The 72,089-nt window shown below is 38.4% G+C and overlaps 2 protein-coding genes and 2 long non-coding RNA genes across 4 annotated transcripts in view; 2 read left to right on the forward strand and 2 right to left on the reverse strand.

Moving 5' to 3' along the window:
- The window catches only part of LOC135152203 (uncharacterized), a 4,499-nt gene extending 11 nt beyond the window's left edge, over nt 1-4,488 (reverse strand). The window contains exons 1-6 of the mRNA XM_064092040.1: nt 4,217-4,488; nt 3,552-4,093; nt 2,569-3,419; nt 2,082-2,454; nt 422-1,973; nt 1-338 (exon numbers count right to left, since the gene is read on the reverse strand). The exon at nt 1-338 is cut by the window's left edge and continues 11 nt beyond it. Coding sequence (XP_063948110.1) covers nt 1-338; nt 422-1,973; nt 2,082-2,454; nt 2,569-3,419; nt 3,552-4,093; nt 4,217-4,488 — 3,928 coding nt within the window. The remainder of the gene's footprint in view (nt 339-421; nt 1,974-2,081; nt 2,455-2,568; nt 3,420-3,551; nt 4,094-4,216) is intronic.
- An 18,782-nt stretch (nt 4,489-23,270) lies between these two features.
- LOC108203334 (uncharacterized) lies at nt 23,271-26,869 on the reverse strand. The gene is made up of 2 exons (XM_017372168.1): nt 25,021-26,869; nt 23,271-24,964 (listed from the first exon to the last, which is right to left on the reverse strand). Exons 1-2 carry the CDS (start codon nt 26,867-26,869, stop codon nt 23,271-23,273), a joined length of 3,543 nt encoding a protein of 1,180 aa, XP_017227657.1.
- Nucleotides 26,870-31,457: 4,588 nt separating this feature from the next.
- LOC135152349 (uncharacterized) lies at nt 31,458-33,549 on the forward strand. Its single transcript, XR_010291413.1, has 3 exons — nt 31,458-31,901; nt 32,026-32,219; nt 33,203-33,549. It is a non-coding gene; the product is annotated as an uncharacterized LOC135152349 (long non-coding RNA).
- Nucleotides 33,550-46,803: 13,254 nt separating this feature from the next.
- On the forward strand, nt 46,804-49,382 carry LOC135151996 (uncharacterized). Its single transcript, XR_010291049.1, has 3 exons — nt 46,804-47,111; nt 48,209-48,276; nt 49,127-49,382. It is a non-coding gene; the product is annotated as an uncharacterized LOC135151996 (long non-coding RNA).
- The last annotated feature ends 22,707 nt before the right edge of the window (nt 49,383-72,089 follow it).

Below are 72,089 nucleotides of genomic sequence, written 5' to 3' on the forward strand. Positions count from 1 at the left end.
AAATCTTCAAGTTGGTGGCATGCCAACTCCTTGGAAACTCAACTCCATCCAGGGTCTGAAGCTTGTACGAGCCGCGACCAATAACATCCTTCACCTGATACGGACCTTCCCAGTTTGGGGCCATCTTTCCCTTGGGACCAACTCCTGAGGCCTCAGCTTTCCTTAGGACTAAATCCCCTTTTCTGAAGAATCGTTCCTTGACTCGGAGATTATAGTAATAGGAAGCTCGTTTTTGGCTCTCAACGATCCTGGCGTTAGCCTCATCACGGACCTCATCGATCATGTCGAGTGCGAGTCTCATTCCTTCCTCATTGGCTTCGGGCTCATACTGCTGGACCCTGGGGGAGGTATGAGTTATCTCAAGTGGCACTACGGCTTCAGCCCCGTAAGCTAACTGGAACGGGGTTGCTCCCGTGGAGACCTTGCAGGTTGTTCGATATGCCCATATATAGGGAGAATCTCTTCAGCCCAAGACCCATGCGCTTTCTCGACTCTTTTCTTTAGCCCATCAAGGATTATCCTGTTGGCTACTTCAGCTTGCCCATTGGCTTGAGGATGGGCAACCGAAGTGAATCGTAGCTCAATGCTATAGTCGTTACAGTATCCCACAAACTCTGGATTGTTGAACTGAGCTCCATTGTCAGTAACCAAGACTCGGGGTATGCCATACCTGCATATGACGTTTTCCCAAAAGAACTGAGCAACTTGCTTGGTGGTTATCTTGGCCAGGGGTTTGGCCTCAATCCACTTGGTAAAGTAGTCAATAGCCACTATCAAAAACTTCCTTTGAGCACTGGCGAGTGGAAACGGCCCTAGGATGTCCATCCCCCACATAGCAAAGGGAATCGGGGAGTTAATGGATGTCAGCATCTCTGGGGGCTGGCGCACAACAGGTGCAAATCTCTGACAACGATCGCATCTCTTAACATAATCCTTCGCATCCTTCAGCATATTTGGCCAAAAGAACCCAAGGCGAGTAATTTTGTGAGCCAAGGCTCTCCCGCCTAGGTGCTGGCCACAGATTCCTTCATGGACCTCTTTCAAGGCTTCCCGGGCCTCATCCGGCCTTAAACACTTCAAATAAGGTATAACAAAAGATTTCTTATAGAGAATCCCTTCAATGAGTGCATACTTTAAAGCTCTTACTTGTAGTTTTCGTGCTTCCCCAGCATCAGGTGGTAGATGTCCAGTTTCGAGATACGTTTTGACCTCATCGATCCAAGTGGCCCCCGTGTCGATTGGGGCTACCAGCTTGGCATTGATACTTGGGGTTTTCAAAACCTGATAGTAAACACTTCCCGAGCACACCTCATTCTCTGAGGATGCAAACTGGGATAAGGCATCAGCCTTTGTATTCTCTTCCCTAGGTATATGTTCTACCAAACATTCTTTAAATTGCGTCATCTGGGCTTTCACAATCCTTAAGTATTTCAGCATTGTTTCTTCTCGTGCCTCAAATTCTCCATTAACCTGTGACACCACAAGTCTTGAGTCCCCACATACTTTCAGGTTTTTAACCCTCAGGGTTCTCGCCAATCCCAATCCAGCTATAAGGGCCTCATACTCAGCTTCATTGTTGGTAGTTGGAAAGTCTAAATTGATCGCGTACTCGACCGTGAAGCCATCCGGGCTTCGGAGCACCAGCCCTGCCCCACTATTTTTTGTTTTTGAAGCTCCGTCAAAAAATAGTAACCAATACTCTTTAGGTTTCTCCTCTTCTTTGGGTTCCTCTACCATACTCTCCTGCCCCCCGACTTCCTTGTTGTCGATGGTGCATTCAACGAGGAAGTCAGCTAGAGCTTGAGCCTTGATTGCCACCCGTGGTTTGTATCGAATTTCAAATTCCCCAAGCTCTACTGCCCATTTGATTAATCTCCCACTAGCCTTCGGGCTATGCATTATGTTCCTAAGGGGCTGGTCTGTCAAGACTTCAATTTTGTGAGCCTGGAAGTAAGGCCTCAGCTTTCTTGAAGCTGTAATCATGGCTAAGGCAAACTTCTCAATCACAGAATAGTTGAGCTCCGCTCCATGCAAAATTTTACTAACATAGTAGACGGGTTTCTGGATTTTTCGATCCTCACGAACCAAGACCGCACTCAGTGCTTTCTCAGAGACAGCCAAGTAGACATATAATGTTTCTCCATCCACGGGCTTTGATAAGAGTGGTGGCTCTGCCATATACTTCTTCAACTGCTCAAAGGCCTCTTGGCTCTCACTTGTCCATTCAAAATCTTTAACTTTCTTCAAAGCCTTAAAGAAGGGCAAGCACTTATCCCCGGACTTCGAGATGAAACGTCCTAGTGCCGCGATTCTTCCTGTTAGCTTTTGAACATCTTTTATAGACTTAGGCGGCTCCATATCAAGGATGGCCTTTATCTTGTCGGGGTTGGCCTCAATTCCACGTTTTGAGACCATCAGACCCAAAAATTTTCCAGACCCAACTCCAAAGGCACACTTGGTTGGATTCAACATCATCTTATGTGTCCTCAGGACTTCAAAAGCCTCTCTCAGGTGTTCAAGGTGATCAGCTTTGTTCAAGCTCTTCACTAGCATATCATCAACATAGACCTCCATGGTTTTTCCAATCAGATGTTTGAACATCTTATTTGCCAGGCGTTGATATGTGGCTCCTGCATTCTTTAAACCAAACGCCATAACCAAATAACAAAAGATACCAAAATCAGTGATGAATGATACCTTAGGAATGTCGTCCTTATTCATTCGGATCTGGTTGTATCCACTAAAGCCATCCATAAAGCTCAACATCTCGTGCCCAGCTGTAGCATCGATCAGAGTATCTATTCTTGGGAGAGGAAAACAGTCCTTAGGACAAGCATCATTCAAATCTGTGAAGTCTACACACATCCTCCACTTTCCATTAGCTTTCTTGACCATGACTGGGTTAGCTAGCCATTCTGGGAATTGGATTTCCTCTATAAAACCTGCTTCCAAAAGCTTATCGACCTCCTGTTTTATGGCTTCCTGCCTCTCAGGGGCAAAACTTCTCTTCTTTTGTTTCACGGGTTTTCTATCTGGGCTTACGTTAAGCGTGTGTGTCATAAAGAGGGGATCAATCCCTGGCATATCGGCTGCGGTCCAAGCAAACACATCCCGGTTGTTCCTCAAGAATTTCACAAATTCGGATTTCATATCCTCGGGGAGCGACGCCCCTACATAGGTCACCTTCTCGGGCTCATCTGGATATAGGGAGAAGGGAACCAAGTCCTCAGCTGGCTTTCCTCTCCTTTCCTCTTCCTCTCGGACATCCAAGTCCTCAATTGGGAGAACTTGCCCCCCGGTCCCTCCAGATTTCAGAGCCCCCACATAACAACTTCTAGCCATTTTTTGATCTCCTATCTCTTCTCCCACCCCATTCTTGGTAGGGAATTTGATCTTCAAGTGGTAGGTGGATGGGATTGCTTTAAAAGCATGTATCCCAGTCCTCCCAAGGATAGCATTGTAGGTTGATGAAGCCTTAACGACCAAAAAATTCAGCATACATGTGGCCTGTCTAGGCTCGGTGCCCATTGTCACGGGTAGTTGGATCATACCTTCAATCTTTGTCTCCACGTTATTAAAGCCGTATATAGGCATATCTGAAGGTGTCAATTGCGAATCTGAATATCCCATCTTCTCATATGCATCATGAAATAAGATATCTACTGAGGCTCCACCGTCAACGAGTACCCTTTTTACAGAAGAGTTTCCAATCACCGGGGTGATTACCAAAGGATCATCATGGGGAAATTTAACTCTGTCAAGATCTAAATTGTCGAATGCTAAAGCAAACTCAATTTTTGCCCTCTTCGGGGGCTCTCCAACAATGTACATCACTTCACGAGCATAAGCTTTTCGTGAGTTACTAGATAGGCCTGCTGCGGTCGGTCCTCCAGAGATTACATTGATCACAGGCCCTCTAGGCTGGTTTCTCTTATTCCTATCATCGTTGTCTCTTCCACGGTTGTCATTGTCACGGGGATTCTTGTCCGTATCCCTAGTATACTTGGACAGCTTGCCTTTTCGGATCAAAAACTCGATCTCATCCTTCAACTGCCGGCAATCATCGGTCTTATGTCCTGTATCCTTATGAAACCTGCAGTACAAGTCCTTGTTTCTCTTTTCGGGGTCAGTCCTGATAGGCTTCGGCCATCGAACACTTTCATCTTTCTCAATTTCCATCAGGATCTGACTCCTAGGGGCATTCAGCCTTGCATACTCAGTGAACCTCGGTCCTGCTTTCTTTTTGGTGGGGGACTTATCACCATCCCCTGTCTTTGAATACTTACTATCCGCGTTGTACTCGGTGTCGTTTCCACGTTTGTTTGGGTTCGGGGTCGGTCCCTGGTTATTCTGAGATTTCTTCAGGCTTTCCTCAGCCTTGATATACTTCCTGGCCCTCTCCTGGAGCTCATTCATATTTTCAGGGGCCCTCTTGGCTAGTGATCGGCGGAAATTATCATCCGTGGTTCCTTGCTGTAGGGCAATCATGGCTACTTTCTGGTCTAAATCCGGGACCTTGAGCGCCTCCTTAGTGAACCTATTCATATAGTCTCTGAGGGATTCGTTCCTGCCTTGATGAAGGTTCATCAACGAGGCTGAACTCTTAGCGTGGGTCTTGCTTCCAATAAACTGGCCTATGAAAGCTCGGCTCAAATCTCCAAACGAGGATATAGGGTTAGGGGGTAGTTGACTATACCAGTGTTGTGCCATCCCACTCAAAGTTTGGGGGAAGGCTCGACACTTAATGGCCTCCGTGACTGGTTGCAACAGCAATGCATTCATGAAAGTTCGTACATGATTCGCGGGGTCACCCGTTCCATCATACGCCTTAATTGTGGGCAACTTGAACTTTCGAGAAATCCTTGCTGCCATGATCTCCTCGGTGAATGGGGGGATCGGGTTATCTGGATCACCTGCAGCCAACAAGTGAATTCTATTCATACCTGCGTTCTGAGGGTTTTCAGTCCGTTGCCGAGGTTCGGGTGGTGGCTGCCTGGTCTGGCGTGCCGCCCTGTCTCTTCTCAACTGAGCTATCTCCTGTTCATAAGCTCGAATCCTGGCTTCGTACTCCTGGTCCGTGGGTCGACGGGACTCGGGGTTATTCGGCCCGGTGTTGTGCTGGGAGCCTCGGCTCTGGTTTCCGTCTCTCCTCCTTCGTGGGGGAATATCATAGTCCCTCTCCGAATCTTCAGAAGAGTCGTCCGTATAAACTACATACTCATCGGTTGGTCCTCTTGTGGTCGTCACAACGGTTGAGTAATGAGTCCCATGATCAGTGGCTGTGGCCACAACATTAGTCATAGGGGGCAGCGTGCCAAAAATCATAGGAATCGAGGTTTGAGCAGCGGTGGCTGTGCCACTGCTAGCAAGGGCCAACGTGACTGGTGGTGTGGTGGTGACGGGATTTGAGGTTCCAGCGGTGACCTGAGACAAGGGTGGATCCTGGGTTGCGGTGTTGTCTCCGTTTGAAGGTGCATGAATTTCTGAGCGTAATCTGGTGGACACCATGGTTGTTGTCTTCTCCCCACAGACGGCGCCAAATGTTATGGATCAAAAATCGAGGGGTGAGCTTCGTGCTTTTTGACTGATCTCGCGAGTCGGAACTCAGACGGGTCCTCACGAGGTGCCTACGTATCTTCAGCGGGGTGAAGAATCAAGTCAAAAAACGTAGTTCTATTTTGGAGGGGTAGAGCCCTTTATATAGATGTCTCAGGGTTAGAGACTGATCAGAAGTAGGATCCCTGGTGTTAGAGTCCTAGTAGAAATAGGTATTTGAGTCAGAGATAGGATAGGACTGATCCTTGATCCTTATCTTGAGCTGCTGGAGGTTATCTAGGACTCTAGTTAGTTATCCACGAAACTCAGAGTTCTTGTAGGACTCTCGGAGTCCTGGACTCGTCAGTCAGACTCCTAGTAGGACTAGGATTCGAGTTCTGGGCCCTGACCGGGCTGGGGGCTCGTGTCTTGAGTTTGGGCAGCCCATGTTTCTCAAACATGAATGCCCAACGGGCTTTTTATAACCTCAATCTGCTAGCCACGAATTTTGGGTGATAGACCCAGAATCCGGGCCTTATATTCTGGCCTTTAATCAGACCCGGGCTCAAAATTACCCAATAATTTTTAGGGCCAATTTCAGACCCATATCAATAGACACACACACAAATATTACTAACGCAATGCATGAATTCAACTAAATGCCTACATCTAATCGAATCATGAAGTGTAATCCTTGTTAACATAGCATCCTCAGAATATGCAACATTCTCGGCATTCATCTCTTTCACATATTAGCCATGTCCTCTTCCACTACAAGTGTGAAGTGCATCGTGTGTGCTAGCATGCTCTCTAGTGAAACAAAACAAAGACCATCAAACTTCAACAGAGTCCTCACTATGAGCCGTTAATCAGAATCAGGTTTAAACACTTCTTTACTAAAGAGTCACCTACAATTTAGGGTCACTAAAGAATTCCTATGCCTCTCTTATTTTTTTCTATTATTTTTTTTCTTGATAAGTCTAAGGTTGGGACGCTTCTTAGTGTAAGTGAGTCACGACCGCCATTCGACTTCGCTTATTCTATTTTTTTCTCTTTTTTTTTAAAATCAAGTAATTCTCCAGTAATCAAAGGTTGTGAAAGGTCACCAAGAATTCGCTTATTCTAATACATATGCACTTAATACCAGCACAAGTACATGGATCGTCCCTTTCACATGACATTGCATTCTACCCATTGATCTCAAAGGAGTACTTCATAATTTTTATTCTTTTTTTTCTTCTTTTTTTTTTTTAGAAAGGCATATTTATCCCTTAACTCCCCCAAACTTAAGATTTACAACCTCTAAGTTCAAAAAGGGAATACTCCAAACTCTACACCCGACTCAACGCGAGGACTCAAGAAATAAGTTAGTCTAAGTCTTATCTCTAGAGCATAAGTGTAATTACAATTTTCACACAAGCAATTTCACGCAAGCGTACGTGGTCACAAGTAGTATAAAATCAAATTCAGTTTGTTCCCACAGAGACTGGTGTATTTAGAAATATGCACTTATGCAACAATGTATGATTATTATTCAATGCTTAGACAAGTATCGAATTGGATTTTGGTTATCTACTTAACTAATTCAATTCGAATTATGAAACTAAGAATTATAAACTAAGAGAATAACGATTTACTAATGAGAATAAAAACATGGGATTCTAACTTCATTATATACTTCATTCAGAGTTATGCCTTATCGATATGTGATGGTTGATAACTAATCTGATAACACGAAACTGATACACGCTAACTGTCGTTATACGTGCACCATAATGCTACACATCCACAATTAAGATAGAAGGTAAACAGACACCAATTATGCTTAGACCCTATATGTCTATAGATTTTTGAAAACATAACGGTTGAAGAACAAGTTATCTATCAAGATTACATAGGGCGATGCAAGATGGGTAAAATCACACCACTAATTATGTATATCGAATACATAATTCTATGTTCGTATGGCAAGTTCTAAATCAATATAGACACTGTCGATTCAATAAAGATTAACCCACAACTTAGATGTTAGCTACGCATCCAAGAAGAATAAGCACAACCAATACGAAGAAATCAAACATTCATCACACAAATAATTAAGGCAAATCAACTACTGAAATCCATATATAAATACGCTAGAACCCCACGATAATGATTAGTTCATAATCGAACTTCTCATCATCATGGGAATAAGAGTAAACATGGTACTGAATAGTTTAAACAATATCAAAAGAATAAAACAAGAGTTTCGAAACAAATCCGAATAAGCATCCAAAAGTATCGCCTAATTGGAAGAAGACAAAAGAAAACTATGAATCTAGATATTCTCCGTAGCCGTCACATGCTCCTTAGAATGTTTCTAGGTTATCTTTTAAGCCCCCAAGCCTTCCTTTAAGTTTCCCAGCGAACGGGCCTTCAAACGGATCAAAAACGGGCAAAACGGGCCAAAATTCCCGCTCAGGTCGTGGGGCGGCCGCGCCGAAGTTGGGGCGGGCGCGCCAACGGGGCGGCCGCGCCAAAGTTGGGGCGGCCGTGCCAAAGTGGAAGCCCTGACATCCAACCTTTACGCGTCCGTATCTTTCTCTTCGAGCATCCGATTGCTTCACCATTTTTTTTCAATGAAAGCTATGATTCTCCTCTTCGTTCTCCTTCCAAGAAACCGACACAACACAACACTAAAACATATCAAAAATATCAAAAGCTTGAGGCCATTCCATCAATTTAAGCCAAAACGAAGGCTTCCAAGTGGATATAAAATCCACTTATCACACCCCCAAACTTAAACCGATGCTTGTCCTCAAGCATAGACACACACACAAATATTACTAACGCAATGCATGAATGCAACTAAATGCCTACATCTAATCGAATCATGAAGTGTAATCCTTGTTAACATAGCATCCTCAGAATATGCAACATTCTCGGCATTCATCTCTTTCACATATTAGCCATGTCCTCTTCCACTACAAGTGTGAAGTGCATCGTGTGTGCTAGCATGCTCTCTAGTGAAACAAAACAAAGACCATCAAACTTCAACAGGGTCCTCACTATGAGCCGTTAATCAGAATCAGGTTTAAACACTTCTTTACTAAAGAGTCAACTACAATTTAGGGTCACTAAAGAATTCCTATGCCTCTCTTATTTTTTTCTATTATTTTTTTTCTTGCTAAGTCTAAGGTTGGGACGCTTGTTAGTGTAAGTGAGTCACAACCGCCATTCGACTTCGCTTATTCTATTTTTTTTCTCTTTTTTTTAAAATCAAGTAATTCTCCAGTAATCAAAGGTTGTGAAAGGTCACCAAGAATTTGCTTATTCTAATACATATGCACTTAATACCAGCACAAGTACATGGATCGTCCCTTTCACATGACATTGCATTCTACCCATTGATCTCAAAGGAGTACTTCATAATTTTTATTCTTTTTTTTCTTCTTCTTTTTTTTTAGAAAGGCATATTTATCCCTTAACTCCCCCAAACTTAAGATTTACAACCTCTAAGTTCAAAAAGGGAATACTCCAATCTCTACACCCGACTCAACGCGAGGACTCAAGAAATAAGTTAGTCTAAGTCTTATCTCTAGAGCATAAGTGTAATTACAATTTTCACACAAGCAATTTCAGGCAAGCGTACGTGGTCACAAGTAGTATAAAATCAAATTCAGTTTGTTCCCACAGAGACTGGTGTATTTAGAAATATGCACTTATGCAACAATGTATGATTATTATTCAATGCTTAGACAAGTATCGAATTGGGTTTTGGTTATCTACTTAACTAATTCAATTCGAATTATGAAACTAAGAATTATAAACTAAGAGAATAACGATTTACTAATGAGAATAAAAACATGGGATTCTAACTTCATTATATACTTCATTCAGAGTTATGCCTTATCGATATGTGATGGTTGATAACTAATCTGATAACACGAAACTGATACACGCTAACTGTCGTTATACGTGCACCATAATGCTACACATCCACAATTAAGATAGAAGGTAAACAGACAACAATTATGCTTAGACACTATATGTCTATAGAATTTGAAAACATAACGGTTGAAGAACAAGTTATCTATCAAGATTACATAGGGCGATGCAAGATGGGTAAAATCACACCACTAATCATGTATATCGAATACATAATTCTATGTTCGCATGGCAAGTTCTAAATCAATATATCCACTGTCGCTTCAATAAAGATTAACCCACAACTTAGATGTTAGCTACGCATCCAAGAAGAATAAGCACAGCCAATACGAAGAAATCAAAATTCATCACACAAATAATTAAGGCAAATCAACTATTGAAATCCATATATAAATACGCTAGAACCCCACGATAATGATTAGTTCATAATCGAACTTCTCATCATCATTGGAATAAGAGTAAACATGGTACTGAATAGTTTAAACAATATCAAAAGAGTAAAACAAGAGTTTCGAAACAAATCCGAATAAGCATCCAAAAGTATCGCCTAATTGGAAGAAGACAAAAGAAAACTATGAATCTAGATCTTCTCCGTAGCCGTCACGTGCTCCTTAGAATGTTTCTAGGTTATCTTTTAAGTCCCCCAAGCCTTCCTTTAAGTTTCCCAGTGAACGGGCCTTCAAACGGATCAAAAACGGACAAAACGGGCCAAAATTCCCGCTCAGGTCGTGGGGCGGCCGCGCCGAAGTTGGGGCGGGCGCGCCAACGGGGCGGCCGCGCCAAAGTTGGGGCGGCAGCGCCAAAGTGGCAGCCCTGACATCCAACCTTTACGCGTCCGTATCGTTCTCTTCGAGCATATGATTGCTTCACTGTTTTTTTTCAATGAAAGCTATGATTCTCCTCTTCGTTCTCCTTCCAAGAAACCTACACAACACAACACTAAAACATATCAAAAATATCAAAAGCTTGAGGCCATTCCATCAATTTAAGCCAAAACGAAGGCTTCCAAGTGGATATAAAATCCACTTATCACACCCCCAAAATTAAACCGATGCTTGTCCTCAAGCATAGACACACACACCAATACTACTAACGCAATGCATGAATGCAACTAAATGCCTTCATCTAATCGAATCATGAAGTGTAATCCTTGTTAACATAGCATCCTCAGAATATGCAACATTCTCGGCATTCATCTCTTTCACATATTAGCCATGTCATCTTCCACTACAAGTGTGAAGTGCATCGTGTGTGCTAGCATGCTCTCTAGTGAAACAAAACAAAGACCATCAAACTTCAACAGAGTCCTCACTATGAGCCGTTAATCAGAATCAGGTTTAAACACTTCTTTACTAAAGAGTCAACTACAATTTAGGGTCACTAAAGAATTCCTATGCCTCTCTTATTTTTTTCTATTATTTTTTTCTTGCTAAATCTAAGGTTGGGACTCTTCTTAGTGTAAGTGAGTCACGACCGCCATTCGACTTCGCTTATTCTATTTTTTTTCTCTTTTTTTTTAAAATCAAGTAATTCTCCAGTAATCAAAGGTTGTGAAAGGTCACCAAGAATTTGCTTATTCTAATACATATGCACTTAATACCAGCACAAGTACATGGATCGTCCCTTTCACATGACATTGCATTCTACCCATTGATCTCAAAGGAGTACTTCATAATGTTTATTCTTTTTTTTCTTTTTCTTTTTTTTAGAAAGGCATATTTATCCCTTAACTACCCCAAACTTAAGATTTACAACCTCTAAGTTCAAAAAGGGAATACTCCAAACTCTACACCCGACTCAACGCGAGGACTCAAGAAATAAGTTAGTCTAAGTCTTATCTCTAGAGCATAAGTGTAATTACAATTTTCACACAAGCAATTTCACGCAAGCGTACGTGGTCACAAGTAGTATAAAATCAAATTCAGTTCGTTCCCACAGAGACTGGTGTATTTAGAAATATGCACTTATGCAACAATGTATGATTATTATTCAATGCTTAGACAAGTATCGAATTGGGTTTTGGTTATCTACTTAACTAATTCAATTCGAATTATGAAACTAAGAATTATAAACTAAGAGAATAACGATTTACTAATGAGAATAAAAACATGGGATTCTAACTTCATTATATACTTCATTCAGAGTTATGCCTTATCGATATGTGATGGTTGATAACTAATCTGATAACACGAAACTGATACACGCTAACTGTCCTTATACGTGCACCATAATGCTACACATCCACAATTAAGATAGAAGGTAAACAGACACCAATTATGCTTAGACCCTATATGTCTATAGAATTTGAAAACATAACGGTTGAAGATCAAGTTATCTATCAAGATTACATAGGGCGATGCAAGATGGGTAAAATCACACCACTAATTATGTATATCGAATACATAATTCTATGTTCGTATGGCAAGTTCTAAATCAATATAGACACTGTCGATTCAATAAAGATTAACCCACAACTTAGATGTTAGCTACGCATCCAAGAAGAATAAGCACAACCAATACGAAGAAATCAAACATTCATCACACAAATAATTAAGGCAAATCAACTACTGAAATCCATATATAAATACGCTAGAACCCCACGATAATGATTAGTTCATAATCGAACTTCTCATCATCATGGGAATAAGAGTAAACATGGTACTGAATAGTTTAAACAATATCAAAAGAGTAAAACAAGAGTTTCGAAACAAATCCGAATAAGCATCCAAAAGTATCGCCTAATTGGAAGAAGACAAAAGAAAACTATGAATCTAGATATTCTCCGTAGCCATCACATGCTCCTTAGAATGTTTCTAGGTTATCTTTTAAGCCACCAAGCCTTCCTTTAAGTTTCCCAGCGAACGGGCCTTCAAACTGATAAAAAACAGGCAAAACGGGCCAAAATTCCCGCTCAGGTCCTGGGGCGGGCGCGCCGAAGTTGGGGCGGCCGCGCCAAAGTTGGGGCGGTCGCGCCAAAGTGGCAGCCTGACATCCAACCTTCACGCGTCCGTATCTTTCTCTTCGAGCATCTGATTGCTTCACCATTTTTTTCGATAAAAGCTATGATTCTCCTCTTCGTTCTCCTTCCAAGAAACCTACACAACACAACACTAAAACATATCAAAAATATCAAAAGCTTGAGGCGATTCCATCAATTTAAGCCAAAACGATGGCTTCCAAGTGTATATAAAATCCACTTATCAATACTCAAATGAATATAAAAAATCATATGTATAATATTATTTTTCAATTCAACTATTATTTATAAAGTTTGCAAATTTAAATTTCACTAAATTTCTAATCCAAAATCAATTGTTTTCTTAAACTATTTTTACAATTAACCTGAAATATGAAATAAGATAACATTCTTGACCGTAAAAAAAATAAAAAATTCATTTGAGGATTAAATAGTTAAGTGTGTTAACCTAATAAACATAACTTTTAAAGCCGTTGGGTATTGAATATCAACAAATTATCATGAAATAATCTTATATACGTGAAAGTTTTTTAGGACGGGGCTCTCAAAATTATTGAGCTGTGTGTTATTGGGCTGTTTGCACATCTCAACAGCCGGGGCTGTCTGTATATACGTCAAAATCATTTTGATTAGTAACAGAAAAAACATCATTTATTTATGATAAATAATTTAGTAAATTGAATGAAATGATGCTGATGGATTAGTTTTATAAATTGCTTGAGATATGCGTACAATTTCTTATCAAGGTCAGAAGAAAATCTTGGAAAATCATTTTTAATAACCATCATTTTCCTTATTAATAGAATTCGAACAAGATTTGGTAGTATCATTATTTGGAAATATTAGGTGAGGAGAAAATCTCGGGAATCATAAGATTTTAATTGTCAATGGAATTAGAATAGGTTGTTGCTCTCTTATTTTGGGGGCTAATCAAAGAAAGGAAAAGAGAGCGGGTTTAATATATTCAGCCCATTTTTCTTTCTTCTATATAAACCCTTGTCCGTCGTACTCTGGACATTCACACAAAAATGAAGCCCGAAAAAGCTACGAGGCACATGAGCAGCTTCTATTCAAGGCTGAGACTGAGGAGCAAGTATTCTAGAGGGGCTTCAGCTCCAGCTCCAGGAGGAGTGAAGATTCCAAGAGCATTGCGAATCAAGTCCCCTTCATCACCAAAATCATCACCTTCTTCGTCAGTACTAGGACTAGGACTAGGACTAGGTGGAGGAGGAGGAGGCCAACACTACTCTTTTCCCTCTTGGCCTCGTCATCTCTCGTCGTCGTTCAAGATCGAACTAGACAATTCTTCTTCTGGCCGTCCCTCTTCTCTCAACATCGAATTGGATAATTGTTCGGCTTCTTTCATCAAGTGTGAGACGAGTTTTGATTCTGAAAGTGGAAAAGCTTCTTTTAGGGTTGAGGCTAATATATGCAAAGAGAACAAGCTGTGATGATGCTGATAATGTTTTTCTTATTTTCCTAATCATAATATAAATCGTTTGCTTTATATTTATATTAATGCTGATGTCGATGATGTTTTGTTAAATTATAATAATAAAGATCGTTATTTTATATATTAGTTACTTTGTTCTTTCTCGAATCGTATTACACCCTCTTCTGCTTTCCTTTACAATCCTCTATCGTAACTCTTGCATCGTCAAAAAACTAGTCTAGAAAAGTCAAAGTTAAAAAGAGGCGCTATTCAATCTTTTAACAAGGAATTACTTTTCCTATGATACCAATACCTTGGTACATGTGAGCGAGATATGCTACTGAGTAGTAAGATACCAAGATATTGTAAATGCACCAAAAAAGATTCAAATAGCAGTTAGTCCCTTGTTATTTCCGAGATTAAAAATTGATGTAGTGTAACTGAATTTGTTATTTTGTTAGCTTTGCTCAAACAAATCCATAGGATTAGATTTTAGTTCAAGTGACCTTTAGGCAGAATGGAAAGATTATTATTTATTGCATGCTGGCAGAGTAAGCTGAAATGGATGGCCTCTCAAAAAGTCGTCTCCCTCCGTTGTCCCCTAATCTGATAGTAATTGATGTCAGATTTACAAATCTCCTTTCGTCGTACAAGCTTGGTCTGCATTACTGCTCTTGCCAGCCTTTCTTTAAGTAGTCTTTAAATATCCATTTTATGCTTAGTTTCCTTTGATGTAATATGACCGTTGAGTTAACTTCTCTATCGAAACCTTTTCGTGTTAAGAGGACTTAATTTGTATATCATTTTTATGTGAAAGACGCCCTCTCACTCGACTTGGGAAATATAAGCTAAGGTGTTCAATTTAATATTTTTAGACATGTTGCGGTCATTTTGAAGTCGAGAATGCTAGGTCAAAAAAGCTCTGACATTGTGTTAAGTTACCAAAAATTATTCAAATTAATATGTATGTTATGCTTTGTGTTAAAATTGGACAAATATACGAGTCTGGGCCTCTAATCTAACACCTACCATGGCAAGATTTACTAGTTCTGAGTATTTTTAAATTTATGGACATTTTGCTTACCCTGCTAATGTGGAACCTTGTATACTGGAACCTTTTAGTGCATCTTTAAATTAATCAATCTTCCTAGACCTTAGATCTTTAAGGGGAGGCTACTATCTGTTTGGACTCTAGTATGGAAAAGCAGCTTGTTCTTCCTCCGGATACATAATTAACTTACCGTTGGATATTTTTTACTGTCCAAATTTGTTCGTTTCTCTTACCAACATTAAAAATTGCTATAAGAGCACTTGATAATTATAAGATTAGCTTACAGTTCAGCTAAGTTGGTTGTTGCAATATCAGCATATTCTGGGTTGGTATTTTGATATTGTTATGGTGTTTGCATACACGTAGATGAGACCCAATCCTTCATTTTATTAAATCTTTAGCTAGTATGTCATATACTCATATGCGTTGATCCCCAGCATCTTTAGTTATAAAATATAGAGTAACATTATATATACTTCTGTTTATTTTGTTTATGAGTTCATGTCTGCGTTATTTTTAGACTTGAAATACTGAGCAGATAATTATATAATATTTTTCTTTGCCTTACAGATCTTAAGCAACAGTTATATGCCTCCAGAGATAATCATCCCAAAAGGTTGAATATTTTGCCTGGGTTTTTTACTTGAAGGTGGGTTCATCTGTCAAGTGCCTCTACTTTGTTATATTTTTAACTTCATAGATGTGTGCTGCTGATGCCGATGATGTTTTCTTAAATCATTAAAGATCATTATTTTATATATTAGTTACTTTGTTCTTTCTCGAATCGTATTACACCGTCTTCTGCTTTCCTTTACAATCCCTTGATATTGCAACTCTTGCATTGATCGTTAAAAAAGAGGTACTATTCAATCTTTTACCAAGGAGCTAACACGTTTTTGATAAAAGGATCCAGGGCTGCATCTTTTGTAATCAACACTATAACAAATGATTGTTTTATCAAACAAGGAGTGTGATAATATGTGTTTGATGATTTGAATCTTTATATTTGGCACCAAAAGAACATCCGTTGATACTTGTAGTGACATCATTGTTTCATTTTCCCAGCGCCAGATGTAGAACATAGAGTATATAGCATTGAAGTTTATGACTGAATTGAAGTTAATGAAGAACATTGTAGATGGAAAATTTCTCAATAAAGCTATGTAAGGCTAGAAACATCCTTGCTGCTTATTTTGGAAGCTTTCGGTTTTTTTAATGATTTCTGTATGTTGTATGCATATATTCTTATGTGAGGACATGGATTGCTAAATGTAAGACCCTTACTGCATAGCACCTAATCCAAACAACCATCCAAACCAAATTGATGTATTGCGAAATGGCTCTGCTTAAGATGCAACGGTGAGAAATATTCTAACTATTATTTCTTTTAATGATATATTTGACAGTATGGTGGTGGGCAAATGATCTGTCATTTACTTATTGCAGAGCAATTGAAGGTGAAGTTCGATAATCTATACTATACTATAATAAGCCAATATGAGTATATTTTAGAGCATGTCCAATGCAATGCTAAAAGTGATGCTATTTCTATAATATAGCATCAATTTTAAAACTCACATCTCCAATGCAATGCTATACTTGGTTCAAAATAGAAAAATGCTATACTTGGTTCTATATTTGGAATCAAGTATAGATGATGCTATAATTGCCACATAAGCATGCAAGTGACAAAATGCACTAATAAAGTAATAGTGACAAATATATTTATGTATTTTAAGATTATATAATTAGAATGTAGCTTTATTGAGATATGTTTGGTGCTATTTTTCATCTACCATTGAACCATAAGTTCTGTTTTAGCACCAAAAATCACTTGTTTATTTCAAATTATAACAATAGCTATATCTATTTTAACATCACCATTGGACTTGCTCTTATAGTCCTATATTTTGTTCATGATTTTTTGGTTTCGTCACTTTTCTTTTTATCATCTCTGTATCTAACATTTGCTAGAATTCTATTTCTTAGTAGATAATATATAGATGTTGGTTTATAAACAAAAACAAACACTACCCTCGCCCTCTATCTCTCTCTCCATCCTTTCTTTGAAGCTGTTGCTGCAAGTTGTGGCACCAAAGTTGTCGAACCGAACGGTGAAGTATTTACCTAGCACATGTTTCCTTTTAATTTCTTTTAGCGAACACGGATACAGCAATCATCTGATAAGAGGGGAAAGGTAGTGATAACTCCAAACTCCGGTCCTGGTCCTTCCTCCGCCGTGTATGGTGGCTCTGCGGTGTAGCTGCTGGACGGTGTCTGCAAAACAACACCGGAGGGAGTTTTGACCCCGCGGCGCCTCCGGCGTAAGAATGAGCGTAGGATTTGGAAGGATTGAGACTAGAAAATGTGTTATCTATATGTGGTGGGTGAAGGTGGTGTATGGTGGTTGCTGGTGGCTGGTGGCTTTTGTGTTTAGATATATGCTGAGTGCACAAGTGTGTGTGTGTGTAAAAATCAGTGTAAAGAGAGAGTAACCCCGAAACTCTTGATCCTTGGTCTATTTATAGGCCAAGGATTAGGGTTTAGGGGTGCGTACCTGGATCCTGGTCCTAAACATGTTGGGGTTTGATCCCCTATACGTGTCCAGGTGTCAGCGTAGGAGTAGTTTTTTGGAATGTTCCCTGGCTTGTCTCTACTTGGCAGTCGTTGACCGTTGTGTGTTGTCTTTATCGTGTCAGTCTGTGCCTTGTGCAGCAAGTGTCGGCTGGTGCCCGTGTACCCGGGTAGGGTGAGTAAGGGACCTACCCGGGTTGAGGCTCCTGTCAGGGTTAATGTTGTCGGTCGCAGGCCAATGGGGCGGCCGGGTTCTTTGGGCCGGAGGTGTCCGGATTACCTTGTCCAGATCCTTCCTATCATTTGCCCCCCACTCCCTTATACAGGTTCCCTGTGTGGGGGAGTAGAGTCTGTTTGTATTTTCCTCCCAGTTTGCCGCTATATTTCGATGTATCTAGAAAGGAATTCTGAGTTTTTGCTTTGTCCCCATCCGGGTAGGGGTAGGATGTTTTGTTCTCCTGACCGGGTGCGTCCGGGTAAGGAATTTGACTTTTGCTTTGATCCCCTGTCCGGGTAGACCCGGGTAGGGGCACGGTGCTTTGTTTCCCTAGCCGGGTGTATCCGGATAAGGAACTTGACTTTTTGTTTTGCCCCCCAGTCCGAGTAGACCCGGGTAGGGGTATGGTGCTTTGCTTCCCTAGCCGGGTGTATCCGGATAAGGAACTTGGCTTTTTTGCTTTGTTTGTGCCCAGACGATCCGGATCGTCAACCACTGTCCGGGTCGTGTGGGGATGACAAAACGTCTGTTAGGCGTCTGGAATTTAAAAGGGTTTCAGGAACGGCTTCGTTTTTCGAAATTCGAAAAGGTCGCGTCTTTTTAGGTGTGTAATTACAACCGCTGTTAGGATTTCCCTTCCAGCCAATCAGGGGTTGCCACGTGGAGCGTGAGGTGATTGCTATAAATAGGGGTCTAACCCCCCACTCTTCTTTTTTTATTTTTACTTCGAGTTTTTCATCCCTTCTTCCAGAGTTTTTCTCCTTCGTACTTTTGCTGCCGTTCGAGAGTTGTTTTTCGGAGGGTGTTACTAGAATCTCGAAAATCACCGTCGTCGCTTTTCCTACTTCGTCGTCAATCTCAGTAAGTCCCCTCTCCGCTTCTTTGTTTGTCTCTTTTATTTCGTATCGCGCTGTTGCTGTTTGCATTAGTTTCCCTTTCGAAATGCTTGCTTTTGGTGCGTTGATTTGTTGTGTAAATAGTTTTGTATGTCGTGTATGAATCGTGTGTTCATTTTGTGGTGTGTTTCGTTCATAGGTTTGAGAAATGGTTCGATTTTGGGTGGTTTTGAGTATTTTGGATGGGTGTGTGGATTTTGAATGTCTGGGTTTTTGATTGAGTGTTCTTGGTGGGATATATGTATCTATATGCGTAGTTTTTTTGAGGGTTTGTGTTTTGATATTGGATTTTGTTTTGAAACAATTTAGAAACTGTTTGTGGCTTTTGGGTTCTCGGGGGCTTGAACTGAACCCGGGTATGGTAGTTGTGCCCGGGTTGGGTAGGTTTAGGATGTGGCTTGTTTTTAGATGTTTGTAGGATGTGTATATAACTGTGTATGGTAGACAATGTCGACCCGGGTACAGGCTTTTCTTTTTGTTTGGTACTTGAAAATTATTCATGATAAGGTGGTTATAGGCTCGGGACCCGGGTAGCTTTCAGTATCTAGCATCCTTTCTTCTCCCCTCGTAGATTCGAAAAAATGGGACCCGGGTAGGTTGCTTTAGTTTGGGGGGATCCGGGTGGATATTTCTGTACTTAGTCGTTTCTTTTGTCCTTGATATGCTTCACATAGAATTAGGATGGGATCCGGGTAGGTTGCTTTAGTTTGGGAGGATCCGGGTGGATTTGTCTGTACTTAGTCGTTTCTTTTCTCCTTGATATGCTTCACATAGAATTAGGATGGGATCCGGACCTAAATAAAACTTGTAAAAACATGTGAATTCTTGAAACTGACCCAGGTTGTTTCTTTATTTAGGTCTATGGTCCGGATCCTTTGGCGGCAAAGGAGAGAAATCGTAGCTTATTCCAGAGTTCCCAGGGAGTTCTCTAGTGATACGGAGTGTGACGAGGTACATACGCTTGCTCATCGTGCCCGGGTGAAGATGGCCGAGCGCGAAATTGAGGAATCCGGAGTTGTTTCCGCGCATCAGGATGTGGTGATTACATCCGGGCGACAAGTGATAATGATCCCGGAGGGTGTTTGGGGGATGGTAAGTCATATTTTGTTACCAAAGGCCCTCTTGTCGAGGAGAAGAGTTTCTACACCAACATGGCCGGCTTCTATCGGTTTAAGCATCCGAACGGGCGGTTGGGCCCTTATGATGAAGAAGAATTCGATCAGAGATTTTGGAAATTTCCTGGGATCCGGGCTCCGTATCCTATTAGGAGTCACATCCGGGAGCTACCTTTTGATGTTGCGGACCAAATGATCCGGACCGCTTTCCAATTGCCTCCTGAGGTCGAATGGAGGTGGCCTGAACCCGGAGAGAAGATCTATCATCGTCCAGCTGATGGTTTTATCCCGGTGTGGCTGGAGCATCTTCGATACGGGTGGAGCCCGAGATGGCATGTTTTTTTCAAGCACCTTTGCAAGTATGAGTTTAAAATTTCTCCCATGCAACTCACGCCGAACGCAATAAAATGGATGACTTGGTTTCTATGGGCGTGTAACAAGATGAATTATTACCCGACTCTGAGGCTGTTTCACATGTTATTCCAATTTAAGGAGTCCGGGGTGAAGCGCTTATATGAACTGCGCTTCCGTTCGAAGGAGTGTGGCTTGGGGTCCGGATTCATTAGTCTGGTTATTCATCAAAGTTCTTTGAAGCACTGGAATGACGAGGTCATCATGCTGAAGGGTTTGGATCTAGCTTTTATGTCGTATATTGAGACGGATGACAAGAAGGTGAGGACCGACTTTGGTGCCCCTGGTGCGACGGGGGAGTTCCGGGCTCAGTTGGTCGAGTTCTGCAACTGTCTCGGGTTTCAGTTGACCCGGGATACATTTATGCAGCATGATAAGTTGCACGCCGGTGGCTGTAAGTTTTATTCTCGTCTCCGGATTTCTGATCCGGGTTGTCCTGCTTTATCCTTCCTGACTTAGCTTTTCTGTTTCCTTAACTATTTGTTCGTGATGCTCAGTCCGGGTCTACTTGTTTGTTGTTTAACATGTTTCCTTAGAAAATTCTAGTTGGGCTGTATATTATTATTTGCTTTTTGTCCCGGGTTCTTTTACTTCTTGACAGGTCTTCCCTACTTTGATCCGGATCTCTGGAGCGCAATGTATACTAATGATTCTTTTGCTGCTGCGTTAAGGAATTTAGGGGGGGTGCATGTGCTTCCGAAGCCACGGCCAAAACCTAAGTCGGCGAAGAAAGGAGAGTCTGGGTCTTCCCGCCAGGGGACTGAAGGGACCGGGCATTCAAGTGCTACTCCGGATCCAGAGCTGCCGGTAGAGGATCCGGAGTTGGGTGTTGATGCTGTTGAGGTGGAGAGCCCGGACCATGAGCCGAAGAGGAAGAGGAAGAAGATTGGTTCTTCTCAAAGACATGTCATTGATATGACGGTGGAGGATCCGGGCAAATCTGCTATGGAAGTAGTGGATTTGGGAGTTGAAGGTGAGGGTGGTTCCCGGCCGGCGCCCAAATTTGGCAAGTATCCGGTCAAAAAGGTCATTGGGTTGATGTCCGAACTCCCTTCTGACCAAGACTGGGAGATGATGGAGGATGAAGGTCTTGCTGCGAACTTCAAGGAAATTGGGAATCTGTGGGGTCAGGTAGCTTTCAACCCGGCTCGTATTTCCTTTTTGCATTTTGCTTTGCTTTCCTTGTTTCTATAATTTTGGTCTTGTTGATCCTGGTATAATGTTCTTTTGTCAGCTCGGCGGTCGCCTGGCCGGGTTTAATACCCATGCCTTGGCCGATTTGAAGAAAGAGAGGGAGTTCTCCGCCACTAATCTCGCCAAAGTGGTGAAGTTGGAGAAGGACCTGGACTTGGAAAGGTCGGCCAGGGAGGCTTTAGAGGCCGGAATGGCTTCCAAGATCAAAGAGGCCGAAATCCGGAAAGAGGCTGAGTTGAACCAGAAAATCAAGGATGCTGGGGCCCGGGCTGACAGCGCTGAGAAGAAAGTGACCGGGCTGGAAAGGAAGTGGCTGATCTGAAGAAGCTCCTGGAAGGTAGGAAGGAACCGCAGAAGGTCATTGCCGAGTTCCGAGAATCTACGGCCTTCGGGGATGCCTTGGCTAAGGCTGCTGCGGCCGAGGTCGTCCGGTGTTGGAATGTGGCCGAAAGGCATATTAAAACTGACCCGGTGGCTACCCTTTAAAGCTTCATTGAGCTCTATCTCGCGGCCAAGGACAAGATCAAGGCCGGAGAGGGGGAACCGGAGCCGTACGATGGTCCTTCTCCTAGCTTTCTTCCCCCAGTGAACCCGGGTCACGAAGAAAATCCGGAGTCCTCCGCTGAATCTGAACCTGCAGAGAACTGATCCCTAGTATATGCAATTTCTTTCCCAGCACTTTATCTTCTCTGTAATTCCGACTTGTCTTTTGGATTTGTGACTTTGAATTCGGTATGTGTCTGTTTGGGCCCGGGTTTGTAATTAAAATATTGCTCTGCTTTTGCTTATTTTGTGGATGCTTTTGTTTGTTCTATCTTCTCTCTGGTTTTATTGTTTAGCATAATTTTGCACTGAGAAATTTTCCAAGCAAAAATGCCACAGGTGGATCTGGGTCATGTATACCCGTGTTGATTGATTAAATAACCTTACACTTAGAAATTTTTCAGGTAAAATGAAACAGGTGGATCCGGGTAAGAAAACATGCCCGGGTTGATTGCTCACAATAACTTCGCACTTAGAAAATTTTCCAAGTAAAATGAATGGGTGGATCCAGGTAATGTATGCTCAGATTGATTACGTGAGTTTTGACTTAGAAATTTTTCCAAATAAATGAGACATATGGATCCGGGTAATGTTTACCCGGATTGATTGTTTTACTTAGCTTTTATATGTGGAAATTTTCCCCAGTTGATTGTGTATGTATGGATCCGGGTAGATCATACCCGGATTGCTTGTTTTCTTCAGCTTTTATACTTGGAAATTTTCCAAGTTAAATGATTGTAGGATGGATCCGGGTAGATCATGCCTGGATTGCTTGACATGTGTTGGTTGCCTTAGAAGTTTTCTAAGTAAATAATAACATAGATTCATCAGCAGCAAAAGACTTCATTGATATTAAAACGATTACACAGCTCTGAGAATGATCAAAAATACATGATTGCTTTTAGGTATATGTAGCTGTCTTCTAGGATCCTTCCTTCTCATTGGTTTTACTGATAGAATTTCCCCAGCCTAGACCATGCCAAGTGTTGGATACCTCTGACCCATCCATATGCTCGAGCTTGTAGGTACCCGGTCTTAGAACTTTTTTGACCTTGTATGGGCCTTCCCACTTTGGCATCAGCTTGCCGGTGTTGGTTGGATCAGAGGCCTCGGTGTCTCGTAGGACCAGGTCTCCTGCTTTAAAGTTTCTAACCCGGGATTTTTTGCTGAAGTGATCCCGGGTCTTTTCCTTGTATTTTTCCATTCTTGCGATTGCCTGATCTCGGACCTCATCTACCAAATCCAAGTTGACCCGGAGTCCCTCCTCATTTGCCATTCATCGAAGTTGATCGCTCTGTGGGAAGGTGACCCGACTTCGATTGGGAGCATTTCCTCTGTTCCATAGGCTGACTTGAAGGGAGTTTCTCCGGTGCTTGTCCGGGGACTGGTTCGGTATGACTAGAGAACATGTGGTAACTCTTCTGGCCATTTGCTCTTGCTTTCTTCTAGCCTTTTTTCAATTCCTCTCAGGAGGATCCGGTTGGTAACCTCTACCTGGCCATTTCCTTGAGGATAGGCGACTGAAGACTTTTTATGCTTGATACCTCTTTCGGCCAGGTAACTCTCGAAATCTGACCCTATGAACTGGGGTCCATTGTCTGAGACCAGGACTCTTGGTAGCCCGAATCTCATCAGAATGTTATCTGACCCTATGAACTGGGGTCCCATGATGTCTATCCCCCATACAGCAAACGGGATTGGGGATATAACTAATGAAGGTAGGACAGGGCTTACCCGGGGCACATTGCTGAACAATTGACAATTTTTGCATTTCTTCACAAACTCCATAGCATCTTGGTGGATAGTCGGCCAATAGTATCCTTGTCTGATAATCTTGTAGGCTAAGCTTTTGGCCGACATATGATCTCCGAAAATTCCTTTGTGGACTTCCCTTAGGCAGTACTCGGATTCTTCAGGGCCAATGCATTTCAGGATCGGGGCCGAGTAAGTTCGGCGAAACAGGATCCCGCCTTCTACGAAAAACTTGGCTGCCTTAGCTTTTAATCTTTGTGCCTTTCCTTTGTCTTCGGGTAACTCTCCCCTCTCTATGTAGTTGATCAAGGGAGTCATCCAATTAGGATTGTCGTTGATTTCGAAAATTTCTTCCTGTTCTATTGTTGGCTTGTGCAATTCTTCGAAGTAGACTGAGCTATCAAGGTCAGCTGAATTTTGGACTAACCTGGAAAGGTTGTCCGCCTCCGCGTTTTCTTCTCTGTTGACTTGCAAGATTTTGCACCTGGGAATCAGAGTGAGATAACTTTTCACCAAGGCTTGGTACTTGGTCAAAATCGGGTCTTTGGCAAGGTATTCTCCATTGGTCTGTCTGACCACGATCTGGGAATCACTGTAGATGGTGAGGTTCCGGATTGACAGGATCCGGACCAACTTCAATCCTGCTAACAGGGCTTCATACTCCGCTTGATTGTTGGTTGCTGCAAAGTTGAAGGAGATCGTTGTTTTAATGGTGAATCCGTCCGGGCTTTTCAGGATTAGCCCGGCTCCTGATCTTTCGGTTGTTGAGGAGCCATCAACGTGGAGTATCAAAGACTCCGGGTTAGGCTCTACCGGGGCTTCTGGTTCAGTTTCCATGGGAGTTGTCTGATTTTCTGGAAAGTTGCATTCCACTACAAAATCTGCCAGGACCTGGGCTTTGACTGCTGTCCGGGGTAGGAATGTTAGGCTGAACTGGCTAAGTTCGATTGCCCAGTTCACTAGTCTCCCGGAGATATCTAGCTTGTGAATGATTTTCCTCAGAGGTTGGTCTGTGACAATCCTGATCTCTCTTCCTTGGAAGTAGTGTCTGAGTTTCCTGGATGCGGTGATCAGTGCAAATGCAAATTTTTCTAAGTTGAGATATCTGGTCTCCGCATCCTTCAGAACTTGGCTAACATAGTAGACAGGCTTCTGCTGTCCGGCTTCTTCCCTGATCAGAGCCGCCCCGACGGCAAAGGGGCCAGCTGACAGGTACAGGTATAAGGGCTCTCTGGGCAGGGCCTTTGTCAGGATCGGGAGTTTGGACAAATATGCCTTGATTTCTTCAAGGGCTTTTTGGCAATCCGGGCTCCATTCTACGGACTTCTGATTTTTTGCCCCTTCAATAATTCAAAGAATGGTAGACAACGTTCAGCAAGTTTTGAGACGAACCTGCGTAATGCTGCCAAGGACCCTGCCAGCTTCTGAACCTCTCTTTGAGTCCGGGGTGGTTGCATTTCTTGTACAGCTTTAATCTTCTCCGGGTTAGCCTCAATACACCGGTTGCTCACCATAAATCCTAAGAACTTTCCAGCTTCCACTCCAAAGGTGCATTTGTCCGGGTTAAGTTTTAGCTTTGTCCTTCTCATGTTTTCGAAACATTCTTTGAGATCTGAAATGTGACCCGGGATTGATGTAGACTTGGAGATGATATCATCAACGTAGCATTCTAAATTTCTTCCAAGTTGGTCTTTGAAAATTTCATTCATTGCCTTCTGGTATGTAGACCCGGCGTTCCTTAACCCGAAAGGCATCAATTTGTAGGCATAGACCGCCCGGTGGGTTATGAAGGCTGTTTTGGCTATGTCTGCTGGGTTCATCTTAACCTGATTGTACCCGGAGAAAGCATCCATAAATCTTAACATCAGGTGTCCTGACGTGGCATCAATAAGCTGATTTATGCTTGGTAGAGGATAAGGATCCTTGGGGCATGCCGCATTCAAATCCCTGTAGTCGACACACATCCTCCACTTGCCATTTGCTTTCGTAACCATGACTACGTTGGCTAGCCATTCCGGGTATTTGATCTCACATATGATATCTGCCTTCACTAAATTGCCAACTTCCTCATCTATAGCCTTCTGCCTTTCTGGGGCGAAATTTCTTCGTTTTTGTTTGACCGGCTTTTTCTTGGGGTCCACATCCAAGCTGTGCATTGCTAGTGACTCGTCTAACCCGGGCATGTCGTCCGGGCTCCAGGCAAAGACATCTGCGTACCTCCGGAGTAGTTGGATGAGTTCTTCATTAAAAACGGTATCCAGGCCTTTCCCAATTTTGACTTTCCTTGTCGGGTTGTCTTTCTCGATCAGGACAGACTCGGTTTCGACCGCAGCTTCGACCTTAGTCAATTCTTGTGCCGAGATCATTTGTTGGATCCGGGCATCAATGTTCTTTTCAACAAAATTTTGAGCCGAGCTTATGGTTGCTTGCTGGTTGCTTTGTCCAGGACCGGGATCGGATGCTTCCGGGTTATGGCAGCCCGGGTCTAGATCTATGACCTGGACTTCACCTTGGGTGTCTTTCCTTGGGTAAGGGCGATGTTTTTTGTTGCTCCTCTGTTTTTGGAAAACGGCTTCTTTTTTCTTGTTGTCCATATGTGTTTCTGCCATGACCAAGGCTTGGCTGTAGCATACCCCGGATGTTGCCGAATCTCCTTTGACTTCCCCCACCCCGAACGGGGTCGGCAACTTGAACTTTAGGTGTGGAATGGATGTGATGGCTTCAATCTTGTTCAGACCCGGACGACCAATGATCACATTGTAGGAGGTGGGTGTGTCTGTGACGTAGAATTTGATTACATGGGTGACTTGGTTCGGGGGAGTTCCGAATCGGACCAGAAGATAAAGTGTGCCTAGGACCGGGACAATGCTGTTCCCAAATCCGTATAGAGGATCCTCCCTGTAGTCGTTCATCCGGATACTCCCTAATTGCATTCGATCCATGGTTTGTTTGAAAAGGATGTTGGCTGAAGAGCCGTTGTCCACCAGGATCCTTCTGACTTCATTGTCGGCCATATCCAAGGTTACTACCATGGCTTGGTTGTGATCCCGGGTGACTCCTTCGAAATCCTTGTTGCTGAAGGAAATCACCTGTTCGGGGAAGGTTTGTATGGACATTACTTCTTGACTGGAGTCCGGGCTAGGAGGAGGAGAACAGGATCCGCCCAGCACTACGTTGACAATGTTTTTCTGTTTCCCGGATCCTACTGCTTTGTCATCCGTGTTCCGAGCTACGTATTGCCCCATGTTTCCTTTGCTGATCTGCTCTTCAATAAAGTACTTGAGGGATATGCAATTTTATGTTTTGTGACCATGAGTACCATGATAGTCACAATGCTTGTTTGTGGGCCTGCTTTCTGGGGGAGTCTGCATTGGTTTTGGGGGGGTAGTAAAATGGTTTGTCTCTGACTTCCTTGAGTATATCTTCGCGGGACCTGTTGAGCGGAGTCCACTCAGGCTCTGGTTTTGGCTCTCTGGATGTTTTGTTTGGACCGGGGTCGCTTCCAGACCCGGATCCTGATTGGCCGGTTCTCCTGGACCCTGGCTGCTGGATGAAGTTGGTCTGTCTATCAGGTTTGAATTTCTTATCCTGGTGATATACTTTTCTGGGTCCGTCCTCGATTTATTTTCCCTTCGAGCTACCTTGTCGGGTCATTCTCATTGCTTGGAGTACGTCGGTTTCCTTAATGAACTTCGCGGCCATGGCGTAGGCAGCCGCCAGGCTCTGGGGTTCTTTGTTGATCAACTCGACCACATATCTCTCATTTTGTTCCGGGTCTAGGTTTCTCCGGAAGATGCTCAGAGCCTCACGCTCGTCTAGGTTGGAAATTTTGTTGATTGCTTCCTGGAAACGTTTCATGTAATCCGAAAGTGCCTCATTATCATATTGACAAACCGTTTCCAGGTGACACATATGAAGTTCATGTGTTTTGTTTGCTCGGAACCTTCTGAGGAAGGCTTCCCTTAAATCTTTCCAGGACCCGTTGCTCCGGGAGGGGATCCGGCTGAACCATCTCTGCCCCCCCCTTGAATGTGGATGCGAAGAAACGGCATTTGGTCAGGTCATTGTAGTTGTAGATCTGGGCTATCTGTTCAAAGTAGTGCAGGTGTTCCTCCGGGTCACCCAGTCCATTGAAGGACTCGAAGTTGTAGTGTTTCATGCCTTTTTGTCGGGGGATGGATTCCAGGGAGTGGCTGAAGGGAGTCAGGGTTCCCCCAATTTCGAGTCCGGATTCATTCCCAATTTTTCTGTTGAGTTCATTGATCATGTCTCTCAAGTTGGTCTGTCCGGGCTCATCATTCTCATCGTTAGAGATGAGCTCGGGTGTTGTCTCCTTTCGGTATCGCTTGGACCGGGATCCTTTTGTCAACATTTCTTCTTCGAGTTGGACCCGGAAAGCAATCTTTTGCTCTAGATTTCCTCTTCTTCTTTCCGGATCTGTTCTTTCCTCTCAGCCAGGATTCTCTGCCTGGTTTCCTCACTTTCTTTTTGTTTCTTTTTCTTTGCTTTTTCTCCGAGCTGGTCGAAGACGGAGCCCCGGGACTGACGACTGTTCCCGGAGTCCTCAGACTCGTCAATGTGTTCAAGTCTGCGGTTGCTTTCTCGGCGATCATGGTACTGTCGGATAGCTTCAGCCAACTCTACGCTGGTGAGTTGGGACAGATGGAGGGTGGTTACTTGGACATCGGTATACTTGTACTGATTCATTTCAATGGTAACTCGACCATCATTTGGATCAACTGTCTGATTTTCATCGCCCACCCGGTTTATGAGTTGTTCCGAGACCTGGTCCGCCTGAGGTTTATCCGGGTTCAAGGGAGGGACCAGGTTGGAGCGTGTCTTTTTTTCCATGGTTTCAAGAACTCACACAGGGTATATGGTTGCTGTTTTGGTGATAGTGCACGTAGACAGTATAGATAGTGACAGGATGACATAAATAGTGTGTACAGGTATGATTTGGACTCCCTTTTCGGGAGCTTGTTGGAGTAGACGAGCCCAGTGGCACCGTGACCACGGGGCAGAGGACACCTCCCCCTCCTTCTAGCGCCAAATGATAACTCCAAACTCCGGTCCTGGTCCTTCCTCCGCAGTGTATGGTGGCTCTGCGGTGTAGCTGCTGGACGGGTGTCTGGAAAACAACACCGGAGGGGGGTTTTGACCCCGCGGCGCCTCCGCGCGTGAGAATGAGCGTAGGCTTTAAAAGGATTAAGACTAGAAAATGTGTTATCTATATGTGGTGGGTGAAGGTGGTGTATGGTGGTTGCTGGTGGCTGGTGGCTTTTGTGTTTAGATATATGCTGAGTGCACAAGTGTGTGTGTGTAAAAATCAGTGTAAAGAGAGAATAACCCTTAAACTCTTGATCCTTGGTCTATTTATAGGCCAAGGATTAGGGTTTAGGGGTGCGTACCTGGATCCTGGTCCTACACGTGTAGGGGTTTGATCCCCTATACATGTCCAGGTGTCAGCGTAGGAGTAGTTTTTTGGAATGTTCCCTGGCTTGTCTCTACTTGGCAGTCGTTGACCGTTGTGTGTTGTCTTTATCGTGTCAGTCTGTGCCTTGTGCAGCAAGTGTCGGCTGGTGCTCGTGTACCCGGGTAGCGTGAGTAAGGGACCTACCCGGGTTGAGGCTCCTTTCAGGGTTAATGTTGTCGGTCGCATGCCGACGGGGCGGCCGGGTTCTTTGGGCCGGAGGTGTCCGGATTACCTTGTCCGGATCCTTCCTATCAGGTGGATCGACGAGAGCTTGGTGGCTTGACATACAATACAATACAAAGAGGTGAAGAAACAATTGGAAGAGGTAAGCTTAATTACCTAATTCATATTCCCACTGCAGTAGGATTTCGTTAGACCTGAAATTAGCTTTGTTTGGTTTTTTGAGTTTTAATTAGTCTCCTATTAGTTATTAACTTTACTACCTTAGTTTGTAATTTGTAAGGGCTGAAACTGAGAGTTTTTGATTTCAAGTTCACATCTCAAAACTAACATCAACTGAGCTGTTCGTCATGGCAGCAGGATCTTTTTCGAATAGAAACAATTATGATCCTAAAAGCTATGATTTCGCTTCGGATAATGCTCCTACAATGATTACATTAATCAAGTAATTTCAACGGTGTTCACTGACTTCCACTCCTCCGATCCTGTCGGTGCCAATTCTTCCGAGGTTAGACTCTGACCCCTCATTATTTGGGTCAATTATGTTTATTATTTTTAGGATTTTGATCATTTTTTGCTTTGAAAAAAGAAGAAGAAATAAGGGCTTAGTTTCTGGGAGTTTTAATCAGGTTAAGTCCAAGAATGATGATTTTAAGTCCAAGAATGATGATTCGATTGGGTATGCTCAGATTCTTATAATTATTTTTTTTCCTTTTAAATAGTGTATGTTTGTTCATTTCTGATTTTTTTTTATGAGTTGGGATCAATTGTATTGTTTATGGTGAGTGTTTCAATTTTATACTTGTATGAGCTTAGGCCAGTAAATTAAATAATAATGTTAGGTACAGGAGCTTATATGTCAAGTTTGTTGACAAAGTCTTGAGCTCCAGTGGCTATTGTTGTTTGGTTTTGGTAGGTGATCAGATGTGATTTAAGTGGAAAGTCGGAGGAACCAATGTATAACTAGACCTAAAGAAAAAGAATTTGTGCAGGATCGGCCATTTGCTACTAAGTATATTTACTATTTATCTTATATTCTTGCTGCCAACCATACAAGCTGTTAATATTCGAAAGGATCAAGCTCATGGTCTTCGACAGAATGGGATCTTTAATCCTTAGATTATAGGTATCCCTTGTGAATCATAGTGGCCCTTGCTTGGTTTTGTTTATAAGCTTAAATCTTTGTCTTTTTGGGGGTAGATTAGGAATTGGTAATATACAATGACTTCAATTTTCAATTGAGTGAATTCTGTTCAATTGATTGCGTAATTTGTTATTTTTTACTTAAACTAACGCCTACTTTAATGGTGATAACTTCACCTAATTCACAACCTTGTAGATTTTTGGATAAACACTGATCATAGAAGTGAATTTAATATTCGAGAAAAGGATATAACAAATTATATATAGAGATGATGGTTCTACTTGTTGCTTTCCCAAACCTAGAGCGAAAAGAGTTGTGAAGTTTACCAAATAATTAGCTGCTGCTAATCCTGGAGCTGGATACCAGTTATGAAATTTGATTTTGACGTATTAGTTCTGGCTTATGTATAACATTTTTACCTTAGAGAGGCTCAAAGCTTTAGACTGTAAAGGTTGTACTTGTCAGTAATTAAAGAGTAACAAGTTTGGAGAGGTAAATTACGAGAATTGTCTAATTTATACTTGAGCCATATTAAAGAATTAAAAATCTAACTATTAGTTTTAGTAATACTAGATCATCAAATTTACAGATTATTATGTGGCGTTGTAAACTAAACCTAACAGATTATCTCTCACTCGAAAGGGGAGACCTAACACCTGCTATTCCAAAAAACATATTGCAAAATATCCCTGAGTTATGGTGGTAGTCTAATGAAAGATGCAGAGCTCTCCGAAGTTTGCTCGGATCTGTAAGGGCTTTTAGAACAAAATAGAGCGATCTCCGAAGTTTGCTCGGATCTGTAAGGGCTTTTAGAACAAAATAGAGCGATCAAGATTTTAATTAAGAAACAAGCTTATAGCAATTAGGACAAAACTACGTTACTTGGGTTGTCTCAGTGAGTGTAATATTTTCAAACTAAAGGACCTTGTCCTTGAAAAGATGATATATTTGCAGGTGACCAGATGCATGCTGTATTTCTGGTCGTTAGTGCAGAAATGCAAACAAATGTGTTTTTTCACCAAACTAGTGGCCTAACATGATCGAGAATCGACACTTATGTGCTCAACAATAGAATCACATTCTATTACTGCTTATCATTGTGCTATTGTGTTAACATTGTTTCTTCTTATTATATTTTGTACATGTAGGATATTTCATTTTCATTGTGCTTCTTAGTTTAATTTTATATACATGTTAAGTAGTTTTTGATTTAAAATTAGACATTTACAATTGGATTTTCAATTGGATCCAGCCTCTTCCTTCAGCCCTGACTTGTGCAGAAAATCATTCATTGTATCTCCAAGTCCCCTCTCACTCCCTTTGTCCTCACTGTGCATCAACTCCAAAAGCTGCTTATGTGATCCTTCACATTCTGGCAATCGGCCCGGCTGCTGGCATAGATATAAGAAATGTATGTGCAGGGTAGCCCGTGACAGCCATAAGCTTATCACAAAATGTCATGTCAAATGCTCATTCCCAGGTATTTCCATCATTTCCAACTTTCCCCCACAATCTACTTAATGGCAGTACATAGGTTCATCAGGAATCCAGTTCTTTCTCTTCATCTCAGCAAAAACTTAGTGGAGCCATTGGTTATGTGCAAGGTTTAATGCTGCATTTAATGGAGTTTGTCAAGCTCAATCCACTTGGGTAGTCCAAGATGCAGAGCTTCGAGGGGAAGTCCATAGGTCAATACTTGATGAGCTGACTCCTGCCTACAACTCCGTTTTGGGGCAAAACAGGAGCCTTTCTGGCAACCTAGTGAGACACATCAGATACACGGTCAATGACCTTGAAGGTACAGTTCATAATCTTTTCATGCAACATAGCTCTCTAAACATTTTTGAGGTAAACCTTATAGTTAAGGAGTCGCGGTTTCAGCAAATTCTTTGGTTTATTGATCAGTGTTACATATTATTCTATCATTGTAAACAAATTGGTGTAGATTATTGACATGTATGTAGTTCCACAATTATCCAAGCTTTGTTGTTTCAACTTCCATACATATTATATCAGTAGTATTCAGTGGATCTGCATACTTTGGTTGGAAATAATGAGATTGAACTATATATATTGGTTAGATGTTCATCGTTTTCCTGCTTCCTTCATTGCCTATTTAACTACCTAAACTAGATTATAACACTATAAACCCTTCTTTTGAAATATACATTCTCCCTCATACTCATTTTCTTCCTTATCATAGAAAATTTGCACTAATTGCTTAGCAATAAATTAAAAGTTTGCACTGATTATTTTCAAAATACTCCCTCCCACCTCCATTGTTCATTCTAATTTCACTCTGTTCCATTGTCCCCCGCCAAACAGAACATTAGAATGCTAACATAATGACCTTTAGTTTGAAAGTGGCCCTTCGAGGCATCAAATTACCAGCTTAGCATGTCAACAGACTAATGTCACAAAACGCGGAACTATGAGCTATATATAATGGTGGGTTGGTCTAGACAACTAGCCTCAATTTGCGGTGGGTCACTGTAAATGTAAATGTAGATGGTTCAACTCGGGGTTCAATTAGCCAAGCTGGTATTGGCTTTTTCATTCATGATAACTTTGGTCAATGGATTGCGTATTTGCAGGGTGTATAAGCTCTGCATAAGACGCTTTCTAAAGAACTTTGGCCTCTGGAATTGCAGATTTACAGGTTGTATAGGCTCTGCAAATATGCTTTCTACAGAGTTTTGGGCTATATGGTGGGGAATAGATTTAGCGTGAAAAGAAATTAGGCCAAATAGTATTTGCTGAATCCGTTTCTTATGGTTGCAGTGACACATATTCATGAAGGTGTATGCTGACCACTCTACAATATTGGTTCTGAAAAATTCGGGAGTATATTAGATAATCATGGCAAGTGTGCACTTCTTTGTAGAACTCAGATTTGCCCTTCAAGTTATACTTCAAGATTCTGATAATCCAAACCACATGGAGTTCAAACGGAGCTTTTCCAGCAACCTCCAAATACACCAAATCATCATCAATCTCCATACTTGTTGTCGGCTGAGATTCTATCATCGGATTACCGTATTTCGGCTAATTGAGGAGGCAGGTAGCAACCTGAGAGGTTATCTTGAGCTTAATCCAGCAGCATTCCCCTCTCCACTGTTTTTTTTCTGTGTATACATAACTTATCTGACATTGCACTAACATAGTATTGATGTTGTGCTGACATGGAATAAAGTGGATCATCAAACCTATGCGTTGTAGTATAGATAATAGATTACTTTACTCAAATTTTCGACAAATATGTGCAAATTCTGTAGCATTTGATCCTTTTTGAAATACTGAAGCCCACTTAAAAGGAGAATAAGATGATAACCATATTTACCTTTAAATTAATTATAAATGTGTTATAAATAATATACATATTCTCTTTAAATTTGCTAAGGATCAGCATAGAACGTATATCGTGGATACGGAGGCTGCATTTTTCTACAACTCCACTAGCTACTGGGATGATTTTGCCTGGGCAGGAGCGTGGATGTATTATGCTACAGGAAATACTTCTTACCTTCCCTTGCAATCACAATGGCCTCACAAGCTGGTGCTTTTGGGGGAGGCCATGATTATGGCGTAGTTAGTTGGAATAACAAACTTGCAGGAGCTCAAGTAAGTTGTATTATAGTCTTGGTACTTGCTTTTAACATCATGCAATCATACTATTATGAATTTGTTCCTTGATAGCAAACCAAGATCATAATTGGCAAGTTCATCATGCGATGTTTTTGCACTGTGACTGATATTTTATGTTAGGTTCCTAAGTTCTACGTTTAATTTATTGAACTTCTTACCCTGTAAAGCCATTTACAACTTAAGAAGCAGAAGAAAATTTCTTAGCATTTTTATAGTTAATTTTTTGGGGTATTAACTGATGAATGGTGGGAAATTCTTTACTTATCGCTTCCAACAAGCAAGAACATGGTTGTTATTGTTGAATGGAAGTGTTTTATACAAAGCTTAGTTTGGTAATCTTCAGTTGTAACCAAGTACTTGACTCATTTTAGCAATTTTGTTTTGTTTTGAATATTTCAGGCAAAATCAGTTAGGAGGAAATTTAGTCGCAGATAGCCAAATATTATAGCAATTAAGTCTTTATTTCAACATTTTTTGGTGATCTGGATATTTAATAACAAACATTTAAATGTTACAGTGTTCAGGTCTTACTTGGACATGGTTTGCTCATCTATAGTATTTAACTCTTGAGTCAGTTGGAGAATCTGGCTGTACTTTGATATATTATGATCATTATAATCATTGTTTAAATTTATTTTTTGTAATCTCAACTTAACATTGTATGAACAGTTTTCTGGTCATTTATTAGACCTTTAAATATTTGTATTTCTATAAGTGAGTGCATGTGTGCAAGCTCTATTTTCATTTGTTTACTTAAATGTCAACTTTCTATCTTCAGTTTTGGACATGCACTTTCTTTAGGGGCGGAACTAGGGGGCGAAGGGGGGCTAGAGCCCCGGCTAGAATAAAAAAAATGAGTAGAATTTTTTTTTTCCGACCCCGAATGTTCTCTAAAAATGATATAAAAAACTTTTTTGAGCCCCAGGTAAGTTTCAAAAAACTTTGTATTAACTGATATTTTTCCTTCAATCAAATGTTGTTAAATATTTGAGTCCCGAATTTTTTTTGAGCCCCGGGTAATTTGATCTCCTGGTTCTGCCGCTGACTTTCTTCACTCAAATCTAAATCATTATCATTTTAGTATCAAAATTTTATTATATGACTAATAAATTTAGAATTATTAAATCTTTTATCTAATTATTTTTTTAAACTAAAGAATTATGAAAAAGAAAGTCGCTCGTGCCTTGCACGAATTTAGTTATAATTTTTAGTTTGGTACTCTCCCTTTGAAATTACAGGTCTAGAACATGTGGAGATATATTATTCTTATATTGTTAAAGAGTTTCAAATACTAAAAACACTCATGATAATACATTATCATATAATATATCATGAAATAATATATAATGAGGTTAAAAGAAAACTTATAAATATATAATTTTGAATGACTTTTTTTAACAAGAACATTCATGTAACTTTTTTTCTTAATAAATAACTAGCTTTTTTTGCCCGTGCTACGCACACAGGTATTGATTCTTTGATTTTTTTTATCAACTTAACCTATACTTTCTGTCGTGATTAACTCCAAATTTGACGGGTAATCAGCGCAGTCAAACTATTTATTATCTGTTTTAAGTTATGAAATTTCACGTATTTATTAGTATTTTGGCCCGTGCTACGCACACGGGTATGATTTTTTATTTTTTTATCTAGTTAACCTATACATTTTTTTATTAACAAACAGTATGATATGAGATATAAGTTATGAAAGGCACGTATGTAAGAGTCAAAATACTCGAGTAATGTTATTGGAGATCAGTACGTTATAGATGTTAAACATAATATATATGAATGTCGATTGAAAAAAGATAAAATCACGCAACAGATTTTATAACGACGCGGACTATATAAATCTTTGTATTTAAAAACATAAATAATTATAACCTTGATCTAATTATGTAGATTATAAATCTTCCATCCATTCCTTATTTATTAAATTAAGGTGAATATGTTGATGATAGAGTTTCCACACGTCCTTAATAAAGATAGATAAATAGATTAAAAAATAATTAACCTTAAACATCAATAAAGGAATACATATGTAGTTATAATTCAGTTACATAACTTAAATTATATGCTACAATTATTGCCAATACTGAAAATTGATAGTATGAAGATATACGTGATAAATATCTATGGAATAGATATTGTATTGATTTTCTAACGGAATAGATTTTTCATCAGTATTATTAATATAACCAAATATTTAATATAATAATAAAATTTCAAGTTTAGAATAAAAATTTATAAGTTTATGGATCAATAATCAAATCATTATTTGTATAGTTAAAATAATAAAAAAATAGGTAATTGTTTCTAAAATATTTATAAAAATCATGAAAATAGTAATGACTATATAATTAAGATTTCTCGGGGTCGCCTAACGGCGACTCCTCGTATCTTAAATAAAATACCAAAAAAATTATAATAAACCATATGCAAAAATTTTTATTGTTAAGTTATTTAACTGAAAATATGCTCATTTATCAAATTTTTATTTACTCCCTCCGTCCCTTTTTATCTGTCCATTTTAGAAAAAAAACGCATACCAAAGAATAATTGATTGTATAAACTTTTTCATTAAATACCTCTAATTAATATCTTGAAGATGGTGGAATACCTGTGACGCTCCCGGCCCGGGATGACCTCAGCAACCCGACCCGGGGGTGCCATTCTACTGAACAAACCAAAATATATCTTCATAATCTCAAACTTACATTACAATTTAGCTTAAAGGCATATTGTGCCTTGCGTCAGAAGTCTTACATCACACCTCTAAAAGTTCAAAAATACTTCTGTCAATTACATCAGACTTCTACTTGCAAATCCCACCAAGTCTATTACTTCAATTCATCACATTTTTACCCTTGCCTGAATATCCTTCTCTACAATTCTTCCCTGTAAAATTAGTATATAAAAAGGGATGAGCTCATAAAGCTCAGTAAGCATATACGTACATTTCAACTGAGTTTTATTCACAAAATTTGGTGAACCAAATCAATATTTCATCAGAGTCATCAAAACAGTTTCACACATCAAGATGAGAATGAGTATGAGTATTCAAGCACGATAAGTTCATCAATTCATCAAGTTGGGATCCCGGCCAGCTAAACAATCGGTTTAGCTTTACTTCCAATAAGGAAGCATCATCATCAGTTCATCAAGTATCAATGCAAGAATACTCATTTCTCATTAAAATCAACAACAAAATGTTCACTAAAACATCACAAATTATCAACAGTGAAGGGTACAGTATATACTTACAGCGCACAACGTTCCAATCTATGTTGAATAATCAAGCTCGTCTTCCAGATAATCAATCTTCTACGTCACAAAATAATAAATTTAGAATATTATCTTAAAATTATGATGATCTCGTAAAATCTACTTATACTTCCTCATTTAATATTACTATAAGATCATATCTCGTTTATTCTTCACTTATTATTGATTGAAGTAAAAATATTCTTTATTACCTCATGTTATCATCCTAAGATTCTCATTTCTTCTAAATTATCTCTTTTATTCAATTATTAACTAAATCCATCAATTTAACTTATTATTTATTAAATCAACCAAAATATAAATTTATTTAATATCTCTCAAACACAAAATTAGGCTTCACCAATAAATCCGAAATATTATTTACTTAAACTTTCATGTTTTACACTTTTACTAATTCCATTATTTAGTCCCTCAAATTAATTAAACACTAATTTTCAATATTCTAACCAATCAAAAGATGCCACGTCATCATCTTTTCCAACACATCCATCTAGTTTCTCTCTCCCCGAAGTCAACACACATGGCCAAACTTTGACCAACCATAACTCTCTCATTTTTAATCCAAATCATTTGATTCAAGAGTCCATTCCATCTATTTTTTCACAAGGAATTCAAATATGAATTTTATTTTATAATCCGACATCAAATTATTACCCAGCGAATTATTTATCAGAACTAATTTTTTTTTTAAATAATTTACTAACTGCTCTCTCCTCCATCTCTCCCCACATCACCTTCCTCCTTCCGCCCAGCAGCCACCATAGCCGGCCGGAGTGTAGCTCCGGCGACTCACCGCCGCCATCACTCTCTCTCTCTCTCTCCCCCTTCCCCCTTTTGCTGCCACACCACCACCACACACCATTTCTCCCTCCCGGTTCCGCCGATAACCCAACTCAGCCGATCACCTCCTTTAATTAAATCAAATCCCAGCCCTCAATTCATTCAGTCAACACAATCAATCAAAAGCCCCAATTCATCAAGAACCCTAATTAATTATATTGAGAAAAATGGATTTTACAATCTCAAAATGTATATACGTATATAAGCAGTGCTGATCTGAGGCCCAAACCTAAATGGTTTCACTAGTGGGTTAATTAATAGAAATAAAGAATTCTTATATAAAAGGAAATAAGTACCTTGTTTTATAAATTTTGTTAAAAATTTGATTTCCTTCCTCTTTTGATCATCTCCTTCTATTCCCTTTTTCCTTCCGCTAAACAAATCTTCAATCTCCGTTAATATCTCCCCTCTCAAATGTATAGGTTGTCAGAAACTTTAAATTTAACTCACCCTCGAGGCTTTATATAGCATTTCTACTAATTGCAATTAACATTAATTAATATAATTAAATTAGGCTAATTGTACCATTACTTTGGCTCCAAGTATATTATTTGGGCTCCAAGCAATGTACTTAGGGTGCAAGAAACGCTACGTGAATTTAATTAATTTGTTTCGCTCGGCTCTATTATCTTGTATCGGTTTTTAATAAACACAATTATTTAAATAATTAAATATTACACAAAATAATTATATAAATAGATTATTAATTTTTTTTAATATTTTCTGGCCAATTCCTAATTTTATAAAGACAAAATAATCATCTCGGCTGGAAAGTGCGTTAAGTAAATAAATAGTCGCGTCTACTATATTTTTTCGTATAAACGCAGCTCTCGCGTTAACGTACATATTTAAATTAACGACGGACCCACACAATATAACCCACATGTTTACTAGCATTCTCGAAGCTATAATATTTTTAATTAATAATACCTCATGCCTCATAAATTTTTATTAAATACGAGACTAATAAATAGTCTTTTCGCACAATAAATAATTAAATTAAATAGTTGCATTTCTTTCATACTTGTGAATTTCACGGGTGTTACATTCTTCCCTCCTTATAGGATTCCGTCCTCGGAATCCCGATTGATGCTTAACAACTTCGGGTAGCTTTTTCTCATTACATCTTCTAATTCCTACGCAACCTTTTTTTTTTTTAAATTCTGGGTGCACTAATCTCTCATAAACTCTTCCCTCCTTATGCTCTGACTTCTTAATCACTAATCCAAGCTTTTTCATTTCCTTAATCAATTCCTTTGATAACGACATAACATTAACTCTTTCTTTTCTACTTAATGCCTCAGCAACTAAATTTGCTTTCCCTGTGTGATAGTCAATTGTACAGTCATAGTCCTTTAACAATTCCAACCATCTCATTTGTCTCATATTTAACTCTTTTTGAGTAAACAAGTATTTTAAACTCCTATGATATGAAATATCTCAAACTTCTCACCATACAAATAATATTGCCAAATTTTTAAAGCAGATATTATAGTAGTTAATTATAGATCATGGGTAGGATATCTCAACTCGAAATCTTTAAATTGTCTTTAAATCATATACCATCACTTTTCCATATTGCATAAGAACACATCCTAGTCCCTTGTGAGATGAATCACTATAAATCACAAAAGTTCATGTCTCGTCGGGTAAGATTAACACGGCGGCCATTGTAGTCGCTTCTATGTTTCCTGAAAACTCTACTCGCACTTAGTCCATCAAACTTCTCTTCTTTCCTAATCAACTTGGTCAAAGGATAAAAATATTATGGATAAATATAGTAACAGATTTATCCGAATATTTCTTAAATACCCTATTCATAAGATCCATAAATGCTATAGGTGCATTAGTCAATCCGAAAGGCATTTCCTAAGAACTCACAATGTTCATGTCGGGTCGTATGTGTCGTCTTAGGTACCTTTTTTTTAGGCCTGGTCCTTAATTGATTGTATTCAGATCTCAAGTCTATCTCAGAAAAGTAAGATGATTCCTTCAGTTGGTCAAACAAATCATCAACCCTAGGTAAAGGGCATCTTATTTAATTCTCGATAAGCTATGTGACATCCTTCAAATTCGGGAGTCTGGATCTGACATCACCATACAACATCTTCTTAAAACACTTTCTCAAATAAACTATATTTTTAAAAAGAACAAAATCAAAGGATTTGAAATCTGAGCATTTTGAAAAGAACTCAAAGGAAATAAAAATTTGAAGAACTTTATTGGATATATAGAAGTCTTTCACAGTGGTAATCATCGATCACTGATTTTTCAAAATAGCTTTCATTTGAAATAAAAGGATGACTGGGAGACCAATATGATCAAATGAACTAAGTGTTGCGTGTCTAAATTAAGACACTACTAAAGGTTGTTAACCTTCTTGTAATCACAACACACACAAGTGATGGCGTCCCATCCAACTCCTATCACACAGACAGGTATACCTTGTGTCCCCTATATTTAGGGTTGTTCATCCCAATCGGATTGAAGAAATATCAAGGAAATAAGATTTGCTTCAAAGATTTGTTTTTGAACTATTATCTCACAACTTGGACAAACCTGATCTACCGTAATTACTTCGTGATCAGCTATTTCTATAACACACTAGACTCTTCTTGAACTTGCTTAGCTTCCAGCCTTCCACAAATAATTATCTTTTCTATTAAGCATATAAGCATCAAAGATAGTTCTCTTATCCTCTTTTACACCAAATATTTCAAAAGTCTTCTTTATTTCTCTTAGCCGTATCTTGGCCTCAACGGGATCTACACTCCCTTTTACTCTCGATGTTCTAACTATAGTAAGTACTAAACACATAGTTTATTCGACACACTCATGACTAAGATCCATATATCCTATAGACCTCTTTTCTAACTTTAAATCACACTAGTTTTAAAATCTTAATCCTACTCTCGCCGATTCTCGAACCTATAGCTCTGATACCACCTGTGACGCTCCCGGCCCGGGATGACCTCAGCAACCCGACCCGGGGGTGCCATTCTACTGAACAAACCAAAATATATCTTCATAATCTCAAACTTACATTACAATTTAGCTTAAAGGCATATTGTGCCTTGCGTCAGAAGTCTTACATCACACCTCTAAAAGTTCAAAAATACTTCTGTCAATTACATCAGACTTCTACTTGCAAATCCCACCAAGTCTATTACTTCAATTCATCACATTTTTACCCTTGCCTGAATATCCTTCTCTACAATTCTTCCCTGTAAAATTAGTATATAAAAAGGGATGAGCTCATAAAGCTCAGTAAGCATATACGTACATTTCAACTGAGTTTTATTCACAAAATTTGGTGAACCAAATCAATATTTCATCAGAGTCATCAAAACAGTTTCACACATCAAGATGAGAATGAGTATGAGTATTCAAGCACGATAAGTTCATCAATTCATCAAGTTGGGATCCCGGCCAGCTAAACAATCGGTTTAGCTTTACTTCCAATAAGGAAGCATCATCATCAGTTCATCAAGTATCAATGCAAGAATACTCATTTCTCATTAAAATCAACAACAAAATGTTCACTAAAACATCACAAATTATCAACAGTGAAGGGTACAGTATATACTTACAGCGCACAACGTTCCAATCTATGTTGAATAATCAAGCTCGTCTTCCAGATAATCAATCTTCTACGTCACAAAATAATAAATTTAGAATATTATCTTAAAATTATGATGATCTCGTAAAATCTACTTATACTTCCTCATTTAATATTACTATAAGATCATATCTCGTTTATTCTTCACTTATTATTGATTGAAGTAAAAATATTCTTTATTACCTCATGTTATCATCCTAAGATTCTCATTTCTTCTAAATTATCTCTTTTATTCAATTATTAACTAAATCCATCAATTTAACTTATTATTTATTAAATCAACCAAAATATAAATTTATTTAATATCTCTCAAACACAAAATTAGGCTTCACCAATAAATCCGAAATATTATTTACTTAAACTTTCATGTTTTACACTTTTACTAATTCCATTATTTAGTCCCTCAAATTAATTAAACACTAATTTTCAATATTCTAACCAATCAAAAGATGCCACGTCATCATCTTTTCCAACACATCCATCTAGTTTCTCTCTCCCCGAAGTCAACACACATGGCCAAACTTTGACCAACCATAACTCTCTCATTTTTAATCCAAATCATTTGATTCAAGAGTCCATTCCATCTATTTTTTCACAAGGAATTCAAATATGAATTTTATTTTATAATCCGACATCAAATTATTACCCAGCGAATTATTTATCAGAACTAATTTTTTTTTTAAATAATTTACTAACTGCTCTCTCCTCCATCTCTCCCCACATCACCTTCCTCCTTCCGCCCAGCAGCCACCATAGCCGGCCGGAGTGTAGCTCCGGCGACTAACCGCCGCCATCACTCTCTCTCTCTCTCCCCCTTCCCCCTTTTGCTGCCACACCACCACCACACACCATTTCTCCCTCCCGGTTCCGCCGATAACCCAACTCAGCCGATCAACTCCTTTAATTAAATCAAATCCCAGCCCTCAATTCATTCAGTCAACACAATCAATCAAAAGCCCCAATTCATCAAGAACCCTAATTAATTATATTGAGAAAAATTGATTTTACAATCTCAAAATGTATATACGTATATAAGCAGTGCTGATCTGAGGCCCAAACCTAAATGGTTTCACTAGTGGGTTAATTAATAGAAATAAAGAATTCTTATATAAAAGGAAATAAGTACCTTGTTTTATAAATTTTGTTAAAAATTTGATTTCCTTCCTCTTTTGATCATCTCCTTCTATTCCCTTTTTCCTTCCGCTAAACAAATCTTCAATCTCCGTTAATATCTCCCCTCTCAAATGTATAGGTTGTCAGAAACTTTAAATTTAACTCACCCTCGAGGCTTTATATAGCATTTCTACTAATTGCAATTAACATTAATTAATATAATTAAATTAGGCTAATTGTACCATTACTTTGGCTCCAAGTATATTATTTGGGCTCCAAGCAATGTACTTAGGGTGCAAGAAACGCTACGTGAATTTAATTAATTTGTTTCGCTCGGCTCTATTATCTTGTATCGGTTTTTAATAAACACAATTATTTAAATAATTAAATATTACACAAAATAATTATATAAATAGATTATTAATTTTTTTTAATATTTTCTGGCCAATTCCTAATTTTATAAAGACAAAATAATCATCTCGGCTGGAACGTGCGTTAAGTAAATAAATAGTCGCGTCTACTATATTTTTTCGTATAAACGCAGCTCTCGCGTTAACGTACATATTTAAATTAACGACGGACCCACACAATATAACCCACATGTTTACTAGCATTCTCGAAGCTATAATATTTTTAATTAATAATACCTCATGCCTCATAAATTTTTATTAAATACGAGACTAATAAATAGTCTTTTCGCACAATAAATAATTAAATTAAATAGTTGCATTTCTTTCATACTTGTGAATTTCACGGGTGTTACAATACCCCTACTTTATGTCTTGAAAACATGAATTCAACCAAGTTTTAAATAAGTCAAGCCTTGAAAATTGAAATTATGAAGATATATTTGAAAAACTATCATTAAGTTAGTTTTGAAAGTATAAATGGACAGATAAATAGGGACAAATTTTTACTTCCAAAGTGGACAGATAAATAGGGACGGAGGGAGTATATAAGAATAAGAATATGTTCATTAGGGGTGATCGCGGTCCGGTTTGGTTCGGGTTGGAGGTAGAACCGGAACCAAACCATATATTAGCGGTTTTTCAAAATCTCAAACCAACCCGCGACCCGCAAACCAATTAACCCGGACTAAGCGGTGCGGTTTTTAATGGTTCGGTTAAGCGGATTGATCGGTTTATGCCTAAGGCTTATAATCGAAGATGAGGATTCATGAATAATACTAGAAAATAGAAGATCATTTTTGTCTCCATTTATATAATTTCACATAGTTAAATTAAAATACAAAATTTCGTCTAATAAAATACATAAAGTTGAATCGAAGTCGTGGATTAATGAATTGATATGACTTGTAGTTAGGTATTGATAAGGTAAGCAACTAAACAAACCCAGCAAGTATAAACTAAAAAAATTAATATATTTATATAAAATTAATATTTTGTATATATATAATATTAAATATTTATATTATATATAATATATATATATATATATATGAATACGCGGTTCGGTTTTTTAACGGGTTGGTTTAATATAAAACCGAAACCAACCCACAAACCACGGTTTTTTAAATTAGTCGAACCGAAACCGTAAACCTCATTTCGGTTTCGGTTTGGATCAGATTAATATCGGATTGGTTTATGCGGATTTTGCGGTATAAACCAGACCATGATCAACCCTAATGTTCATAGCATTTCGGCCCGTGCTACGCACACGGGTATAATTTTTTGTTTTTTTAATTTAGTTAACATATACATTTTTTATCAACAAACAGTATGATATAAGATATGAGTTATGAAAGGCAGCGTATGTAAGAGTCAAAATACTCGAGTTATGTTATTGGCGATCAGTACGTTGTAGATGTTTAAGATGATATATACAAATGTCGATTGAAAAAAAATAAAATCACACAACAGAAATTATAACGACGCGGACTCTATATATCTTTGTATATAGAAACATAAATAATAATAAACTTAACCTGATTATGCAGATTATAAAGTTTCCATCCATTCCTAATTATAAAATTAAGGTGAACATACTGATGATAGAGTTTCTCCGTCCCTAATAAAAATTGATAAATAGTTAAGACATAATTAATCTTAAAAGAATACATATGTAGATATAATTCAATTACATTACAAAAATTATATATATGCTACAGTTATCGCCTATATTGAAAATTGATAATAAGAAAACATACATGATAAATATCTATACTGGAATAGATTCTGTATTGATTTTATATAATATTTCTAAAATATTTATAAAAGACATGAAAATAGTAACGACTATATAATTAAAATATCTCGGCGACCCCTCGTATCTTAAAAAAAAATAACAAAAAATTATAACTAATTGTATGTAAAAAAAATTTATTGTTAAGTTATTTAAATGAAAATATGCTCATAGCATTTTGGCCCATTCTACGCACATGGGTATGATTTTTTGTTTTTTTTATCTAGTGAAGCTATACATTTTTTATTAACAAACAATATAATATGAGATATAAGTTATGAAAGACAACGTATGTAACAGTCAAAATAATCGTGTTATGTTTTAGGCGATCAGTACGCTGTAAATGTTAACGATAATATATACGATTCAATTGAAAAAAATAAAATCACGCAACAGAAATTATAACGACGCGAACTATATAAATCTTTGTATTTAGAAACATAAATAATTATAAACTTAAACTGATTTGGCAGATTATAAAGCTTCCATGCATTCCTTAATTATAAAATTAAGGTGAACATGCGATGATAGAGTTTCTCCGTCTCTAATAAAAATTGATAAATAGGTTAAGAAAGAATTAAACTTGAATGAATATATATGTAGATAGAATTCAGTTACATTACTAAAATTATATATATGCTATAATTATTGTATGTATTGAAAATTGATAATAAGAAGATATATAGGTGATAAATATCTATAATGAAATAGATTCTTTATTGATTTTATATAATTTTCCTAAATAATTTATTAAGACATGAAAATAATAATGACTATATAATTAAAATTTCTCGTGTTCGCCTAACGGTGACCCTCGTATCTGAAATAAAATAACAAAAAATTACAATTAATTGCTTGTAAAAAAATTTATTGTTAAGTTATTTAAATGAAAATATGTTCATAGCATTTTGGCCCGTGCTACGCACATGGGTATGATTTTTTATTTTTTTTATATTTAGTTACAATATACATTTTTTATTCACAAACAGTATAAGAGTCAAAATACTCGAGTTATATTATTGGCGATCAGTATGTTGTAAATGTTAAAGATAATATATATGATTCGATTGAAAAAAATAAAATCACGCAATAGAAATTATAACGACGCGGTATAACGATCTGTAAATTTGTAAATATTTAATAAATAAAATTATTATCTGATTATTATGTGCTCAATATTATCTGGTTGTGCGGTGATTATATTCTCGAGAGTCGGTGTATTTAATTTTTATTGATTGTCGAGCCGTGTTATCGATTTCTATTTGTTATGAACTTTGTAGAGTTTGGATTTTATAAAATTGTGTATTGCTTATAAAATCATTTTTATCGCTTTATAATTTCATTAAATGTTTTTAGAGATTTATAAAATTCCTAAATTGATGTTTCGTTAATTTTTCAGCTCTAAATGATTTTCGGTGTAGTTTCAAGTGGGGTGTTTCTATTAATTTCAAAAATGATCCAAAAATCATGAAAATCATATTTTACTAGTTTTTAATTATTTTGAGAATTTTAAAATTATTTTGGTATTTATCTGGATCATTTTATTTGTGGGTTTGTTCGTTAAATTGTCAAAATCAGTGTGGAGCCAGCCAGATCAGAGGACGCGTGTTAAAACTTTTGATACGTGTCACTAAACCACCGAACTCAGTTTATAAAATAAAATTATTCTATTCATTAATCTCATCTCTTCCCCGTTAATCTCTAAACCTCTCTCCCTCACAATCTCTCTCACCTGTATCTCTCCTCTCTCTCTCTCTCAAAATCTCTCTCTCACTCTCCCTTTCTCTCTCTGGACCGATCTCTCTCTCACCCTCACCTGAATCTCTCCTGAGTCTCTCTCTCTCTCGGTTTTCTCTCTCCCCGCGTCGCCGCTTGTCGCCTCCATCCAGCCGCCTCACTTCCTCCGTTTTCTCTCTGTTTCATTCGCCGCCTTTCACTACAATCTCTCTCCGCCGTCTCCCTCCGGTTTTCCTTTCTCTCCCTCCGGTTTCTCTCCCTCCTCTCCTCTTTTCCTCCTGGTTTATGCTTGTGGCTGCTATGTATATTATGTGTGGAGTGTGTGTATTTCGTGTGGTGTGTGTGTGTAATCTACGTGTGTGTGTGTGTGTTGAGTGTACAGTGTGTGTACGGGTGTGTCAAAGTCAGGGGGAGGGGGGTTGTATGTTAACAGGTGTGGGTGAGTGTGTGCGTGAGTTTTTGTGTGTGTTGGCTTAGTGGGTTTGGCCGTAAATTGTTATACTTGAGTTCTAGATTATTTATGCGGCCTGAGTCATGAAACTGACTTTGATACTCCCTCCGTCCCAGTGAATTGTATATAGTTTCCTTTTTGGGACGTCCCATCAATTGTATACATTCCAAAAGTAGTAAACTTTTATAATATAAAACATCATTACTCCAACTACTTTCTTCCACTATCTCCATTCTATAATAATATAAACACTATTACACCCACTTCTTTCCTCCACTATCTCAAATTTATTATTAAATATAAATGGGTCCCACCACTATATCCACTTTTCATCCAACTTTACTCTTTTCTTACTCAGTTTCTTGGTCTCCGTGTCCCAGCCATTTGTATACAAATGACTGGGACGGAGGGAGTACGTTATTTGTTTATTTAATTGTTTTGTGGTTGGATCGCTTGATTGAGTATCGGGTTAGTTAGTATTTATAGATTAAGTACTTTGGATTGATTACAGGTTGTTTTGAATTTGTTGTGTCGATATGATATCGACTGGTAGTCCGATAAATAGAGGAGGTGCTGTCGATTTTCAAATAAAATTAGATTTTAAATTATACGGAACGTCACCTGTAATTATCGAACTATCAATCGTGTCTATAGATAATATTTATGTGACTTGGTGTAATATTTTACGAACAGTATTATAACCCTATTTTCTCGTACTATCAGTGGATCGTACAATTTGAATTCAACCCGAACCTGATTTGAAATGTGTGAGCCTTATCTGCTTATCTGTACTACTTTATATATGTGAGTCGGGTTGTATTATCGAAAGGGTTGGAGTCTAGCGAGGATGTCTGACTTAGTGCCTGTCTAACTTGGGAATTGTTCGATCCTGTAGGTTTTGTTTCAGGACACCAGTAGGCTAGTTGACTCCCTTCTTAGCATCTGATTCCTATACTCAGCAAGGCAAGTACTTCTGACCATACTCCTTGTGGTTCAGATCATATATGAATAAAGTAGAGCAAGAATGCATGTCTTATGTCAAATGTTTTACGTTACGTATTCCCCGGTTGATATGGAGTTCATTTATCTTTTAAAAATTGGTTTTAGGGGATAGTAACTTGTGATTGTCTATCCCGAATGAGATTCAAATTCTGAAATTATTTAGTAATTATCATTACTAAATGCAATATAAAGAGATTCAAATTCTGGAGACATGGTATTGATTCACGAATATCATGTAGTGATTTTAAAAAGGGGATAGATAATAAATGTGATTCAAACTGAAAACTGGAAATGGATCAGATATCTCTATTTGGAGCTGCGTAAGAGGTTCCGTTATTCGGTAACGACCCAGCATGAGGTTGCGTAAGAGGCTAAGTCGGGTGGTGCACATTATTAAAATTTAAACCCCTTAGTCCAGCGTGATAAAGACTTAGCTAGTCTTTAGGTTCCGGAACATTCATTCGTGATGGCCTCGTCGTCGTCCGGTGTTGATAGGCTGATCAGCTATCTTCACCTGTTAGCGTCCATTATATCTGATAATTCATTTTGAGACTAAATCCTGTTATAGCATGCTAGTGAGAAATTTTGAAACTAAAACTTATGATTATCACATTTTTCCAGCATGCTAATAAAAGTTGATTTCCAGTTTTTATATCAAATGATGGTTAACTGCTTTATTTTCAAAGCATGTATGATTTCTATACTCTTGCTCTTATAAAATGTTTTTCGATTATATCTCTTGTTTATTCATATTAGTACTGCTGAGCGATTCATAGCTCACCCTTGCAAAATATTTACATACCTGTTTCAGATGCCTAGAACGAGACCACCCAGAAGACCGTTGACCAGTAGTGGACGGGGTTCCATCCCTCCACCCATTTTGGGCACGTCTGAGGTAGTGGAGTCAGATATTATAAGTTATGGTATTGTAATAATTAGCGAGTTTATTCGGATTTAAGATTTACGGTAATGTAATATTCAGGTGACTTAAATCATACTTAAACCTGGCAAGATCCTAGTCAGGGGATGTATTATTATTATTATATTCAGGTTGTGTTTCCTTTTCATTATTATTAGTGACGTCAACTCTTACCCCGGGGTTGAGGCCGTCACACGCGGACTATATAAATCTTTGTATTTAGAAACATAAACAAATATAAACTTAACCTGATTATGCAGATTATAAAGGTTCCATCCATTCCTTAATTATAAAATTAAGGTGAACATACTGATGATAGAGTTTCTCCGTCCCTAATAAAATTTGATAAATAGGTTAAGAAATAATTAACCTTAAAAAGAATACATATGTAGATATAATTCACTTACATTAAAAAAATTATATATATGCTACAGTTATCGCCTATATTGAAAATCGATAATAAGAAGACATACGTGATAAATATCTAAAATGGAATAGATTCTGTATTGATTTTATATAATATTTCTAAAATATTTATAGAAGACATGAAAATAGTAACGACTATATAATTAAAATATCTCGGGGTCGCCGTTAGGCGACCCCTCGTATCTTAAAAAAATTAACAAAAAATTATAACTAATTGTATGTAAAAAAAATTTATTGTTAAGTTATTTAAATGAAAATATGCTCATAGCATTTTGGCCTATGCTACGCAAATGGGTATGATTTTTTGTTTTTTTTATCTAGTTAAGCTATACATTTTTTATTAACAAACAATATAATATGAGATATAAGTTATGAAAGGCAACGTATGTAAGAGTCAAAATAATCGTGTTATGTTTTAGGCGATCAGTACGCTGTAAATGTTAACGATAATATATACGATTCAATTGAAAATAATAAAATCACGCAACAGAAATTATAACGACGTGAACTATATAAATCTTTGTATTTAGAAACATAAATAATTATAAACTTAAACTGATTTTGCAGATTATAAAGATTTCATGCATTCCTTAATTATAAAATTAAGGTGAACATGCGATGATAGAGTTTCTCCGTCTCTAATAAAAATTGATAATAGGTTAAGAAATAATTAAACTTGAAGGAATATATATGTAGATAGAATTCAGTTACATTACTAAAATTATATATATGCTACAATTATTGCATGTATTGAAAATTGATAATTAGAAGATATATAGGTGATAAATATCTATAATGAAATAGATTCTTTATTGATTTTATATAATTTTAATTATATAGTCATTATTATTTTCATGTCTTAATCAATATTTTAGGAAAATTATAGAAAATCAATAAAGAATCTATTTCATTATAGATATTTATCACCTATATATCTTCTTATTATCAATTTTCAATACATGCAATAATTGTAGCATATATATAATTTTAGTACTGTAACTGAATTTTATCTACATATATATTCCTTCAAGTTTAATTATTTCTTACCCTATTTATCAATTTTTATTAGAGACGGAGAAACTCTATCATCGCATGTTCACCTTAATCTTATAATTAAGGAATGCATGGAAGCTTTATAATCTGCAAAATCAGTTTAAGTTTATAATTATTTATGTTTCTAAATACAAAGATTTATATAGTTCGCGTCGTTATATTTTCTGTTGCGTGATTTTATTTTTTTCAATTGAATCGTATATATTATCGTTAACATTTACAGCGTACTGATCGCCTAAAACATAACACGATTATTTTGACTTTTACATACGTTGCCTTTCAGAACTTGTATCTCATATCATATTGTTTGTTAATAAAAAATGTATAGCTTAACTAGATAAAAAAAAAAAATCATACCCATGTGCGTAGCATGGGTATATATGCTATAATAAGAAGATATAATTCAGTTACATTAAAAAAATTATATATATGCTACAGTTATCGCCTATATTGAAAATCGATAATAAGAAGACATACGTGATAAATATCTAAAATGGAATAGATTCTGTATTGATTTTATATAATATTTCTAAAATATTTATAGAAGACATGAAAATAGTAACGACTATATAATTAAAATATCTCGGGGTCGCCGTTAGGCGACCCCTCGTATCTTAAAAAAATTAACAAAAAATTATAACTAATTGTATGTAAAAAAAATTTATTGTTAAGTTATTTAAATGAAAATATGCTCATAGCATTTTGGCCCGTGCTACGCACATGGGTATGATTTTTTATTTTTTTTTTATATTTAGTTACACTATACATTTTTTATTCACAAACAGTATAAGAGTCAAAATACTCGAGTTATATTATTGGCGATCAATATGCTGTAAATGTTAAAGATAATATATATGATTCGATTGAAAACACTAAAATCACGCAACAGAAATTATAATGACGCGGACTATATAAATCTTTGTATTTAGAAACATAAATAAATATAAACTTAACCTGATTATGCAGATTATAAAGCTTCCTTCCATTCCTTAATTATAAAATTAAAGTGAACATACTGATGATAGAGTTTCTCCGTCCCTAATAAAATTTGATAAATAGGTTAAGAAATAATTAACCTCATAAAGAATACATATGTAGATATAATTCAGTTACATTAAAAAAATTATATATATGCTACAGTTATCGCCAATATTGAAAATCGATAATAAGAAGACATACGTGATAAATATCTAAAATGGAATAGATTCTGTATTGATTTTATATAATATTTCTAAAATATTTATAGAAGACATGAAAATAGTAACGACTATATAATTAAAATATCTCGGGGTCGCCGTTAGGCGACCCCTCGTATCTTAAAAAAATTAACAAAAAATTATAACTAATTGTATGTAAAAAAAATTTATTGTTAAGTTATTTAAATGAAAATATGCTCATAGCATTTTGGCCCATGCTACGCAAATGCGTATGATTTTTTGTTTTTTTTATCTAGTTAAGCTATACATTTTTTATTAACAAACAATATCATATGAGATATAAGTTATGAAAGGCAACGTATGTAAGAGTCAAAATAATCGTGTTATGTTTTAGGCGATCAGTACGCTGTAAATGTTAACGATAATATATACGATTCAATTGAAAATAATAAAATCACGCAACAGAAATTATAATGACGCGAACTATATAAATCTTTGTATTTAGAAACATAAATAATTATAAACTTAAACTGATTTTGCAGATTATAAAGCTTCCATGCATTCCTTAGTTATAAAATTAAGGTGAACATGCGATGATAGAGTTTCTCCGTCTCTAATAAAAATTGATAAACAGGGTAAGAAATAATTAAACTTGAAGGAATATATATGTAGATAAAATTCAGGTACAGTACTAAAATTATATATATGCTACAATTATTGCATGTATTGAAAATTGATAATAAGAAGATATATACGTGATAAATATCTATAATGAAATAGATTCTTTATTGATTTTCTATAATTTTCCTAAAATATTCATTAAGACATGAAAATAATAATGACTATATAATTAAAATTTCTCGTGTTCGTCTAACGGCGACCCTCGTATCTTAAATAAAATAACGAAAAATTACAATTAAATGCCTGTAAAAAAATTTATTGTTAAGTTATTTATTGTTAAGTTATTTAAATAAATCACGCAACAGAAATTATAACGAAAGGCAACAGAAACAGAAACAATTTTAAATTTAATCTGATTATGCAGATTATAAAGTTTCAATCCATTCCTTAATTATAAAATTAAGATGAATATGCTGATAAAAGAGTTTCCTTCCGTCCTTAATAAAAATTAATAAATAAGTTAATGAATACTTCTTCTCGGGAACTTAGATCCAGAACCATCGGAGATTTCGTTGTCTCTCTTCCAGGCGGGTGAGTTGCAGTTCGATTTTTCTTGTTTTTGTGGTTCTGCTCCAGATCAATTCTCGGGGGATCCTTAGATCTAAAACCATCGGAGATTTCGCTGTCTTTTGCCTCTATTTCAAGTGGGTGGATTTTCAGTCGATTTCTCTTGTTTTTGTGGTTCCATCTAAGGTTGTTTTCTCTCCCTGGTGAGAGCTTTGTTTTTCACTTCTTAATTGTAAGCGGGGTTTGATTTGGTATGAAAGTTTATATGGAATCGCAGTTCTGGTCGATAGCTCAAACGATAGCTCTATCGGGGCATGATGAAGAGGGTACCAGTAATTCAACGAGAATGCATGAAGCGGGTACTTGTATTTGTACATACATTTTCTTCAAAATATCGTTTAACTGTCTCTTTGTGAGCACAGGCGATTACAATTTACTGTTTGTTCGACTCGATCATTGGTGTAGTTGCCGTATGGCCTTTTATTATTAGATTAACATCTTTGTTTCAAAAATAATAAATGTCATAATGGAAATCAAATGAAGTTTGACTTCTCTACTCGCATATAAGCTATAGCAGTCCAGATCCATGTATCGAAAGTTTGAAAATTTCTAGTATATGAAAAGTTCCTTATCAAGAGCTGAAATTATGGAGGGAGAAAACACTCCATTAATTTGAAATTATAACAAAAAATCTTGATTTGCTTATTGAATATAATGTATATGGAAGCAACTATATTTTATACAAAAATAATAATAAATGCCAAAATCAATCAAAATTAAATAAATTTTGACTATGTTTCCTTATTTACGTATAAGTTATACCAGGCTAGATTCATGTATCTGAAAATTTAAAAATTCTATTATATAGAAACTTCCTTATCAAGAGTTAAAATTGTGGAGTGAAAAAAATACTCCGTTAATCGGAAATTACAACAAAAAGTCGATTTGAAATTTGAATATAGTGAAAATAGAAACCGCAAAATTATACGAAAAAATATTGTAGTAATAAATGCTAAAATAAGTGGAAATCAAATTATATTTGACTATTGTTATATGCGAAATTATGAAGAATAACCAAATGGGCCGGGCCCACGGAAGGTCTACTTGGGCCAGGAAAGTCAAGGTCAAGTCAGTCTCAATGTGACCCTGTCAAAAGATAGGGCGCGCCCTATCTTTGGGCGCGCCCACTTGCCAAGAAAATTTCATTCCATCATAATTCAGAAGGGCAGTGAGAGATATTTTGTGTTTAAGGGGACGCCCTTAAGCATAAGTAGATCTCATTGTTATATTATGAAGGCCCTACCTTGTAGTCTAGGGAGTTGTCCTCCTTAGGAGGTAGAGGATAGAGAGGAAGACACCCTGGAAGGTCCTATCTCTGTAGTCTGGCAGGTTGTCCCTGTCGGGGAGTAGGGGAGTGCCCTTGCATTTGGGGTAAGCCCAAAAGGGCTAGGCCTCATCGTATTGGGCCCCTTTCAGGAGGAAGATTCTAGAAGGGGAGGCCCAGCCCACATGGGTCTCTTAGGAGAAAGAACTACGTAACGGCTTGATCCCCTATAAATAGGGGTACGTAGGCAGATTGTAGGCATCGATCATTCTAGAAAGCTATTCCAGTTAGCAATCTCGAACCCTTTGCTTACAATTGCAGCCGCCTCTATAACAAACAACCAACCACTTCTACATTCTCGCCAACAAGAATCTTGATCCACGCCGCGAACCTCATCTTTGTTAACCTACCATTTTTCTCCGTTAACAAATTGGCGCTAGAAGGTGGGGTAGTTCAAGATTTTCCATCAAGGAGAAAGATGTCAAATCACGGCGAGACAACGCCCGGCGGGAACCAACCCCCCGATCCTAGATCGGGGATAGGCAATAACACTCCCGTCGACGATACACCGGTCGCGAACACTTCCCAGGACAGGGCGATCATCATAACAGATGGGGAGCCTGTCGTCATGAGACGCCCCATCTCCAACTCGCCGCCGGTCTTCATAAGCAACGAGGAGTTACTTAAGGAGTTGCATTACTTAAGAAACGAAGCGAGAGAACAACAAGCGCTCAGAGAGCGAGTCGCTCAACTTGAGTCTCTTGTTCCCGGAACACATCGTTCCGGGAAGCAGCCTTTTGAAGAAGAAAGTCAGTCAGGCCATCGCGATGATAGAAGGCCTGTGATTGTTCCGCGGAACTTATTCGCGTCGAGCGGCCAGACCATCGTCGGAGGAGAGGGTGCTAGAGACGGAGAAAGACCCCCACAAGATAGGCGAGCGACCGCACACCTGGAGGAGGCTAGTCGAGATGTCAACGCTCTGGCGGAAAGATACAGAGGGAGAGTCAGTAGGGCAGATCTGTTAGCCCTGATCAAGGATCTTGAAAGCAGACCTGAATATGCGAGTGCCGGTTCAAGAACGGCGGGCACGGGTCGAGATGGACATAGAATGGAGATTCCACATGGTCCAGACTCAAGGAGCTATGACAGATCCACGGAGCAAGAACCCCGTGGCACAGATGGAAGAACAGAACGAGACCCAATCGTGCTTGAGGGACAGCGGAGTCATGGAGGAACGCGCGAGCATGCGACGTCTCCGGGAAAAGGAACGACTCAGCAACAGGTTCCTCTCTCATCTCCTCTTTTAAATTCTTGTAATGGTTGTGTTGTATTGCATTATAGTGGTAATACAGGTAGTAACATATAATCAGACAAATCTTGATCAGACTACGGCCGATCCTCATATTCAAGACTCGTCTTAGGCCCATGCACCCCCATCCGCTCAGACTCATGCCAATCAATCCTTTCATGGCCACCGGAACACAACCATCAATGACTCCACCACAGCCAAATGTTCAGACCATTCCAGGCATTGGAGCTATTGATGTCAACAGCCTTAGGAAGCTTCTGGCACATTTTGATGGGGGCCAGACATCTCTCTCAAGCCAAGCCCTATCACCATTCTCTGCCGAAGTGATAGAGGCCCCACTGCCAGCCAATTACAGAAACACCACGTCTGACCTAAAGTTTCATGGCAATTCAGATGCTGTCGAATTTCTTGGAAGGTTCAACGTTGAAATGGGTGTCTACCAGATACCAGATCTTGTTAAATGTAGAGTCCTCGCTGCTACGTTCAGGGACAACGCCTATCAGTGGTTTCGGAAGTTAGAACCAGCGTCCATCACTTCTTGGATAAACATTCAGACTATGTTCTTGACTCAGTTCCAGGCGACCGTCAAATACGCTCCCCCAGTAACCACTTTGGCAAACATCAAACAGAAGGAGGGAGAGACTCTTCATGCCTACTTCAAACGTTTCAATGCTGAATCATCTAATGTTCGGGGGGCGACTGATGAAACACTGAAAAGTTTCTTGGTGGCTGGGCTTCGAGTAGGAACCGACTTTTGGAAGCACTTACAAGGCAATGATCCCAAGTCCTTGGCAGATCTTTATGCAAGGGCTGAGGCAAACAAGAATGTCGAACAGTCATTAGCCGAAAGCCGGAAGAATGAGAGGAGCCCCAATAAGGCCCGTCCAAAGAGAAGAGATCGATCCCCAAGTCCAGAACAAAGGGGGAGACGACGTAGTCCCAATCGGGTTAACACCACTTACAGAAGGAACTACACGCCTCCCCGGGATTATGAAGAAAGAGGAGATCGCTGGACACCACTAGCCGCACCGATTGAACACATCTTCGAGGTTAATCGTGACAAAGGACTTTTCCGCAGGCCTGCACCTTTAAATTCTTGGCAAGCCAAGAACAAGGACAAGTATTGTGAATACCATGAATCAACTGGGCATGACACCCATGAATGTAGACAGTTGAAAGAAGAAATCGAGTCACTAATCAAAGAGGGTCATCTTAACGAGTGGATAGTCCGTGAAGCCCGATCTCGACGGGATAATCGAGCCAAAGACAAGAGGGGACTTGGCTACACCGGTGAACAGGGGGGAAAGCAAGAAGATATCCAGTTCGTTAAAGAAGGAAGCATCCATGTCATCTTCGGTGGACCACATTTGGCTGGTGATGGAACTAGAGCAATGGAGAGATACGCTAAGGAGGCTAAAGGTAGGCCCCTTACTAATGTCCACAATTTGTCATCTAGACCTCCTAAAGTTTTTAAAGGAGAAGCTGTTGACATAACTTTTTCAGAAGAAGATGCAAGATGGGTCCATCACCCGCACAGTGACGCACTAGTAATTGCTATTCGCATTGGTCCAATGAATGTTCACCGTGTACTTGTTGATAACGGAAGCTCTGTCAACATTCTCTATTATAGCACCTATCAGAAGCTCGGCCTCCCTGATAAGGATATGAAAGTAGAGGATGTGTATATCTATGGATTTGGTGGAGAGGCTGTGAAGGTAAAAGGAACAATCCGGCTCCCAGTAACTCTAGGAGAAGGAACATGCTCAGCCACTCAGGTTATGGACTTTATGATTGTGGATCACGACTCATCACACAATGCCATTGTTGGGCGACCACTACTGAAAGAGATGAGAGTGGTCACATCAATATATCACTTGTCTATGAAATTCCCAACACCTGGAGGAATTGGAGTTGTGAGGGGGTGCCAGTATGACTCCAGAGAGTGTTACCTGCAATCTCTCAAAGGTTTTAGGAAAAGTAGATCACTGAAAGAGTCCACGGGTGCAAATGCCAGTGAGGTGGTCAATATGACTTACTTCGTCCAGTTTCCAGAGGAAGAGGATAAGATCAATCAATCAATGGGGAAAGAAGTAATGGAGGTAGATTCGGACGCCGAACTTAAGCCTTGTTCTATATGGGAAAAAGGGGAGACATCCGGAACCAAGGAGGGATCTGATCTAGACCCGCGGCTACCCCTGGAGTTGGCCAAAACTGGCCCAGCTGAGGATACAATCGAGATCCAGGTTGGAAAAGCTGATGAAGTTAAGGTACTAAGGATAGGTTCCAAGCTGAAAGGAGAGTTAAAGATGAATCTTATACAGTTCTTAAGGAGCAACTTGGATGTTTTTGCTTGGTGCCATGCAGATTTGACAGGAATTGATCCGGAAGTAATGAGTCATCACCTGAATATTGATCCCATAAAGAAAGGGGTCGGACAGAAGAGAAGGGCTGTTAGTGGTGAGAGGGCCCAAGCATTAAAAGAAGAAGTCGATCGTTTGTTAGGTGCTAAGCTGATCAAAGAATCCTTCTACCCGACATGGCTGGCCAATCCGGTCCTTGTTAAGAAGCCTGATGGGAAATGGAGGACTTGTGTTGATTTCACTGATTTAAACAAAGCATGCCCGAAGGATAGTTTCCCCCTTCCCAGGATAGATCAATTGGTAGATGCCACCGCCGGACACGCCTTACTAAGCTTTATGGATGCATATTCAGGCTACAACCAGATACCCATGTACGGGCCTGTTAGGTCCTGAAACGATTGTAGAAGGGGGGGTTGAATACAATCGTCACTAAAAATCGCGGCGGAATAATCTGATTTGAATTAAACTTGTTAATCAGATTTTAATTAATTAATATAACAATGTTTTAAGTCGTTATATAATTAATAAGGTTCGTTTTAATGTCCACTAAAGTTCGTAGAATAAATTCGACAGGATGTATTCTAACTTAGTGATTAAAACAATCGAGTGATCAAAGCACAGAAAACTGTGGATATAACAATTGCAAGTTACAAACAACTTGAAAGCTTTTACAATGCAATGAACACTTTGAAAATGAAGAAGTGAAGCCATATTTATAGGCAAGCACTTTGAACTAGGTATGACATTGAAAGGAATGACTTTTAAGCTTAGGAATGACATTACAAAGAAAGATATGACATTGTTACACAAAGCCATGCCCTAAAACAAGAAAGGAATGACATAAATAAGGAATGCCATACTGCATAGGCACGGTATGATATTTCAGACTTGGTGACTAAGTCATTCGGTATGACATACAACTCCAAAGCCATTTAGAACACTTCGGTATGACATTGTTAAGTCATTATAACTCAAGTCATACACACAAACGACAATCCCTGGAATCAGGACACGGTATGACATTAATATGTCATACCAGTGTACACCATATGCAAGCAAACGGTATGACATTCTAATGTCATACCAGATGAAGTCTGTTGAAAGCAAACGGTATGACTTATCAAGAGAAAGTCATACCGAATGATTTACTCATACAAACAGCCACGGTATGACATATTAACATATGTCTGAGAATGCCTGCTCAATTGACACGGTATGACATTCTCTAAGAATGTCATACCGAGCTAATCAAGCATAAAAACAGTTGATTTAATATATATAAATATTAGATAATTACCCACTTAATTATATTAAATATATAAATTCATAAATTAAATTAATTCGAAGGTGAATCAATTTAATAAATAAATTATATAGTCAATTTAATTAATATGATTAGTGAGATAATTAAATAAATACTTATAATATTGTATATCTTCATCTGCAGAGACTTCAGGCTTGATTAAACTTTGTAGATCTTTGTCTTGATCGAACGGCCACTTGTAGTTGATGCAGAATACTTAATTAGAGTAGTTGACACACAAATGTACTGTCTGGTTCATCTGTATCTAGCTGAATTAAATATTCTTTATCAAATAAACATTTGAGACGTGGCTTGTTCGTCGATTCTTTGTCTTCGTAGTTCTTCTTCATTAGTAACAATAGTATGGAATCTTCTGAATAAATAAAGTATTAAAACTTTATACCTTCTGGACTTCTGGACGTGCTACAAAAGATTATTTGTACACTGAGGCTTGAACATATTAATGAACTTCTTCCAGTGGTGTGCAGCAGCATCCTGAAATTCTTCAGACATATAATTTCAATAAATCACTTGACGTTCTTCGTACGGATTCCTTCAACAGTACTTGCTATTTACCTTGCTTTCTTATCAGAGTTGAGTTGGTACCTCTTTAATTACAAATAGGCTAAACATATGCCTTTCAATCTCCCCCTATTTGTTTGTTAACATAACATGCAAATTATCGAGAGGATAACTCAACTAACTGATAAGACAAAGGATTAAACATGATTTGTAAATAGCAAAAAGTTTCTGGTATTTCATTAAACATTCACCAGAATTCAAAAGATTACATTAGATTACAAAAGGATGTTCTTACTGAACATATATTACAAATCCCTAATGAATCTAAAGATCAACTTCTCCTTCTTCGATATCAGAAGTGTGAAGGATAGGAGTTGATGGTTCTTCCCTGGTTGGCACTTCAGATGTAGTGGATTCACCACGCTTCATTCGTTCCTTTGCCAGAGCCAGTTGATGTAGCACTTCCAAATCCACAGGGTCTTCGCGGAAGTCTGATGGCTGAGATTTTGTAACATTTTTCATCCTTCGAAAGTATTGAGCAACATTCTTTCGAGTGCAGTAAGCAAGAATCACATCATCAGCATCAGACTTAGCTTTAGAAGCAAAGCCCTTGGTTCTTAAAAGAGTGGAGGCAAGAGCAAGTTGTTTAGCTGGATACTTTGGCAAGGCTTCTTCGTTGAGATAGACAGTGCTGAAGATCTCCTTGTGAACGAACTTAACACAGTAAGGATTCCTGACAACCTGAGGACTGTTGAATACAGTTTGTTCCAGCAGTTTGTCACGAAGAAGTTCATTCAGGTTGGAGCTGCGCTTTACCTTATTCCGAAGCACCCAGAGCTCAGATACAGAGAATGATTTCAGAGATTCGACAGATAGTCTGAAAGAACCATTCCTCTGTGTATAGACAATTAGCTCCCATTGCTCTAGCAAATTGTTGACCCCCACAGTCACATAATTCAATTCCAAAGCAAAGGCATGCATAAAGACATCCTCGTCAGGGTTTACCTCTCTAAGATCATAGATCAGAGATAATAACTTGTTGTCATCGAAAGGCTCCCTTTGAGGTCCATTAAAGATTCTTCTTGCAATGTCCCAGCTTTTTCCTTCTTTCCTCCTTATATCAAGATTCTTCTGCTTGATTGCAGCATCATAGATTTTCTGTTTCTCGATCTTGATTTGTTCTTCTGTGATCAACTTGTCCTCTAGAAGTTTTTGGAAATCACGAAGCTTACGCTTTCTAGCTTCATTTTCAGCTTTGAACTTCCGGACATTCTCCTCATGTTCTAGGTCAACAGGTTCTTCATCCTGAAACAAATAACCCTCATCAAATTTACCTTCTTCTTCTTCTGCTTGACGATAGGTAGCATCGAAGATGTCATCATCATCCATATCCTGTGGATAGTCATCATAACTATCAGAATTGAAAACATTGTCGGACTGATGTAACGGTTCTTTGCCTTTAGACTTATGAGTTTCCTTGTCAGGGGCAGATCCAGAAGTGGTATTATCCTTGTTGCTTTGATTTGAGCTATTGCCTCTATCATCCCTGTCACCTTTGTCTCTATTCTCCCCCTTAGTTGAGGGATCCTCTCCGGAGGGTTGATCATCAGACTTGTTGGAGTTTCTGAGGAGTTGATCTAACTTGCTGTCGATGGTCTCAAATTTGGACATGTAAAGCTCATGATTAGACCTCATTTCAACAGCCAAGTCATGGATTTCCTCTTTAAGCTCATCCCTGTAAGAACTGGATGGCCTCTCCTCAGCTTTCTGTTGCAGGGTCACCAACTGTGCACCCTTGAGCTTCTCGTTCTCAGCAATCATTCTGGCAAGCTCAGCTCTTAGCTTTGCCATTTGTTCCTCAAACAGAGCAGGGTTAGTGTGTGCGCTCACCTCACGTACACTCAAAGCTGTTTCACTAGCCTCACGTGCATGTGTATCGCTCGGTGTTTGCCTTACATCACTCTTTTCAGTCACTCTTCCTGCTGTACCTGTATATACTACCAATGTCCCCTGAGATGGGTTCAAAGGTAGTGGAGGAACAAATTGTCCTCCGGACGCCTGTGAGGGCAGATTAACTTGCACGCTGCCAAGTTCCGCCTGATCAGAAAATAAAGGGAGATCAGCAAAGTTTTCATAAATAATACATTGATTTTGAAAATCTGTGCACTCAGTAAACATAGTAACCTGTGTATCTGTTTGGTCTGGCACTAGCGTGAGTGCTAGCGCAGTGCTTGACTCTGTACAAGTTACCGCGGCCGGACGGTCAATTTCAATGGCCACATCCTGTAGAGAGAATGGGTCCAGAGACTGCTTATCTGCCATTTCAAAATCTGAGCCTTGTTGGGAAGGCACAGATGAGGCTACAGTTGTCTCCAAGGTTTCCACCCTTAGCTTCTTTGAGGGAGACAGAGCTGTGGGTTTATTCATTAAACTACTCGAACTCCGTTTCCTCGCAACTTTACGAACAGGTTGCATTGAAGTGTTGGTTGATGTGTTTGGAGAAACGAATATTTGTTGAAGAGAATCTTCAGCTAGGTTATGAACCTGTGTGTTGTCAGGTTCATTGCTGGTAGGCTGGAAAACAAAATCAAGGTCACAAACAAAATCACAACCATAATCTGACGTATCAACATTAAAATTAGATGATAAGTTAGAAAGTACCTGAGCTACCTGTAGGTCCTGACGGAAGGACTGCAGCTCTGGATTGATAGGAGAGTCAGAGGGTAGGGGTTGTGAGGTAGATTGTGTTTGTGGGATGATTTGGGATTGTGTTTGGTGTGGGAGAGGTTCAGATGAAGATGGTTGATGCTCGAAGAGATCATAATCCAAAGTTTGATCTTCAAATGAAGGGTTAGATTGTTCTGTTTGATGGATGGGGGAGTGATATGATGATTGGTTGGATGAGTGGTGTGAAGATTGTGCTTCTTGGGATTGTTGAGGTGAATGCTGCTGTTGTTGTTGTTGTAGAAGCTGTTGTTGATGGTGTTGTGTAGGTTGTTGAGTCTGCAGGGGTTGAGGTTCTTGAGGTTGCTGCTGCTGCTGCTGCTGAGGTTGTGGTTGTGGTGCAGGAGCCACTTGAAGTTGATACGGTTGAAGAGGAGCATTGAACATTTGGAGCATGTGAGGAGTGGTGATTAGTGGAACATTGGCAAATTTATTCTTGTTATCCAACTGAGTCATAAGTTTGGTGCAGGCACGAGGAACTTGTGCCACAGGAGAGTTGGAGTAGTGTTCCTTTTCAGCGTCAGTCAATTTGTCATTCAGAAACAGCATAATAAACCTTGGATAGAAACAGGAAACCTTTGCATTCTGTTCAACAGATCTGTTCCTAAGAGGCCCTAACTTGGAAAGAATGGCTTGAAGAATAAGCTTTCCAAAGTTAATCCGACGATTATAAACAATGCTGAACCCAATCTTCTGAAGCAGCGAGGTTATTACATTAAAGTTCTTGCGAGTGGTTGGAGCAAACACTTTAGCCAAAGTGTCGAAGAAAAGATCCCACTCAGGCTTCAGATTGCCTTTCAACATTCTAGGCAAATTGATCTCTCCCTGATATAAGATTGTCTCGAAGAAATTGGAGAGTTCAGCTTCGGTAGGGAGTTCAGCAAAATTGTCCCTTGGAAACCCCAAAATCCTATTCACATCATCAGTGCTGATAGTAATCGTACGTCCTCCATGTATATCTCCAGAAATCCGATGATTATCCAACAAAGTGGTATTCAGGGCTGTCGTGTAGAAGTCCTGGATTGGCTGTATTTGGAGGTCTGCATGAGCTGTAATAGCAGTGCTGACGAGCGACTGGCTATTCAGAAACCGGACCCACGGTCTAAAACGAGCCAAACTAGCCTCGGGGTCAAAGAATCCATTCAAGTTTGTCTCCTCGATAACAAAGCGACCGGCCATTTTTTAAAATTAAGAATTGAATTAAGTGAGAATTTTTCAAATAAAATATTAATTCTCAAATATCTCACAAATTTCAATTAATAATTAAATATCAATTAATTAATTAATAATTCGAATCAATTGAGTAAATTCGAATTAAAACTTAATTAATCTTAAAATGGCCCAAAATAATCTCCAAACAATGCTTTAATCTCAACTTAGTCCAAAAATCCCCTAATATCTTCACAAAACCCTAATTTCGAATTACAAGTCAAAGAGGGTTTCAAAACAGTTGACCTAAATCACCAACAAATCGATTTAAACCAACAATTCACAGTCACAGTAGCTCAAAACCGGTGTAAACTCGGGCAAACTCGCTCGAAATCGGTTCAAAAACAGTGACTCAGTTCAACTCGGCGACTCGGTTCAAAACTCAACGAAATCGAGCAGCACTTCGACTTAAAATCACGATTAGGAGTAACCAGCAAGCTTTTTAGGCTTGAATAAATCGTAACCAGCAAGTTTATCACAAAAACTTGAAAAAATCGAGTAGAGCAACAATGTCTGTGTATGTGCGCGTGTAAGTGGTGAAGTGGAGAGGATGAATGAAAGCGGTATGGCATTCAAATGATAAGTCATATGGGTTTTGAGTATTCGGTATGACTTTCTAAGGAAAAGTCATACCGAGATTTCCAATACGACTTCATGGGGTAGTGCGGTATGACATTAATAAGAAATGTCATACCGAGATATGCATGTAGTACACAGTCAAACACGGTATGACATTTTCAAAATGTCATACCGATCCAGAAAAGATTGTGACATACGCTTCAGCCAGTATGACTTTCTTTTGAAAAGTCATACCGAGCTAACAAAACAGATATTTTTTAAAAAAAAACATATTATATTATGATTTTTGATTAATTTAAAAACAATAAAACCTTTTGCACATTTAATCAAAAATCTTATACACATAATATATAATATACTACACATATATTTTGTAAAATTCAACTTTAATTAAATATAAATACTTATGAATCTAACTTTAATTCATTAAAATGAATTAACTTAAAATCAAATATTTATGCTTAATTAATTTTGAAAAATACAAAATAAATACATATAATTATCTAAATGCACAGAGAATATTACAGGGGAGTATGCAGCACTTAGAAAATTATAGAGACACATATGAACATGCATAATTACACATAAGTTAATCAGATAATTTACAAACAATTATATAAAAACTAATAAAATAGATATAATTACACAGAAAATTCACAAAAATATATAATAATATATAAAATTCATATAAAATATATACAAAGAGAATCATGGCATATTTAACATCCCTAGCTCACAAACCAACTTAGAGAAAGTGGATTCATCAAGTGGTTTAGTGAAGATGTCTGCAATCTGATCAGCTGTGGGTACGAAATGTAACACCACAGTACCATTCATGACATGTTCTCGAATGAAATGATACCGGATATCTATGTGCTTGGTCCTGGAGTGTTGCACTGGATTGTTTGAAATGGCTATGGCACTGGTATTGTCACAAAATATTGGAATTTTGTCGATCGAAATACCATAATCATTTAATTGGTTTCTGATCCAGAGAATCTGAGCACAGCAACTGCCAGCAGCTATGTACTCAGCTTCAGCAGTAGAAGTGGACACTGAGTGTTGCTTCTTGCTGTACCAGGAAACCAATCGACGTCCTAGAAATTGACAACTTCCAGACGTACTCTTTCTGTCAATCCTGCAACCTGCATAATCAGAATCTGTATAGCCGGTTAAGTCAAAACCAGTATTCTTAGGGTACCAAATACCTAACCCAGGTGTACCCTTAAGATATCTAAAGATTCTTTTGACGGCTATAAGATGTGATTCCTTAGGATCAGCCTGAAACCTAGCACATAAACATGTTGCAAACATGATATCTGGTCTACTTGCAGTAAGATAAAGTAAAGAGCCAATCATACCTCGATAGCTTGTGATATCAACTTTCTTACCAGATTTATCCTGGTCAAGCTTTGTGGCAGTGGCCATGGGTGTCTTTGCCGGAGAAGAGTCTTCTAGATTGTACTTTCTTAGAAGATCTCTGACATACTTTGATTGGCAAATGAATATTCCATCTTCCTTTTGGCTCACTTGAAGACCAAGGAAGTAGGACAGTTCACCCATCATACTCATCTCATAATTACTCTGCATTAACTTAGCAAATCTCTTGCACAAGTTGTCGTTAGTAGAACCAAATATAATATCATCAACATATATTTGAACAAATATCATATCATTATCATGCAATTTGTAAAAGAGAGTTTTGTCTATGACACCTCTAGTAAATTTATTTTCAATTAAAAATTCAGAGAGGGTGTCATACCATGTCCTTGGTGATTGCTTAAGCCCATAGACAGCTTTGAATAGGAAGTACACAAAATCAGCAAATTCTGGATTTTCAAAGCCAGGGGGCTGTTCCAGATATACTTCTTCTTCCAGCTTTCCATTCAGAAATGCACTTTTCACATCCATCTGATAAACTCTGAAGTTGGAGTGTGCAGCAAATGCAAGAAATATTCTGATGGCTTCAAGACGAGCAACTGGAGCATAAGTTTCATCGTAATCAATTCCTTCTTCCTGAGAATAACCTTTTGCAACCAGTCTGGCTTTGTTTCTCACAACAATGCCATCACCATCTAACTTGTTACGGAAGACCCATCTAGCTCCAATAGTAGATTTTCCTTTTGGTCTTGGAACCAGGGCCCAGACTTCTTGTCTCTCAAATTGATTGAGTTCTTCTTGCATGGCAAGAACCCAATCAGGATCAGCAAGTGCTTCTTCTATTTTCTTTGGTTCTAGTTGAGATAGAAATCCAGAAAATAAACATTCATTTGTCGTAGCACTTCTAGTCCTTACACCAACATCAGGATCACCAATAATCAAATCAAAGGGATGATCTCTGCTCCAAATCCTTTCCCTTGGAAGTTGTGTCCTTGATGATTCAGCAGTATTATCATTAGGCTGTTGTGTATGACTAGTTGATCCACCAGCTCCCCCTGAGCTGTTGCCAGGTTGACTTGATGATCCACCACTAGCATTAGTGGAATCTCCAGCATTATTGCCATTTCCTCCACCATTGCCTGGATCATTATCATTGTTGTCATCACCTGTTGCAACCTCAGGTGGCACATCATCATCTGAATCAGAATCTGGATAGTTATCAAACTTCAGAGATTCAGATGGATCAGCAGATTGTAAACTTGGTAGTTTAGTGTCATCAAATGTAACATTGACACTAACTTTCACTGACAGAGTATCAATTACAAAAACTCTATAAGCATTGTTTGTATAACCAACAAAAATTGCTTCAGATGCCTTTGGCTCAAACTTGTTCAAGTTCTCTTCACCATCCTTGAGAACATAACACTTGGCTCCAAATACATGAAGATGTTTGACATAAGGTTTCTTGTTGTTATACAGATGAAATGGAGTTTTCATATGATCCTTGTTGATCAAAGTTCTATTCTGGGTATAGCAGGCAGTAGACACAGCTTCAGCCCAAAAGTACAGAGGAAGCTTTGCTTCAGCAATCATAGTCCTTGCAGCTTCGATCAGTGTACGATTCTTTCTTTCGACGACTCCATTCTGCTGAGGAGTCCTTGGTGCTGAATACTGCCTTCTAATTCCCTTTTCAGAGTAAAAGTTAATTAGAGTTTGATTTTTGAATTCTGTGCCATTGTCTGACCTTACAGCTTTGACTGGCACACCTTTATCCAATTCAACTAACTTTACATGATCAATCACTGTCAACGGGGTTTCATCCTTAGAAGCCAGGAAGTAAACCCAAGTAAATTTTGAGAAGTCATCCACAATAACCAAGGCATATCTTCCTCCATCAATGGATGCAACATTCACAGGGCCAAACAGATCCATATGCAACAAATGAAGTGGATCTGTAATGGTATTGATGGTTTTGCCTTTGTGAGATGCTCTCTTCGCTTTTCCTTTCTGACAAGCTTCACAAAGATCATCAGTTGAGAATTCCAGGGAAGGCAACCCTCTCACTAGATCTCTCTTGACTAGAGAGTTCATGGTTTTGAAGTTGAGGTGTGAGAGCTTCTTATGCCATAACCAACTATCTTCAGCAGACGCTTTGGCGTAGAAACAGTGAACTTCGTTTCCTGGTCCTGAGGATAAATCAGCTACAAATATATTGCCTTTCCTTATGCCACATAGTGAAGGACGCTTATCCTTGATATGTTTAATGATACATATCTCCTTTTCAAAATGAACATAATATCCTTTGTCACAGAATTGACTGACACTCAGGAGATTATGTTGAAGTCCTTCAACTATTGCAATATCTTCTATGATGATCCTTCCAATTTTGTACTTGCCATATCCCACAGTACGACCTTTGCTATTATCAGCAAAACTGACTGTAGGGCCAGCTCCTTCTCTTATGTCCTCCAGCAGGGATTTATTGCCAGTCATGTGCATTGACGCTCCACTGTCAAGCACCCAGGTAACACGAACAACTCCACTGGCACCCTGCAAAAGACAACTTGATTAGACAGTCTTTGGGACCCACACTTGATTGGGTCCGGCAGTCTTAAAGAACTGATTTCTATTAGGTAATACAACAGAGCCCCTTGGACTGATACTTGGTTCAGATTTAACTGAACTTACTTCCTTAACAATAGCCTTATAAACCTTGGTTTTAGGCTTCGGAACATAAGTCTCCTTTCTCTTGTGAGAAGGACTAGCAGTCTTTGATCTAGCATGCTTGTAGTTTGTGTGTTGTCTAGGTGATGTGTTTTCATTTTTAGCATGCAAATTTTTAAAATAAGCAGACATCAAATTGAAAGCACAAGTCATACAATCATCAACACTACAAGATTTATGACATGCATCAAAAGCAGAAACAATAGGAGTATCAGTCATAGTAGTAGGAACATCAATAGATTCTACTCTAACCTTGTTATCAGATTTAAAGTTTTCAGTAGAATGACATCTATTGTTCTTGTTCTTACTATTCACAAAGTTATTAGGCTTGTTGAACTTAGTTCTCTCAGAGTTGACACCTAAACCAGCTTTAGGCAACCTAACATTGCCTTTCACTTTGATTGGTTTCAGTGATGTCGGGATCTCATCTTTCTTCTCATTACTCTCTTTCATTTTAAGGTCTTCCTGTTTGAGTTCATATTTAATGACAACAGGAGTTTCTAACAGAGGTTCAGCTTCTGAGGCCTTAAACAAAGGTTGAGGGGAATCTTTCAAAACAAAAGGAATTCCTCTCTCCTTTGCACTCTTCTTAAAGGGAGTAATGTTACTAGCCTTACCTACAGATTTGTTATAGTCAAAGCCTATTCCAACAGTTCTCTTGATCTCTTGTTTATCATTAAGTTCTTTGACTATCATGGAGGCATCCTTAAAGGCTTTACATTTCACTTTCTCTTCGTCTAGCTGAAGTCTTAAAGCAATCTCACCTTTCTCTAGAACTTTGACTTTAGCACTTTGAAATCCTAAATCCATAGTCCATTGCTCTATTTTAGGTTTTAATACTTTCATCTCATTCATTTTATAAGCATGAATATCTAAGACTAAAGTATCAATTTTAAGATTGGCAGCTTTCAACTTTTTAATAGCATCATCTCTTTCAAGTCCTAATTGCATAAACAGTTTAGGGCATGTAGGATCTACCTGAAAGCTTCCAGCAGGAGGAGGTGAAGATGATCCAGCATCAGCCATGAGAGCAACATTCCCAATCTGCTCTTCTTCATCACTATCTGTATCATCCCAGCTTTTCCCTTCTGCTAGATATGATTTGCTCTTGAAGCTTTGACTTCCAGAAGTACCATGATGCTTTCTTACTAAGGCATCATACTTCTGCTTCAGCTCATCATACAAATCTTTTCTTTTTCCTTGAACCTTGGGCTGTTTGCATTCAGTTGCAAAGTGTCCAGGTTCACCACAATTGAAGCATTTGAACTTGCTTCGGTCCACCATCCCAGTCTTGTATCCTCCTTTGCTTGTAGAAGATGAATAACCTCCCTTCTGAAACTTACTAACAGTAGGTTTGTATTTATAGGAAGGGTTCTTCCGGAATCTCATGTTTCCAAACTTCTTGGCAAACAGGGATAGAGATTGATCTTCTAACAGTTCCAGCTCTTCCATTGTATAGAACTCATCATCACCACTGGAAGAAGCAGTCTGACCCATCTCAGGTACAACAAACTCCTGAGTGGTTTTAGAAGGAACAACAACATCCTTCTTTTCTTCCGGTATAGGTGACTCAACAACTAGAGCTCTCGAATGGTTCTGTGTTTTACCCCAGCCATATCTCTGTTTACTCTGAACTTGCTCCAGTTCATAAGTTTTCAAAACTCCGTAGAGTCTTTCCAGAGAAATCTCATTCAGATCTCTGCTTTCCCTGATGGCAGTGATTCTGTGTTCCAGATGTTCAGGAAGGGTTAAGAGAAACTTCATGTTGACCTCTTTCTTGTCGTAGAATTTCCCATTCAGATTTAAATTATTTATCAAATTATTAAGTCTGATAAATACTTCTGAAATCCCTTCACCGGGATGAGAACCAAACTGTTCATACTGAGCCATCAGTATCTCTTTCTTGTTTTCCCTAACTTCCTCTGAGCCTTCATTGATAATCTCTAACGTATCCCAGATTTGCTTGGCGTTCGTACAATTAACAACAGCATTGTACATTACTGGATCTAGAGATTCCACCAATATTAGTTGAAGAGCGTCATCTAAATTCATCTGTTCACTCTCTTCATCTGTGTACTCAGAAAGTTCTTTCGGAATGATCTGATGAGGTATTAACACACCATCCTCTTCGTGTGCTAAAATGACATTCATCGGAGTAGTAACACCTTTGTCCAAAATCCCGATGTATTTTCGGTTCGCGGTGCGGAGGAATAGGAACATGTGCCTCTTCCATAGGCCAAAGTGTTCCTTGCTGAACGGTGGGATTTTAATGCTACTGATCTTTTGTGTACTCATTTTTAAGGATTTGAAGTGAATAGTGTTTGGAAGAGATTTGGATTTTTGAAAGAAAAATATTTTAAATCAGAATTAATTTTTGGAATAAAATTAATTCGAATAAAAAATATTTGGACGTTACAGAGTGTGTATAGGATCTGATACGGAAAAATGGTATCAACCGCTCTGATGCCAATTGTTAGGTCCTGAAACGATTGTAGAAGGGGGGGTTGAATACAATCGTCACTAAAAATCGCGGCGGAATAATCTGATTTGAATTAAACTTGTTAATCAGATTTTAATTAATTAATATAACAATGTTTTAAGTCGTTATATAATTAATAAGGTTCGTTTTAATGTCCACTAAAGTTCGTAGAATAAATTCGACAGGATGTATTCTAACTTAGTGATTAAAACAATCGAGTGATCAAAGCACAGAAAACTGTGGATATAACAATTGCAAGTTACAAACAACTTGAAAGCTTTTACAATGCAATGAACACTTTGAAAATGAAGAAGTGAAGCCATATTTATAGGCAAGCACTTTGAACTAGGTATGACATTGAAAGGAATGACTTTTAAGCTTAGGAATGACATTACAAAGAAAGATATGACATTGTTACACAAAGCCATGCCCTAAAACAAGAAAGGAATGACATAAATAAGGAATGCCATACTGCATAGGCACGGTATGACATTTCAGACTTGGTGACTAAGTCATTCGGTATGACATACAACTCCAAAGCCATTTAGAACACTTCGGTATGACATTGTTAAGTCATTATAACTCAAGTCATACACACAAACGACAATCCCTGGAATCAGGACACGGTATGACATTAATATGTCATACCAGTGTACACCATATGCAAGCAAACGGTATGACATTCTAATGTCATACCAGATGAAGTCTGTTGAGAGCAAACGGTATGACTTATCAAGAGAAAGTCATACCGAATGATTTACTCATACAAACAGCCACGGTATGACATATTAACATATGTCTGAGAATGCCTGCTCAATTGACACGGTATGACATTCTCTAAGAATGTCATACCGAGCTAATCAAGCATAAAAACAGTTGATTTAATATATATAAATATTAGATAATTACCCACTTAATTATATTAAATATATAAATTCATAAATTAAATTAATTCGAAGGTGAATCAATTTAATAAATAAATTATATAGTCAATTTAATTAATATGATTAGTGAGATAATTAAATAAATACTTATAATATTGTATATCTTCATCTGCAGAGACTTCAGGCTTGATTAAACTTTGTAGATCTTTGTCTTGATCGAACGGCCACTTGTAG

The sequence above is a fragment of the Daucus carota genome, chromosome 4 (genome assembly GCF_001625215.2).
Source record: "Daucus carota subsp. sativus chromosome 4, DH1 v3.0, whole genome shotgun sequence".
Taxonomy (NCBI): domain Eukaryota; kingdom Viridiplantae; phylum Streptophyta; class Magnoliopsida; order Apiales; family Apiaceae; genus Daucus; species Daucus carota.

Bases quoted from the DNA above. Each gene is read 5' to 3' on its own strand.
- LOC108203334 (XM_017372168.1), bottom strand. From the start codon at position 26,869: ATGGGGCAATACGTAGCTCGGAACACGGATGACAAAGCAGTAGGATCC. The intron at 24,965-25,020 runs GCAGGTTCGTCT...GAATTATTGAAG, and splicing joins AGGGTCCTTGGCAGCATTAC to GGGCAAAAAATCAGAAGTCC.